The following is a 72,089-nucleotide window of genomic DNA, read 5'->3' on the forward strand; positions in this document are numbered from 1 at the left end:
TAAAAAGGAAACATTCAAAATTGAATTACATCGAACGGAATCGTGTCCACCATCGTAAGGTTGATTAAAATATTTGCATGCAAAAACAGTCTGTCACATTTCCGCACCCCGAAAGCAGACATACACTCTCTCACACATAAAAGCGCGCGCGTGCACTCGGGACCTAGATCACATTCCGATGCCGAGGCGGCTGATTAGTGTGTGCCATTCCGATCATTGGCAACATGCTGGGCTAACAACGGTTCGGTTCTCACCTCACGCCAGCAGCCTCCTCCCGACGAAAAGAAAATAAGATGCAAAGACAAAGCAAAAGCCAAAAAAGCGAAAAAAAAACCTAACAGTTAAACATCACGTTGCGTGTCGTGTTGAACAGCGTCTAAATACTTTTATATGCGCATAATTTATGATTTAATGCTTGCTCCAACCACTAGTTGGCTTGTTTTCGTATGGCTGAACATTTGGTCAGCATGCAAGCATGTTCCAGGTCAGGAGGCACGCTCGAGTCTCTCGCTCGCTGCGATATTTCCGCCAGCAAATGCAGTGAGCCCAGTCTGGCCGTTCAGAACGGGCAATGAGCAACCATTCGCTGACGAGAGCCGTGATCGTGATTTACCTATTACAATATCACTTATTTCCCTCTCATGCAGCTCGTCGCCAAAAACAACTTCTAACGCGCTACCCCGTGAACATTGCTCAAACACATCATTTGACCGCTGTTTTTCCATACCGTTTCTACCGGCTAACGATACAAAACAACCCGCATCCCTTCGGTAGTTTTCCTCCAACCTGCCTAGGTCCCATCCACCCGGGAGGCAGTCTCGAGTATAGTTCGTTTATCGGCGAGCGCCTCCGTTGTACACCACTCGAAAAGCGTCGACGCCTGTCGACGCACAGCGCTAAAGCTCGCCATCATGACAGACAAATGGCGCCATTACGTTCCACCATACCACCCCCGGGCCACTTACCCTGTGAAAGGACGAGCTGCAAAAGACCTCCGAGCGGGTTCAGGCTTTTGCAGCATTATTAAAGTTGAATTAAATTAAGTGCGCGTCTTGTGAGAATTGTGTTCACGGGGCGCTTGGTACTGGAACTCCGGCATTCATTATGCAGAAGGCCAGCGAGCAAAGAAGTCTTGCGGTGAAGATGGCTTCACCTTAAGCGTCCTACGATCCGGGCCATAAAATGCCACACAGTTTGCAAATCAAAAGAGCGCAGATGCAGTAAACAATAAACAAAAACGAATAGAGTTATTACGGAGCGTGATTGAGATTTCGGTGGCCCGGGATTGGTGATGCAACGGTTTTGCCGATCGGGCGGGCCGGATCCCAAAATGTCCTCGGGTGACGCTGGTGAGCGATGTATGCAACCAATCTCTTGGACTCGACGGTCCGGTCGGGTCGTAATTAGTGTCTTTCAATTGCACGCAACCGCGAACGTAGCTTCCGGAGGAGGATGAATGTTTAATTACTGTGGCTTGTACCCTTCGGGGGTAGTTGTATTTTTTGTGTCCAATATTTGAAACGGTTCCAGTTTGATCGCAACGCAACGAGGCAATCGCAAACAAGCAAAGCAGTGCGTTGTTGTTGAGTTTGTTGTAAAGTTGTTGAGTGGGCTGAAACGAATAATGAAGAGATACTGATTCAATTAAATACGGATCACGCTTCGAGGCATCATCTCTCGTGTTTATAGCAGTACTACTAAATCAAAGATCAATTAATGTCGAAGGAGAGTGTACTAAAATATCAGTGCAAATGATTCGATAGAGCAAAGCAAATAAGTTTAATGTTTTATTTTTATCAATCAAGCATCTAGAAATGTGATTCTACCGCCGATCAGATGATTGCAAAGTAAATTTGCACACCGATGCCATAATTAATGCATCCACTGCGTATCTGTTTAAGCTCACGTTCATTCCCTGGTTCGGATCACGACCTCTCTTTGAAAACCAAAAATTGCAACGACAAAAAAAACAGTCGATCGTGGAATATTTCCCACAGAACTTACTGTCAGAACTTACTGAGCGTCTTGCTAAAACCCCTTTGACCTGGCAAGACCTCTTAGCTGGTGGGCACGGTTCGTGCTTGCCCGCAGGATAGTAAATCTAACGGAACATTGCTTTAAAGCTTTGACACTCGTTACCACCGACAGTCTCGCAGGGAAGGAAGTGGTTGGTGTAGCTGTACCATTTGCTTCCAGCAGACCCCTGCCTATTCGTTCTGTTAGGTTTGACAATGAATATACAATCGATCGGTTATCAACGACACGGGTACAAAGGTTCAGTAGCGTCTTTTTCGCTACCATCTTGTAAGTCGTATGAGATGGTAATCGTTATGATGATGATTTTATGTTTGCTTTGTGTGATTTTACGGATCTTGTGTATTAAAGCTCTCATGTAAATTAAAGCTCTTTTTTAAGCCCGGTCACAAGTCATATAACATTTTATGTTTGAATACAGTAAAAATCATACTTTGTTGCTGTTTCTACCAAGCCTGTACAAATTATTTGTTCCGTCTAATTTGCTTTTGGAGCCAATGTGGCTAGATATAGTACACGTGGGTTCTTAGCCCTAATTTTGGTAAGGATGATAAATGGGGATTTCTATGGAGGTTGGCAGATAGATAGTTAGGGTTGCTAAGGAATTTGTATGAGTTTGCTAAGTAACTTTAGACCCCCTTTAGAGCTGTCAAATGAAGATTTGTCAAAGTAAACTGGACGGACCGATCTGTAGTAATCTACCTTGATAAAAACCTTACTCCAAGTCTTCAACAATAGATCATCGAGTGCCATGCTTGGTTATGTTTCTATGTAGTATGCTGGCAATGTCACTGGCTGCAAAATGGCACTGTCAATACCATACAAAAATCTGACTGTATCAAAACCCAGGTCAGTATCCCGTCTTAGTTACGTCAGTTTAGTTAAAAAAAAAACAGTTTAAATAAACATAAAAACTTTTGATTGTAAATTCATGCCAGTATCCATACAAAAAAGCACCCTAGGTCTTTCTTAGCACCGACATGTTAGCAGGAATAAAAACTTACCACCAGCATATACAGTGCCACTTGAAAATCGATCAGGAAAAAGATAAATTTTACCGCCAAAGCACCTTCCCATTTGATAAATCCGCCCCACCACCAGCACACAATTGCGTGGCCCATAATTATGCTCTCGTGACTATTTAAGAGCCTCACGCATCAACGAATGAGCAAACAACTGGACAATTCGCGGTCGCTTGCAATTGTGCGCCGTTTGCAGACAGAAGAGAAAAGGGAAAGGACTCATTTTTATGATAATGCCAAATTTGTGCCAGACAAGCGTCAGAGCCGCAATTCAGCTATGCCGACAATATTTAGCACGACATAATGCGAGTGCCGACAACTGCTCTTCATTGGAGCGTTCCAACATTAAGCTGAAGCACATGCCTATAAGAGCACAATCATACACTCGGTGTTATATTGTATTGGGTGTGGAGCGATTTTCTTATGCTCAAGTATTAAATGGTACTTTTTTAAAAACGATGGTCTTTTCACACCCAAAAACTTTAGAAGTAGATTTGTTCTTTGGTCGATTACAGGGAGCATGAAAAGATGTTGTGCCACAGAGTGTACAAAGGATACTGAAAGGAAATGGACGAAATGAAACTCAAGTCGCCGTTTAACGGATTGAAATGGAACTCATCTCTCACACACACTCATCAGTTCTCCCTCTTTCTCTCTTTCTCTCTCTCTCTCTTTCTCTCTCTCTTAGAGTGGTTTTAAAAATCCATACAATCCATACGAAGAGTTCACTCTTTGAAAGTGAAATTAAAATAATAGTTTATTTTGATACGTATTTGATTCGTATTTTTTCGTAGTCATCTGACTGATTTCTTAAAGAACTTTTTAGGGCAAGTTATGATGTTTTATTGATCGATGCCGCCAAGTTTTGTTTTGCATCCGAACCGCTGCTGCCCTAATTTAGTTCCACTGTCAAACTGGTTGACTAATCACTTGCCTAGATCCGGTTGGCTCCATGTAACTGACTAAAAGGCAGTCTTTGGCGGCTGACTGAAGTGGCTTACAATGTGACCTGCTGTGTTTCGTTCGCTGATTTATTTCCGTTGAATTTCTGTTGATGCCTTTCCATCCTCCGATCCCTTATCTGAACAGAAGCTATCGTCGTGGGCAATAAAGGCAGGATATAGCATGCTGTTCTCGATATTAAAGTTTTAAAAGATTACGACGTTGCGCTACCGTATCTTGCCAAAGAAACGGTAATGAAATTGTTTTAAAAAGAAAAAAGCCCATAAATCTCGCTAAAACGCATCAGCTTCCTTGGCTCTGAGAGATTTACAAGCCACAAGAGACTTATAATTTACCACAGCAGACTCATTTTGAATCGATTGTTTTTTGTTGCGTTCGTTTTATGCGACTTTGATCAACGGAGACGATCGCAAGGTTTCATTCATAATATTAAACAAAAACCGAAGCAGCCATTCATGTGGAGGCTTTTTTCAATCTTACCACCCAAGAGGCACAGCGTGTGATCCCGTCCACCGATCAAATCGATCTCGATCACATGGGCTCGATGCAATGCAACGTGTATGGCGTACGCACTGTCGTAGGATGTCCCCGGTTCGAAGCGCCACCCGGATCGGTCCCTAAAACGGTTGCGACTTAATTGATTTATTTGCTACAGTTTTTGAGCGAAAGGATGGCAAATTATACACTCTCCATGCGAGTAATTGACGATTGCACTAGTGCACTTAAGTTTTATGGCACTTGGCGAGTAAGAAGAACAGAGTAGAGAGAGAGAGAGATAGAAAGAAAGAGAGAAAGGAGAGATTACTACTCCATGCAGACTGCGCTTTTACCGTTCGCAAGAGCGCCAAATTACTGGCTATGAAGACATTAGGGTGTGCAGTTGATCATGCTCATGGGCTTGCACCATTCGCCAATATTCATCCTATTTTACCCTCATGCTTCCAGGATGGTTGGAGTCATTCCTAGTACAGGAACCTTTCCCAACACCCGGAGCAATCTTTCGGGGACCTATTTAATTATTTAGTTTTGCATTTTCTCCACGAATGAAGCCCCCCGGAAAGGGCCACACAGTAAACGTTCGTGTTGGAGTAGATCAGAAATGGATAGGAAACATCATGCCTTATCGCTACAGTTAAATGCTCTTGAAAAGTCCATTAAAGCACTTAAGAAGCATGCGTATGTATAAAATATTTACGACCCCCATAATGCATGCGCCCACTTTGCCCACCTTCAAGGTGCTCCCGTTAGGGTAAGGAAACCGTCCATCGCATCCCACGCACTACTTCTTCCCGGCGCAAAGTTGGACATTTTTATGACAAATCAATTAGTTTATTGCATCGCGCAGCACACCCATGATGACGCCGGGCGTGCTGTACCTTTTTTGTTCGTAGTGGCAAACAAAACAGTCTCAAAAATGAAAGAAAATGAATTATTCAGGCTCAGACTTACTACAAGAAGATGTACAAGTATTTTTATGGGATAATCATAAATATAAATTAATTATAAATACACACTCTCTCCGGGCGAATGGATTGGAAAAGCAATGATTCGTTTGCTTAATAACAAATGAAAGACTTTCCAGCAAAAGGCGACGAACCTTACTAAAGAGTACTCATTAGCCGATTGAACTTTGAATTGAACAATCAACCGTTTCAAAATTAATCTTTTGGATGTAATATGTATTCTCTGCTACGTGAGCTCTCGTACATCCATCAGTCCTGGCTTGTCAAGTGCTTCGGATAATACCTGCCTCCCGGAATACTATGCGATCTTCAAATTTATTGATCACATACGTTTTGCATCAGTTTATGCCATGTGCGTGTGCATACCTATCCCGTTCATTGAGACGCATCCTGCAACATTCAACGGACCCTGAAGAGGATTTCTTTCTCCTTGATACCTCAGTCTGTTGTACTTTTTGTGGTCCGTTCATTTAAACGCGTGTCGAATATCTGGTACGTTTACCATCACTCAACATTGCTAAAGAGCTACGAATCGACGCCAAACGGCCACTTCGCCGGTGGTCCATCCGTTCGCTTGGTGAACTTGCCTTGCCTTTGCAGTGCGGTGTGCCATTTGCTGACCGTACTAAAGCTTGATGTGATGCGTGCGTTGGGTCTGTTGGGCCCGATGTGATCGAACAGTGCAGCTTTCTGGAAGGTGGTGGTGGTTGTTGATTTTCTCGTCGCTTTTTTCTTCTTCTTTGCGCTCTTTCCTCTTGGGAGCTGTCCGGAACGGATCGGTGTAGTTTGCGTTCATTTGCACCCCAACTTTGAACGGGCAAATATTGGCCTGCAAAAGCCTTTTTTCTGCAGCTCTTCATTTATTGTTATTGATATTAGTTCGCACGACTGTACAGCAGCGATCTGGCTTTTGGCCACGGGTCTTCGCAATTTGGGATTTCATGTCGCTCTGTTCGGCCATTCCATCAAAACGATTTGGCGAATCGTTTTCCGATGCAAGCAAGATGATTACCGAACGGTCTTCAGCCCAGACAAATCACATGTCGAACTTGGACATTTTGCCAAGTCCAGCGGGTGCGATGGTGCGCGACCGCCCGAAGGAAAAGTGAAGAAACAATTAAAGAATGCTGCCAAAAAACCGAACAGACGGAGGAATTACGGTTAACCAACTGTTAATGCTCGTCCGGCAATCGGAACGTCCGTTTTATTGGACTATTTTGAACCACGGCATTACGCTAACGATGCTCAATTATTCGGTTTGATTATTTTTATGAGCCACTCGCACAGATCGAGCTGCACATAATGTGAGCGATACTAGCATTCACGCTGGTTGATTGGATTTTTGATCTGATTTGGTAGAAAACCTGTTGGAAGCTAGCGCTAAAAACAAAACTGGATGAATCTTTGTCGCTTCACTAATAGTTAAAAATAAAATATATTTTTAAAATTGAAAAGAACATTTGCTTCTACGAAATGAATAAAGCAAAACTAGTTTCTAAATCTTGAAATCTATGTTTCCATATGTTTTCATAACATATATGTTATATGTTGATATATGTTTTCATATTTTCATAAAATCTATGTTCACTTATATAACTTTCACTCATCCTGTTGCGATACAAAAAGTGAAAAAATCCTCAGAATGAACAGATCAGTAAATTTTTTCCACATGAGCACAAGTCTTGGATGTTCTTATAACAATCTTCATCTAAAAACAGCTATTATTCCAAAACATCCCAAGCACCTTCTCATCTAGCATGCGGACACTACTTTGTCACCGCAATAACTTAATTAACTCGTGATCTCTTTACCATGTTTTTGTCGCTGTTCTTCAAGCACTTTTGATGCAAGGTAGAAACAACAAGTGACAGCTGAAACAACAACACAACCCCTACAATGGCAAAGTGGTAAAGAAATTTTGTCGTGGCAAAGTGGCGGTACAGTTAATCGGTCACCTCGGTGCACCGACATCATCATGTTCTGCGCGAATGTAAAACAACGTTCGCAAATGTATGTAACCGTTGAGACACCATTGGGGTAGCTTTTTGTTCGTTCAATTCATTGTATATGATCAGTTTCTGCTCAATTTTCATCATATATTTCAAGCTATAATGTAGTAAAATAATATAAGTGCGAAATCATGAAGATTGGATTTGTCCTGTTACGTTCGCAAGAAAATGAATATGTTGTTATAAATCACTCTACAACAGTAGTGATTTTCGTCTAATTAAAAGCAGTAATCAACACTCAAATGTACTGCCTCCTCAAGTTCACCGGCTGCTCAAAGACGCACATCGTTTCAGTATGCTGAAGCTGGCGGCTTTTCTGCTTTCATATGCAAATTGTTCAACTCCTGTATCACTTGCAAAAGACTACTGCTTTCGGCGTGCCTTTGAGCACGAGCTTCTACCAATGTTAGTGACACTTTGCCGGGTGTCCTCAAACGGTTTGCAAAGTTTTACTTTGTCGGTGGATGGACCCCGCATGGATGGAAGGTAACAGGGTTGAGGATAATTGAATTAATTATGATTAAAAAGCAAATGTTACTCTCGTACAGGTCAGAGTGACCAAATCGGAGCAAACATAAGGAATAGTCGGTAGTCGCAACAGCTGCAGTAACTACACCAAACGTACCAGCAAGCAAAAGACCGCAAGCAAGGCATCACATCGACACTAGGTTTTCTTGACTAGTGGAAGGTTGTCAATGCGCAAATAACGCGATCAGCATCCTAATTAATGAAGCGAATGCTTGGCACGAGCTTTTCGCAGTTGTTGTCGATCCTTTTTTTGCCATTGGCCGTACACAAAGTTTGAAGGCTTCGATAAAAAATGAGAATAAAAACTATTCACAATCCTACTAAAGAAAAATAAAACACCTACCATTGGATGACTAGCTCGTCCTAACCAGTCGCCTATAACACCGCAGTCTACTAATCAAGTCGCAACACGCCACATCATGGGTTCGATTTATTGCTTGCGCGACAAGCTTCTGACCAAGCTTCTACCATGCTTGCTTGCCGTCCTAGGGCGTCTGAGACATGCCTTCGGGAGATGTGACGATTAATGATCACATTTCACCGGCACAACCCGCACAGCAGTACGCAAACCGAGTCGAATCCCCAAGGAGTCTCAACGCAGACATCGTGGATGGTCAGCGCTGCGACACTTGTTTGACTATTTCGCATTCTGCACCGTTTATTGCATGTCGCTGTCTAATTAAAAAGAAACTTAATTAATTTATATAATTAATTATATTTTCAACACACTGGTTAGGAGTATCCGCACGACTCAAAGAATCAAGGTTTCGGATTGAGATAAAAACTGACGTGACTACGGCAAAATAGAAATACGCGACCATTTTCCTGTCGCCGATTCCAACGCCTAAAGATGTTTTCATTTGGAAATGTTGAAGTTTTTGTTTGTTTCTTCTTTGTTTTTTGTAACAAGTAGCATAATGCTCAAAGAGTTGCTAGCACCGGGTGAAGAGATGATGCATCTACCTCTTGCCTCATGTTGACTAGACTTGGCGGTGAAATTTTTAAGGGAGTGATCTACTTGATCAAGATTGATGAAATCATTTAAAACATTTTTTATGGTATGAAAGGTTAAAAAAAAGTTTAATAAATCTGTGGACATTTTGACGAAAACTCTCGCTTGTCTTTTCATATTTTTTCCTAATTACTCAATCTTCATTTTATTAGTTCATTAAAGTTAATCTCTTCTCTAGCATTGTTTGTGACATTTAAAGCCTATTATATGTAACAAGCATTTTACCGGTGTTACCATTTATCTATGTTGTTACCATTTTGTCTTGTGTTTATATCTTTAGGATAAACATCATACAAGACAATCCTGTAAGAGGAGCTGGATGTTCCGCAAATGTATCCATCTAGGAAACTATGTTCAATGTTTCAAGAAATATAATAAATTTATTTCACAGCCTAGCCACCTTTCAGTAGTTGTGTCCCTTACCCAACGGAGCGTGTTTGTACCATGGTGAACCAACTCCAATCTTCACAACAAGCCACGTGCCCCTATTTGAGCGTCACTTGCAAAGCACCAGCCTGCTGATTAGTTACATTTTGCTTGTAAAAACCAACGAATAAAAAACGGCCCCACGCTACGTGGCGTTGAGCGAAAAAGATTTATAGATTGTCTTCCGATCGCGATACAGCCGTCCGAAGTCTACATCACATCGGCTATGATATCGCCAGCATCCGTCCGGCGCTGGGCCCAGCGTCGTGATTGTTTCATTTAGAGCTGTCCACCTTTCAGGCCAGAGGAAGAGATGAAACGCCGACTAGCGGCGCTCGTGCGTAAGTATGAGCCGGTTAAACAGCATAAACAGGCAGCATAATTTTCTATAAACACCTTACCTTTATCTGCTTAGCAGAATCATACGATCGTGCGTCTGCATATGCTTGTGGCGGAGCCCTTACTCCCTCATTCGGTCTCTCGGTGCCTAACGATGCGGCAACGGTGTATACTGTATGCGTTGCCACTAGATTGCGTTGTTCAATGTACCTTCAACACCACCGACACAAAATGATGATCTTCAGCGATGGTGAACCGGTTGGCGTGAGGCTTTAATCGTAAGCTGCAAATCTTAGCGCCGGTTGGAAGCCTCGGATGATCCGTACCGACAACGCCACTCACCGCACGGGATGGAACGGATAATGTGCATTATTATGTGTACCGCCTTGTAAGTTAGTGACCAGCGCAACCTGTTAGATATACTTATAATCGAGGAGATAAAAAATGCACGCCCGATTCGTGCACAAACTGGTGCCTTCCGCGTGCTCATTGCGCTGATCATAATCACGGTGCTTAGAAACACTCCGTATGGGGTCTTTGCATGCTGTTTGTATCTGGATAAAAGAAACGCTAATTAACCACTAGATGGACAATATTTATGACATAGACTAGAAGAGATTTTACTTTGTCCAAGCGAATGATTAGCTGTTTGAAGGATATTTTGTTACTTATAACATTAAATGAATGTCACCGATTAACATTCAATTAATAACCTCGAGCTTATTGCCATCTTTTTTTTCAAAAACAATAACCATGCCAAATTGTTTCGCAAAAATCACGACCCTTTCCAACGACATCATTTTCCAAAACATTGTAATCATTCAAATTATTTTCTTTTTTTATTGTTCTCGTCATCCAACCGACTCTTTAAATGTCCACTCGCCAATCGTTTCATAACGCCGCGTTGGGTGCGTGAGCCTCATTCGCATGATTTTCTACATCATGAATCTCATCATCCTCATCTTCATCATCATCAGCTTTATTACAGTCATCAACCGTTCTTGCTTCTTCCCCATGTGTTTATTCCAGCACCGCACACGCACACACCCGCGATCACTCTCGATTTCCAAAGCGGCGAACGCATATTTCTGCACGATTGAAAAACGATCCTCAATGTTCAGCAGGACAGCATAGCCTTGCCACGGTGTTGCTAAACATTCCCCCATCAAATGGGTCTTCATTCCTTCATTCACTTCATCACGAAAAAAACGGATCCAATCATACCCACCCTACCTACCGGCATGACAGGCTGAACAAGAAGGTTAGCATATATTCGCCCGTTTTTTATGGACTTCCTTTTAAGGATACAGGTTTACCTACTTTAATTTTTATTCATAATCAGCTTATGACGGTGGCTAAGCGGCGATGGGGGAACTGTGATGGAGCCTCCAACAAATGAATGAAGCACCGTCTCTACCCCTTGGTTGGCGCCCAATCTTACGCTACCGATCGTCTCCTCTGCCTCGATGCTTAAGGAGGCTGCCGGATGGTTTCGTTCTGAATTCAATTTACATATACCGAGAAGGTTCTTATTAGGCTTTAGTTGTTTTTTCTTCTGTTCACCTCTACCGTTATTGCTTTCAGTTGAAATGTCTGTAGATCATTGACAGCCAGATAGCGAGAACCTTGAGCAACGGGATGGTGAGTAAATTGATTCGACGGCGTCCAGCAGCACGAGGTTTTACGTAAAATTACGCAACAGAAAACATGACTTATCTTAATCTCTTAAGCAAAATTACCGACGGTATGAGATCATTAAGCTGAGCTTTTTTTACTTGAAACAAAGATTTTTCTTTATTATTTGTGCCACTTTGAGGACACATAACACACGACTATATTTTTGTCTTCGAAAAATCACGATCTACAGCTTCAAAACTTTATCTTGAGCGAATATCTCCAGTATCGCTGACGGACAGCACAAATTCAATGTTTATGTGACCACACCCGACGCTTTAGAATGATGACTTGCATAGAAAACACACACTGTTACACACATATACATACACATAAACGGGCATTCAATTTGACCCTTGAGAAGGTAGACCGATCACAATGGTAAACAGATTCATAGCAATAAGCCAAATCTTTACTTAATACGGCACGAGTGTGCTATTCCATTACCCAATGGATCGGGTTGGCTGTAAGAAAGCTAAGAGCAAGAAAATGAATAAAAAAGACGTACGTCTCCTAAAAGAGAGACGTGAAAGCATTGTCGCAGAAGACGGAACGCCACAACACTTGAGCGTATACATGCATATCCAACGACCAACGATCGTGTGTTATCATACTTCATCCGGTCACCTTTTGCCATCTCTATCCTCCCTAGACACGTGGGAGGACGCTGATTGCTCTCAAAATTCTTCCACTGGACCACCTATCAGGATACTCTGCAATATGCTTCGCCAGACTTTACAGAGCTGGATGGTCAAGATGTAGGAACCTTTTCATGGTGGGCCTCGTGCTCATATCGTACGATGCAAGATAGTCGAATTCAATCGCTCAATTTAGCCAAAGATGTAAAGATCTACACCGACGGGTCATGTAGGTTGTACGGCTTTTGACTGGAGGCGCATGAAACTAGTGCAGTGGGTTTATGGTGGACGGTTTGCTCGTGACTTGGATACAGAACATTAGTTCGAGTAGTTTGATTGATCGGTTGCAGATCGTTTGATAAATTATCGACCTTGAAGCATTAGACCCCCAGTACAAGAGTATATTTTTTCGCAGAAATTTAATAGTTTAAACAATATTCTCTGAGCATAGTTTTTGGCTTCGCATGATAAGTAGGTTCTATACACTTTGTCCGATGATAAATTTATATTTTTTGTTAAACAACTCAAATAAACAAATCATATACCTGCTTGCTCTCCTTGGCACAACGTTTCGTTTGATAAAATAAACTACAATGATAAATTATTCAAGCGTTACACCAAAATTCATGGCTATCCTTATTCCAAGATCAGTAAGCACCGTTTACCCTGGCTTTGATGATATTTTTTCTTTTAACTTTAACGGATATCAATTTACACAGATAATTTTATAATTAATGTAATTAGCTATCAATAAATCCTCAATTAAGCGCACATCAAAACGTACGTACGGGTAAATGAGATGGCTGTGCAACCAACCAATGGTATAAAATCTGCTAAAACAACACTCCAACTTGCTCCGTAAGATGAGTTAAATCATTCGTAACGATCTTTATTAATTTCAAATTACCGTCCTGCTTCTCTCATTGCCATGCAGTGCTTGTTTTGTACGATCATCAGGTTCCAAACGTAAACCGGCAGCGGTAGCAATCAAATCCATTGCCACTTTAATATGCGTTTTGATGGTGTTTTGAAGTTAATTTCAATATCAAACTCAGCAACGCAACCTTTCCTTTGATCCGAATGTATGGACGATCGCGTCTCAAACCATCATTAGGGGTTGCTAGTTTTGTGCAAAGGTTTGCCATCGGGTGCGATTTAATTATAAACTCATTTAACAGCTCTAACGCACTTTTATCCTCCCCCATGTAGCCAAACGGCAACTTCCACATGACAACGGCACAAAATATGTGTAACGATGCATATTTCGCGCAACGCCACGGTCACTAACGTGCAAGAAATTCGCACCAACCTATCCCGTGCGCGACGGGTCTGACACTAATGTGGCCCCTCCCGAACGACCCTGCGGGCTGCGGACGATCGATTGATTTAGTGTAGTACCTGTTGGAACGACCATCGCGGCCGGCGCAACCTGAATTAGTTCAACTTTTACCGGCATCCCTTCACTGGGCGCGTACCGGTTATCGCGAGCCGTGCCTACCATGCAACCATTTACGATGGACAGCCTCGACAGCAGTCCATTAGACCGGTCGGCAGCTCCACTACGGTACACTTTTGGACAAACTTTTCTCTTGACCTCGCGCGCATGGTCTTTCAGCGAGCCGAAGTTGTTCGTAGTGTGCTTATCGGATTCGTAAAATCGCATTTCACTTTAATTTCCGATATCTCTCGTGTTCCTAACGTCATCTACCGTGCACAATGTTTGAAATTGTTGAAATGGGCTCCTCTGTTGGCAGGATACAAACAAGTGCAAAAATTACGTCGCCAATGACGAAGTCTCCACTCCAAGATGTCTCCATTTGCTGTCTGCGTGTGTCTGGTGCAAACCGAAACGATCGAAGGGGCTATAAAATTTGATTCCGATTATGTTCAGGTATCCATGATTCCCGCTGCCACCCCTGGGAACGCTGGGTAACCGTTTTGCTGTCATAAAGATCCGTATCAGGTTTAGGCGCTCCCCGCCCGGGAGTTGCACCGACCATGGACACTTGCAGGTCACGATCGTGATTATGAGCGCACAATCACAAGCCGAGGGGGTGTGCAGCACTCAGATTCGATCACACGCTCGGGGCAGTATAGTTAAAATGCTTCGACAACGTTTGTATAAAACTATCACAAAGGAGGATACTTAAATGTGAGGGGAAATTCCCCTGCCTATTCCTGTCCAACACCGTTCAGTGTTGGTGGTATAAAATGCTAATATCCAAACAACTTAACGTTTACAGGGCCCAAGAGTACACATACCTCGTTGACCTCTATGTTTTAGCGCAGTGTGCATGGGAATTTTGAGTACACTCCGTATGTACACTGCACCCCGTCCGGCCGTGCAGTGATGCCATCTCGTCGATCGATGAAATAATTTATTTTTAATGTGACCAATAAAATCTTCAGCAAACAGCCATTTAGCTGATCCGTTGCATGATCCATTCCAACAGTCCGGGTGGTCGGTTTTTGGAGTACGATCGAGACTAAGAATAGAGATCTCTGTCCGTCCATTTTCGTTCGATACCTAAACGTTGAGCTTGATGAACTTGATTAGCAGGTGTTTATTGATGCTCTTTCCATGGTACAGATCACTTTATAAACTCAGTTAAGCGACTCATCTCGATCGCTCGATATCAGTTGACCAACTAAGAGGATTACAACATCCCGACTATCGTGCAGTTTCGTCTTCTTGTGCCGTGCTCAGACGATAGAGCTGCACCTATTTCTTCTATGCAAGAAAACACTATTTATGTGTCTACGAAGAATCGCTCTTTCAAGACAAGAAAAAAACGAATATTTGTTTGTGTCCATTTTAACCAACAAATACCAATGTGGGAGGGCCTACACGGCGATGATCAAGAATCGCTAATCACTAACACAAACTCATAATCACATGAATTATGCGAACGCCGATTGAGCTGTCCATGAGAGGTTGAACGTCTATATTGTGGTCAAATTTAAATCTGTTGATTTAATATGCTTAGCAAAGCGCGATGAGGCCTACAGTTTATACAATCAATAAGCAGCGCTAGGACGCCGGTCAACCGATAATGATTGCGAAAGGCAGGAAATGTAGTTTTAGAAAATTAACACAAAAATTGTGTGATAGTTTAATCGATTTAATCGATTTGTTTAGTCAACCAGTTGACGTATTTGAAGAGGAAGGAGCGGCTTAATATTTTATGTAAATCTGACAAGGAAATACATTTATTGGAGCTCGCATTTCACTCAAGAAAAAATCAATATAAATTTGTATAAAAATATCATGCAAAAAAATTCTAACAATCTACGGCAGTTCATTTATTCCTAATTTTGGGCTATTTCGGCGGGCTTCTAATACCGGAGCTCGACTCCTGTCCTGGTCTTTTTTCCAGAATCTATGACTGATGGAGTATTTAGCACTGGTTGTAAAGTTTTTAATATTTCTATAACGCCAGTGAAGGATAGCGTGGATGAGCAAATCAAAGAAGAAGAATATGACTACTCTCCCAAATACAAACACAAAATACCTCCAATGGCTGAAGCGTATAAAACTCAACTGGCTCAACTTCTATTTTAATTTCAAATGTTAAAACCCAAAAGGTCATGATGACTCGGTCACTAAACACGCAACCTCAATCGTAATTGATCCTCGTTCAGACAGGCGCACTCTCTTGCGCCTTCTCAATTTGCTTCACTTTCAATCAGCAAAAGACCACCGACAAATGACCCCCGGCGTAACATGAACCATGTGCCGTTGCAAGCACTGCCCACCGCTCGCAAAATCTATCCCACGATATAAATGTAGACAATTTACAGTAATTCATTTTCTAAATTACCCGATTGTCTATCAATGCTACCGACTGCTTGCGGCGGTGGCAAAAGCGAACCAAAGGAAATCTCCATTACGATTCATAGCCCCCCTTTTGCGTATGTCTGAAGCTGACCCTTCTCTACTGTCCTGACGTTTCACTGTCGATTTAATAGTATGTGTTGTGAATGGCGGAGCGAAAGGAGGAACGGCTCATCGCGCTGGCAAGATACGTCCAATCAAAACTATTCACCATCTGCACAATTGTGGTCGTATTCTTGCACGTAAGTGACCCGCCATCCTTCTATAACCACAAATCGGGTCCGAAATCGCACACTCGGCTGCACGACCATTGTCGCTCCTCACTGCCGAACCGTGCGGCCCAGTTTCATTAACGGTAGCATTAGTGCGATGAAAATATTTAATACCCTAGCCGCGCCTGACCCAGCCCATTGTACGCGAATGCCAGAAGTTGATCAAACCGATCGTCTCCCAAAACTTCACCCGGCACACGATTTGGTGGCAGCATGACCCCGCATTGTTCGCTGCCCGGCATGACGCACGATGACGTCTCAGTATGCCGGCACTCAGTTTGCATGGGCAAACCATTTACGATCGTGCAGAGCCCTCGGGGTTCATCCAGGGAAGCGAACCGGAGTGTTGCGCGCATGAGGAGACAATCGGACAGTTTGGCGTTTGACAGGACCTGCCGGGTCCAAACAGCACACCCCCTCCTGGCTAGACAGTTTGCTTGAACAATTGCTCACCGTCAGCTACACTAAAAGCTCCAAAACTGCCAGTCTTGATGCGGGCCAGGAAGGGAGAACGGGAGCCTGTGGTGGCAGATTAAGATTAAATTTATTGTACATGAATTTCTTCAATGAAACTGATCCAACCTATTCAGCGGCTGCTCATCGCCGGCAGCTAGCTGGAAGCTTGTTTAAATGGCCTCTGGGCCGCTAGTCTTGACCTGCAGGCAGGTGGCTGCTAAAATTTCTTCCACAGCGAATGTCGGAGCATTATGAGCGGAAAGTTGAAAATCATTTCTTCGTTATTGGAGCACTTGCGTGACAGCCCTAACACCTCAACGCACCAGAAAGCGTGCACATGTCATGAGTATGAAAAGAAATTCCTACACGATTATGTCACCTGGAAGTAATGGCAGTGTGTTAAAATATTTTCAGAACTGATTTTATGACCAGATACTGGTAATGCTATCGGCAGCAAAGCATGGGAAAATCAAAAGAATGCTATTTTTATAACGCACAAAGATTGGGAAAGAAACGTATCGCAACTCATGCAACGTAACGAGCTGACGTGTATTATTCTGGGGATTAAACATCAAGTCAAAAAGAAAGATGGAAAAGTGCAATCAGTGAAAATGCTTCGGCCAATGTACCAGTGGTGAATTCTCTTTTTGGGTATTAAATAGTAACAGCAAATCATTGTCGATCTCGTTCGTTATTCAAGCAAACATCATGTGTATGTTAATTATCAGACTATGAAATGCTCTGCACAATTTTGAGAAAACAAATCGTTAAAGATCCTCTTCTCCAGCATGATGCTAAGCAAGCTATACCTAAAAATATTACGCAGCAAAACAATTTTTTACTATTTGGACTACAAAAACTAAAATTAAAACCTACATCTAATATACTACAGCGGAATGTATAATGCAATGAAATATAAACTATTAAAATGTTTAAATATAAACTATTCAATGCTCAAATCGTACAGCTTTGAAAGGTGCCACCAACACCGAGTTCAGATCAGTATGGAAATGGACGGTCCCTTGGCAGCTAAACTTCGCACACGGTGGGCCCAGTATTCCAAGTTTGACCGAAACGTGAAACTTCAATCAAGCATCAAGCCAGCCTTCGGTAGATCATCAGGTTGTCAACGAAGGCCACAAAAGGAGAAAACCAACCCACCAAAAGGATCTCCGTGCGACCGTGCGATATCGCTTTTGTAACGGTTCGTTATCCTCCAGGGACACATTGGCGTCATGCCCATTAATTAGAATAGATAAGAGCTGTCAAAAATGCTCAACAAACAACGCTTTGAATGCGACGCGCGTCACTCATCGGTAAACATTACACTTTCGATTTCACCTTGGGTGACGTATTCCTTCGCATCACACATCTTCGCAACCGTCCAGGACACCGTCTTATTGGTCAAACGCTTTCGAGATATTCATCGCCCCCATTCAGCCGCGTGTCTCGTGTGGTCCTCTCGAGCTCGAACTACTGTGTTTGGGCATGGTGCAAAAATCGTGCCACTCGACCAGCTTAGGTTGTTTTGTTGGCAAAACGCGACTCTCTTCACAACGGTACCTTTTGGGTGACTTTCGGTGTGGAATTGCAGACAGGAGGATACCACCCTAGAGGTAGACGTGTCCGCGTCGCCGATACCCATAAGCACCACGACCATCCGTTTATGGAGCTAAACAAAGCGCCCTCACAAAACGAACACGTCCGCGGGCTTCGTGAGTTGGTGATCTGGCGCGAGGTGTCTTAAGAAATCATTCACAGAAAGCCTTATTTGTCCGCCGGTTTGCACGTGCTAAATGAACCGAAAGGGTAGGATGATGAAAGGCGCGAAAAGCGTGCAACGAAACTAGCGAAATCGAAGCTCAATGGCAAATTTGGTCAAAGTGAGATGTTTTAAACTATCGCCAAATATTTAACCGCTGGATATTGGCCGGATGTTTGGTGAAGTGTAGTGGATGAGCGAACCACGCACCTCGAAGAGGTCACGCAATGGCCTAGCAAAGAATGTTACCTTTGGGCCCGGTTGGATATTTCGGCAGTGCAATGTAGGTCAACAAAGTCGTCGGATTGGTGGCAGAGTATCGGGCGAGCAGTTTCCGTTAGCGAGTTGTTGTTTCTCACGATGCTCCAAATGGTGATGTTGGAGAGACCGGACTTGATTCGTCTCGCGTACACTCTGAAGTGATGATTTGTTGCTCAACCTAAACTGGGCGACCGCAATGAATAGATGATGAATTGCGCTTCATAAGCAGGGTGGTAGTTTGGTTGAATGTGGCATACTTTGTATAGAATTTTGACCAAGATTTTTTATGGTGGAAAAAGTCGATTTTTTTTTGTAGAATCCTGTTTTGAAACGTTTCTTCAAGATTTTAACAAAAATGAATAAAATTATGACTAGCTAAAGTAAAACATTTGATCAATCACTACATGGTCTGGTAGTTTATCACATATAATGAAAAACGTCTTACGATCTATTGCCTTACAAAGAACCAATCGGCATGATCCTCTACACTCCCATTATCCACATTCCAACCACAATGTGCTATCATCGACTTTTATCGCACATCTGATTGGACTAGATATTTCGTGCAGGTACATTATCATCTCTAAACGATTGATAATATCTATTCAACCACCCGATTTGTTCAACTTTGTTACACAAATTGTTTTTCTTCAATCGGTTCGATTTGATCGCCCGATTTGAGTGCAATGCCTGTGCTTTACCTACTTCAAACGTACAGGATTCAACGAACCAGAGCGTAAAATATCACGGTTTTTTCTCCAATACCAACAATCCATAAGCATGTTTGCTAGCGAAGTTATCCTTCGTTCTTAATCACAACCTATAGCGGTGAACCGTGTTGGCCGTGTTGCTTGGCGTGTACAGTGCGCCGGCAGCTTCCAATCAACCATCGAAACACGATACTTACCGCTTATTATTACACCCAGCCTCAATTACTCATCCGCGCCGGGACATGGGCGTTCGTAAAGCATTGGAACTAGTTCTTTTCAGCTATAGTTGGGCACAGTTCCTACATTCTCACATAATCGGTCTCCTGTGCTGCTCTCAAAGCAAGTGCTTCATTGACGCGGAATTCACTGTAACGGGCTTTCCATCCAGTTCCGATATCAAGATCCGCCTACGAACGCCCTCGGGATCCGGTAAATGGACGGCCGCCAGACCCCGCAAATTGGGATCTTTTGTGGGCGTTTTTAACGTCCTCCTGGGGCTTTCTTTAAAGATAGGATCCCGTTTACTCGGCCCTGGATTCATTCACCGTTTCATCAGTGATAGGTGCATGTTTGCATAATGCATCATAAATTATCCATCTTTTATAATTAATAGCAATTAAAAATCAATCCCAAGGACGGTCCTGATGAAGTCGATCATCAGCAGCCATGTTGTAAAGGCGATGTTTATAACAAGACTGTGAGATGGGTTTGTGCAGTCACTCACAATATTGATTAATCCATGAAATTAATCACCAATCAGATGCTCTGAAGTGATTTCTCGTTTCGATGATATTTTAAATATACATTATTACACTTTTTCTCCGACTGTTATTAGAGATGCTTGAAGATAAACCAGATCACATTGTATCACAAACAAACCCGAATGAAAGCGCACACATGCTCATCGATGCAGACATGAGAGCATACACAAATCGAAGCAACCAGTCAAATCGTGAAACATTGCTGCTAACGATGCCAGCAGCGATAAGCGATAAACGATCAATCATTATCACGCTGTTATCGCTCATGCTAAACAGCGCCAATCAATTGGACAAATCGGCTCAATCGTTGCTCAGCATCCAACTCGAAACTAATGCTCGATCAAACGAAATCCGTTACACGCGACATAAGCCTAAACGAACGTCTAGGTTGCAATTGGGTGTGTTTATGGTGACTTGCTCAAAGCAGGTCTCCTTTCCCCGAGTGTGTAACCGGGAAACGATCGCTCCCAAGTGTCTTGGGTGATAAATTCGAAGATAGCATAATTATCAACAATTTAACATGCACAACCCCAACATGGTCACGCGAAAGTGAAACCCGGTCGGACGACTCCCCCCTATCTGGCAACGTTTGGACAAAAAAAATGGGCGGAAAGTGTTTTTTTTAATGCTCACAACTTCTGCAGAGTCTTGGGGACCAGAAGTGTCCTACGACAGGGACGCCCGGCACCCGTAGATTGATCGATCGGAATACCAACAGTGGGCTGCGTAAATTTGTAGTTATCATCTTTGTAAATAGTCGCTCGTTGATGCATAGTTGCGTTGGGGCGGTACGGATGATGCCAGATAAGCTGCCAAAGCTCAGACGACACGCGCACACGCATGTCTACGGAATGACAGGTTAATTTGTTTGACAGCGGTCCAGCCCATTCTCCAACCCACCCGGTTTAGTGCAACGGTGGGCTCGGTTAACCTACTCATCAACAACACTCAGTAGAATGGTCTGGCTTAAACAGACTAGCCCATATAAAAAAATCGATGGATCTTTTTAGTTTTATGTTAAACTGTCGCAAAAATGAACCTAATCTGTGGATCTGTAATATTTACATCAATTTTGTAAATATTCTTTTGTTTTTGTTTGAGCTCGAAAGGTGACCTTCTGATTTAATTCAATTAGTTGAATCAAGTTTGGTTGACAAAATTGCTACTTCGTAAGTTCTGGATTAGATCAAACAATATCTTTAGAATTAAAAATAATAGTTATAGTAGTAATGTAATTTCAATTAAAACTTTTAAGTGTACATCATTCCATTGTCTAAATCAGCGACTTTCAACCGGTGAGGAATTCCCCCCAAGGGGGGATTTGAATTTTTTAAAGGGGGAATTTTGGATGGACTTTTTAATGGTAAAATACCATGGGCTGCCACTACACGGGAGGAAAAGCTACAAAAAGGTTGAAAACTAGTAAATAATTAAAACAAAGTCCTAACACCACACCAAAGGTTATTCAAAACTCTTCCCACGGTTGAAGCATCGCGGGTAGCATCATCTTTCATCACCTGACAACGTATTGTTGCTCCTGATCGTCTGAGGAGATAATGAGAAACGTCTCACAGTAACGCCGACATTCTCGACCGATACAGATACCCCGGGAGTGTACCTTTTGATCCCTCGAGGGTCAGTAGCTCAATCCAACGAAATGGAAAGTCCTTTCGGTACGCGGGGCAAACAAACGATACGGTTTAGATTGTCGACAGTCCGGTGAGTGTCAGACCTCCCGGGATTCACCTTTCGTAACACTGAAAACGCACTGAGTGTTGGGTGCCGCTGATTTACACAGACGCAACTCAGCAGGCAGCCATGGCTAGATACACTGTCGGATGTGTGGATGGACCGTTGCTCTGATTTCCCTTTTGTTTGTGGGACAACCATACTATCAAACAGTTGTGACCCGTTCATTTCAGTGTTCAGTCCTTTTTAGGTACATGTTTTGCATAATGAATTTTCCAGTCTTCCGAAACAGATCAGTTGAAAAGGCTGCCTCTTCGATACAAAATTTAAATTGAAATGCATTTTAAAACGCACCATCAAAATAATTCAACCCGTCCGAAGATATTGGACTCCAATGTGCATTGTTGGGCGAAAAAAGCAAACCAAACGTACGCTGTCCACACAACCACAGCCTTTGCACAGTACGTGATCGTTCTTTTGTTGAATTCGCCACGGGACCGTCAGCTCTGCTGTCTTGGGATCTCTAGAGGGATAGTTTGCCCGTGTTGCTAACATGTTAACCGGCCTAGAAAATTACACCTGGGGCCAACCTTACCGATCACTTGACGCGCTGAAAACCATAACGAATCACGACGGGTTCGCTCTCTGCTAGTGTTACTGTTTTTTCAACACCCCTTTCAATTCTTATTACTATTTTATCATGGATTTGGTCCGCACCTCGTCGTCGGAGAGCCTCTTTGCGTTTTGCGGCGCCGCATTTGGTGTCGATCGTGACCGTGAAAGGAACGCTCCTTTCGCGTGGATGACGGTGGAAGCAAACGCCGTTTTATCACGAGCACTGCACATAGATTCGAATGTAAACAATCAGGTCAGGGTGAAACTTTTGACCAGATAATGGATAGAAAAAGCTGCAGAGATGAAATGCTTCTCTTCTGCTTAGATCAACTGGTAGGGCGTTGTTCACGGAGCGCACGAACTTCCGAGTTGAGTACAGCAGATAGCACTGAAAATCGTTCAAATCCACAAAGCAATGCTAGAAGCATGTGTAAGGGATCGTGTTTATTCTAAATGCATCGAAAAATCGAACATATTTCGTCAGGCCTCTCACTAATTTCCTTCGATTGGAAGTTTTGCGAATTTCATTTGCTACTATAGCACTTTTCCTAATCTGTTTTACAAAAAGCACTGGGTAAGGTATGTGTCAGCCAAAAAGTACCGGTATCACTTCTCGTCACGGCCAACGAGTACTAGTTATGGACTGGTACGCGTAATTTGTTGCATTCCAATAGAGTTTTGTATGAGTTAATTATGTTTGCTTTGTTTGTTTTTTTGGTATCATTAAGTTCTCACCGCTGTATAATCCTCTAAGAAGCACGTACGACGCGATTGTTAAATGTAAATATATGCAAGGTATATGTGTTGAATGGGGTTTAATTGCAAACGTGTCCATCGGGAGCGGTACACTCCCGGAGTGGATGGAATGACAATGAACAGTCCAAGGCGGCGGCCTGCTTGACGAACTGAAACTTCCTTTGGCAACAGCTTCCTTTGACAACCCCCGATAATTTACCGCGATTGCTGCAGTGCGACAGACGGACGGACGGGTAAGATGCAATGACTAGCCTGCATTTCCCTTAGCATTGCTCCAGATGTGGTTGTCCAGCTCCTTTATCGGGACGCCACTAGACCACATCTATGTAGTACAGCTGCTCCTGTTGTTCGCGACGCATCTTCCGACAGGCACCGGCGACCACGAGCGCTTCCAGGGTGAATATTACTACAACACGAGATGTGATTGTTTCGTATGAATGAAAGAGCTCGTAAGATATTGCTTTGAAACCATAGATGTAAGCATTTTTATACTACTTACACGTAAACACGATGATAAGTTTAATTTCTATTATCGTTTTACCATCATTCCTCCCGTCATACTCGGTCGCGCTGAGCACTATCCGTCGCACGATAGCCGATGCTTTGAGGGTTATTGTGCAGGTTTGATAAATCTGTAGTAATTTTTCATTGCGCTAATAAAAGAAATAAAAAAACTACTAATAGAAATTCAATTTTTATGCTACTATTCAACATACGCACCTTTGTAACACCGATGATAAGTAACAGAGAAAGCAAATTGTACAACACCAGCAATACGATGATAGGCTCCACTGTAGGAATAAAACGCAAGCCGATGAGTCATAGAAAAGTGCCTCTTTCCCCTCAATTTCCCACTCCCTTACTTACCACCATCGCAAGCTAGCTTTTGCGAAAAGCTCGTCGACCGTGCACAGTGCAGGAAGGCACGGGCAATGTGGAAGGAGATGAAGATTTCTCCGAACGCGATAAAGTAACTCCACGAATAGTAATTACACACCGAGCAACGCATCGTCAATGTATTAATAATTGAATCACACTCCTTCACTATTGCAAAAGAGAAGCTGAAGATACCGTACACCAACGGAATGTGCCCTCGCTTGTATCCTTCCCGAGTAAGCCGAGCAATACAGCTTTCAACAAAGTCCGTTCAACACAGCGCTGGTTTAGAGGCAGATTAATTGGCACACCGGTCACTGCAGAACACTACGTAACTACAACTACAATAAAGGTTTACAAGTTTTCAGTATCTATTGTTTTGACGGGACTTCTAGAAATATATGTCCTGGCTACGAACGACGCGTAACGCGGTGTGTTGGGGTGAGGACACCCGTTGCTGTGTGACGTTTCGCGCTCATGCGCAATGTATTTTTCTTATGCTGGCATTTCAGATGCATTTGAATTTGTTTAAAAACATACTGTTATGACTGTTGTGATTTTGTATTATAGCTTAATTTAATCGTTTAATTTTGCAATAGTAAACCCAAACATTTCCTCACTATTGATAAACTCCGTTTTCTTGAATACAACAAAAAATCTACCTGTAGTACACTTACCGATACTAACAAGTGATATGTTCATTTCCCAGTTATGAAGTAATAAAATATGTACTATAAACATTCAACAGGACACGTTACTAATTTATAGCTTCGTTTAATTTCCCCACGCCATGAGCAAAGATCATGATCCTTTCGGTTTTTGTTGCGCCATCATCGCCATCATTTGCTATTCTCATTGCTTTGGTAACTTATCGCTCTCTTGCCAGATGAAAAAAAAAAAAACACCATAAGCACCATACAAGCCAACGTTCGACGCGTACTGCTGGTGGCCATTACTGTAGAAGATTGCCACTGATTGGAATTTATAACGGCCAGTATGTTAGCTGGCAACGGTGCCGACAACCATCTACCGGTGACATCTTTATTCGAACCTCATTCCCTGCGAGCTGATCGGTGAGCAATGATTATGCCAACATCCTTGCGTAGCGTGAGTAACGTTCCATAACGGGGCGTTTTATCAGATGCCACCAAACCCAGTAAGAGAATGAAACGATGTGTAAGATTTGAAAGATATCCAAAAAAGGACTAGTATGATATAAATGTGCTATTGATGCGCCACAGAAGGAAACTGCTTTGGAATGAAACGTAAAACAAATAATCAGTAACAAAGGTTTGTGTAAAAAGCATAACTGTTTACGCGAATTTTACAAAGGGTAAAGGTTATGGGAAACTAATTATGAATCAATCAATCCATGATCCTAAAATAAAAAGTAGTACTATATTCGTCATCCTTTACATATGTCTTTACATTAAGTGCACGTCACAACTTATTAACACAATACTTTTTCGCTTTTGACTTATTTTTCCCATTACATAAAGTGTCCTATAAAACAACAACAGTTTTGAGTATTTAGAAATCATTTGATTTTGTAACAATCCTCTTTGCTTCATATTATGAAGACTTCAATCATAATTTTGACACAACAAGCAAAACATTTACGCACCCTCATTACCCATCCAATGACGCAAAGAAATGAGAACTTGCTAAAGAGATCATTTTGCACACAATATACGAGCCACTCGATCATTGCAATGAGCCCAAGACAAATGTATCCAAAGCAAGTGAGAAATTTATGTTCCGTAGCAAATTACGACCGCACAACAGGGCAAAGTATATAGCCAAGTATGATCCTAAACATTAGCACCGCTTTATGACCAATTGAGTTGCTGTTGGTGTTTTTTGCGTATCAATTGCATGCCGTTTCGCCTTAAATTACCTGCCACACCTTGCCATGTTCGAAATATCCAACCATTTATTGTCCCATTGTTTTAAACGGCACATTATACAAGCCATAACATCCACTGCCTCACCATCGTTTAAATAGTGAAGAACATTCACGGCAGAAAATAATAATCCAAATTCAAACACCTCAGCCGGACAGGATCGTGACTGATCGGCTGCAAATGGCCGTGTCAAAAGTATATCATAATTATTTTATGATCCCTAACACGCTTACCTCCCCCTGTATTGTGCCTGCACTGGTCAAGTATTTGAGACATTAATCGCCAAATCCCGTTCTCGCCCGGCGTTGATTGATTACTGCCGCACACGTTTAGATTAGAAACTCACGACTAGCAGTAAAGCAACATCGAAAAAGCAAAACTAGTGTTTATAGATTTTGGCGCACACACTCACACACACAGCTGACCCTGCATGGCCGACACACCAGCTGCAGCCCCAACCATTGGTGAATAATCTGGTAAAAGTGGATAGTAAAGGATCTTATCGTAATTAATCTACACAGCGGTGGAACTTACTTCGACTTGTCATTCTTGACCAAAGCTGGACAACCTGTAGTAAAAAGGGCACGGTTGGTATGGTCCGCGGTCCACAAACGGAGAGAGTGAGAGGCATTCGAATGAAAAAATAGGGAATAGCAAGGATTTGGAGGTCTAGTTTTTGCAAGCAACCAAAAATGATAGATCACCGACCGTTCAAAAGTGGACCGCTAAGTGCGACTGGACACTAAGCTACGGGTGACCGACATAATTGTGGCTGTGTACAATGTATCTATTCATGTAATACACATGAAAACGAATGCTTAAGCAGTTGTGTCTGGTTAGTTTTGAATTTAAAATAATAATAAAAAAGTTAATCGAGTTCAGAATAGGATTTATTTACAATAATATCTAAATGTGTTTGATAACAGATGCCTCACAACGATCAAACCTATTAGAATCGCAGGACAGCAAATGCAAAAACAATTCACTGAATGACGCGCTGGAACAAAAAACGCTTACAATTCAGCAATTGCTACACCTTCACCGCACGCCCAACAATCGTCGCAGGAGGTGTGCTCACGAAAATGGAATTGTATCACGATTTACTCTCAATATTGAAACAACGTTTAAATTACTATAATTTATCGCCTTGAAGCGTCACTGAACGGTATGGAAAGCAGCGGAGAAAAGACGGAGTCCCAACTAGCGAGCAACATAAAAAAAACAAACGACGAATAAATGCCGCCATGCCGGCACTGAACGCGACCATGGCGCTTCGGGACTGATCTCCCTCGATTGCAAGCGGTGTTTTATTTGATTTATTAATCTCAACGCTCGGTGGAAATTCTGCGGGGGATGGGAGGTTAACGGCGGGCTGGATTGCGAATCGTACGGCGCGCTACTGTCAGCACCGAGTCACCGAGAGCGTCTGTCACCGAGCGCTGTGGGGTCAGGGTGCGCAAAGGGGAAAGCTCCAACCGGCAGCATAAACTAGTCCACCAGCCGGGGCGCCAATAATGGCCCCTTTTAAAGGTTATTTCTGCTGTTAATCATCGTTCGCCGAATGAAGTGGTTCGCTGGTGTGTATGGCGCTGGTGATGCGACCTCCGCCGTGACCTCCGGGAAAATATTGGCTGCACATTTCTGCACGACGTTAATGCGCTCAAATTTAATGGTAAATGTCACACTGGCGGTGAAAAACTGGTTAACGCCAGTCAAATTAGCTCGATATTCGACACACTCAGTAGACAGACATAGGATTCATTGTATAGATTATTAATAAAATTTGTAAATCCCAAGCATAAAAATAGGTGTAACAAAAAAAAATCTTAAGGAATTAAATCGTCTCATCTTTCTATCCAATGAAAATATTGTTCGTGGACCACACACTACGAATACCAGTTCTACTTGTCCACTGCTTCCGATGTATTGATTGATCCATGGATCTTTTATATTTTCATACTCCGAGATGAATTAAATTGCAACTGCTTGTCAACTACTAAAGCGACCCCATCGAAGCACATCATATCATTAAAGCGAAAGATTTATAAATTCGATTTCAATTCAACTTGAACGGAGAGTTGTTACTAGCGAGCATTCGCTTGCGTCCATAGCTTCATTCAATGCCCAATATGCCTCTCTTTGCTCCTGCATCCGCGATCAACTGCATTCGTGGGGGAATGGGAACGAAACCGAAGAAGAAATAACCTCCACAACCACCACCACCACCACAGCAATCAAACCAAGACATTTTGAAGCCACACACGGTGCCATACGATTGAACGCATAAATCTGACACTAAATATCGATAAATTCGACTCACGGCGGGCAGCCAGCGCACGCCAGATTGGTGTCGGTTTGCTCGCGCCAGCTCTAGATTTCTTCTCAATCCGAGGCCGTAGCTTTTTGTTTTTTTTTATTATTCCCCCAGCACACTTTTCTTCTTCATTCATTCAACAGACCGGAAGTGGGCATTCCGACCGTCCCTGTGACGATCTTTCGCCTACGGTCTAGTTGTGCGTGAGAATCGAATCACCGTAGCTCGACAGCTCGACCGTATTGGATGGGGTTGGGTTGATTTAATGATTCGCTTGCCGTGATTGATGGCGCAAGATCAAAAATGATCGAACACGGACTGTAACATAAAATTGTACATACATGTAATGAAATGTTTATTCTAAGGTTATGACAAAAATGTGTGTATTGTTGGTGTTACAAGAAAGTGTACGGCGCTTGGTGGTCACATTACGATACGTAGCGCACGATTGCATACCTCGCAGGCGCGTTATTCCAGATAGCGTTACGATGTAGCACACACACACAAATTTACACAATTATTTGCTCGTACACATGCACCGGAAATGTCTTTCCATCGCTGCTGGTTCCTATCCCAAGTCGATCTGTTACCCATTCATCCTCATCCGCATACACAGATGTATTCGTATGAAATCGTATCATACACTGCCACAACGATTTGATTTACTACAGCTCGATACGCGCGCTGGCTTCTCTCTTACGGTCGTGCTGCTGATACTGCGACTTTAAGATCGCTCTCCCGAAATGCACGACGGTGAACCAATCTTCTTCAATTAAGGTTTAAGTCTATTGTGTCTACACTGGCCACAGTGTCGATGGATTCCGTAACGCGCCCTGGCCCGACTGTATGGGGCAGTGGTGTGGCATACGCTATGGATGTGCCTTATTTCTTAATCCCCTGCACATTCCTGCTCCACGATACAGTAGCTTATTCCGAGCACCGAACGACATCAGTACGTATTACGACGTTTTGGATAGCGGTTACCGTTCTCGCGCGTCATGTTTCGGTACTGGTAAGTATTGGAAGAGCTGTGGCAATTCCCAAAGATTCATCTGATTGTACAATTGGTGCTACCAAATCCAACAGGCTACTAGCGATCGTATGGGGTGCGGTATCGATCGCATTTGCCGAGGATAATGATTTTGTGGACGTGTGTTTCGATCACGAGGGAGAAAAACCACCGCACTGTGAGTTTATCGACTTTGACGATGTCTTCCAATCGTCCAGCACCGATATCAAGTTCAACTGGAGCTTCATCACGAAGCTAACCATCAGCAACAAGAAGATAATCGGTGTGCCGACGAAGATGTTTGCCTCGCTGCCGAACCTTGAGAGCTTCATCGTACTGAACAGTCTATTCTACCGCGAGATTGATCCGAACAGCTTTGTCGACTGTAACAAGCTGAATCACATTGAAATTACGGGAACGAACATCACGCTACTAGATTCGCACATGTTTCCCAAAACCCCCAAGCTGCAGTATCTGCTGTTCCACCACAACCGTATCGCCGAGATCAAGCACGATGCGTTCGAGTTTTTGGGCGAGCTGGAAGAGCTTAACCTGTCGTACAACAACCTGACACGCCTGCCGAGTGGAGTGTTTCACAAGCTGCGCAAGCTAAAAACGCTCGATCTCAACCACAACCGACTGCTGCTGCTCAGCTTCGATAGTTGGTTCCCTCCGGATGGTGCCGTTGCGCTGACGTACCTCGATGCGTCCTACAACCAGCTGGTCGACATGTCCTGGACGGAGATTAGCGTGCGCAAGGTGAACCTTAAGTACAACAATCTGACCAGCGTACACGTGAACGGAAACTGCAGTGAGTTTCATGCCTCACACAACGCCATCGATACGGTAACCGTCGGGCGCAATTGCAGTCTCGAGAAGCTCTATCTGGCCCACAACCGTCTTCAGGGATTCGATTGGTTGCAGCGATGTGCCGATACACTTCGCTCGCTGGACATTTCGCACAATCTGCAGCAAAAGGGGACGGACTTCCTGAACCTGAAGCAAATCACCGCCCTCAACATCGAGTGCACGAACATCAGCCTAAACTATAAAACGTTGCACGATTTGCGGAAGCTGCGCTTCCTGGACATATCGTACAATAATCTGAAGAAGATCGATCTGGAAAATTTAACCTCGCAGCGGCTGCTGGAAAGGCTGATGATCAGCGGCAACCCGATCGCTAACATCTCGATCGGTTCGATCAAGAGAAATTTCCCGAACCTGAAATCGCTCGGTATCTACGATCTGCCCTGGAACTCGACCTCGCTGTCAATTGCGATCGACGACTTGAAGAAGCATGACATCCAACCGTACATACGGAGCGACTACCTGTTCGACGAGTCGAAGTGTCCGTTGAAGGTGACGCCAGCGTTCGGTAACGAGACCGACCATGAGCTGGGCGATGATGATCGTGCCGGGGAAAGGCACGAACACGGTCGTGAAGGTGATAAGACGGCAGAGTATGTCGTCATTGCACTGCTATTGTGTATGGTGTGTGGACTGCTGGGTAAATTGTTTGTCGATAGTCGATACTTTCCGGTAGTGCTTAAGGAACGCATCCAGCGACGAACGTCCATCTCGCACGAAAGTTTGGTTTCTTGCGATTTGAACGGCTAGTGAGTCTCATGTGGACAACGTTTCCATTGTGCTAAAATGTTGCTAGTAGAGGCAAAGCTGTACCGAGTTTATTGCTAGTATAACATACAGGAAGTGCAGTTGTTGAGGAGACGCCGGTACGGAATACCAAAATGTTATGAATAATTACGTAGAACATTAAGACAAACAACTTGACGTATTAAAGTATTTGTTTGGAACGCACTGCGCTATCAGTTGAAGGTTTGAGGCATCGGTTCTTGTGTTCCTATAGAACGCTGTGCTACGTAGGTCTTAGTCAATCGATGATTCATGGGAGTTTTTTCAAACACTAGCAAATTGAAAGTGCCAAAGGGCACCGCAAACGCAGTCACGCATAGATGCGTAGATTTCAATTCCAAACCTCGCGTATTGGTCTGTTACATTCGGCTAAATTGTTTTCTCTATTCAAGGCGTGCATGCAAACCAATGATTTGATAAGGGAACAGGAAACGATTTGCTAAAAAAAGTCCTGTAAATGCATGTAATAATTATATTTATCGATGGCAAGTTTGCGAAACGGTTTCTTGATAAGCTTACTGTATACTCAAGCTGTATACACTTGATCAGTTTCAAATGGATGCAACTCGTGTAAAACAATAAAGAATGCCAAATGAACTATACTACACGGAGGAACATTAATTGCTCACAAGCACAACAAATTTTCGATTGAAAGAAGTATCTTGCTATTCTCAGCAAAGTAGTGGGAACGAGTTTTTGATACCGAATCATTTGAGAAATGTTTGTCTGGAATGAATGCTTTGATCATCTTATACACGAGCATGCAACCGTACCCGCCAGGGGACGGAGCGCAACAAGCTGAACAACGAAGACGATTTCTTATCACAAAAACGCAAACCACTGGAACGAAGACAGAATTGACAATCGATGCTTCCATGTGTGTTGTTCGCACGAGAAACCGTTTACGTCCTGGTGGTGATAACGGCACTCGCACTCGCACCGAAATGCCCCTTTAGCTCGAGCGATCCAATCTCGATTCAAGTTTGCGATCATCGTTCAGTCAATCACCGACAGTAATCCAGTGAGGTTCATTAGTTAAGTTGCTCAACACGATGAAGCTCAGCTACGTAGGGTAAGTCCGTCTATCCGTCGTCATTATGGAGAATTCGCAACGCTGCAAACAACGGAACGCCTTCAATATTTCTGTGCTTGAATGTGATCTTGTGCGTCTTTTTTCGTTTCTTTTTCTTGATCTTGCATTAGCTTACTGGTGGGCATCACTCTGAGTGCCGTCGTTTCATTCGATTCGGCGGATGCAGCGCTATGCATGTGTCATCCAGCTAGTTGCGTTGTAATCAACGCAAACAGCACCGTACTAAACCACCCAGAGATGTTCTGCCCCGCTAACATCATGAACATCAATGATCTGTTGATTTTGCGCTACAACGATACGATTCTAACCGTGGACTCCTTCGCACCTTTTACCAATCTGACCTCGATAGAAATTTTTCAAGGATCGCTCAGTCGCATCGAACCGGGAGCATTCGAAAAGACGCCCGCTCTGTTCAAGATCATCATCCGAAGCAACGTTCTGAGCGCGCTCGAGGACTACACCTTCCGCGGGCTGGATGCGCTCCACATCCTCTATCTAATCTCGAACAACTTGACCAGCATCGCACCGAATGCATTCTACGGGCTAAAGAATCTCACCCAGCTGGTGCTTTCGGGAAATCAAATCGCCCAACTGCCACCGACGCTGTTCAGCTCCACCCCGATGTTGCGATCAGTCAGCTTAAGCAACAACATGCTCACCGAATTGCCCGCTGGCATCTTCGACAGCATAGACTATCTGTTCAAGCTGGACCTATCGTACAATCAGCTGAAAACGTTTGATTTTCCTGACCTCAAGGTAACACTGCTGTTCCTGCACAACAACTCGCTGACCAGCCTACATGTGGGTGATCATGTGAAGGTGGTACAAGCGAACCACAACCGCATCGCGAAACTATCGGGCAGCGGTTTTAACATCACCGATCTGCTGCTGAGTGATAACGCCATTACGGACGTGACACCGATTATGCTGATGAAAAACATTTCGAAGCTTAGCCTAAGCAATAATCCTCTACAGCCGGACAGTGTGTTTGGGTCGTTGGAACAGTTGGAAGAGCTGTTTCTGAGCCATACCAGCATTATGATCAACGAGCAAACTTTTGCCAACTTAAGCTGGATGTCTTTGCTCGACCTGTCCTACAACAATATGACGGAACTTGATTTCCGTATGTTTTCCTCCATGAACAAGCTCAAGTCCCTGATCGTTGCCTACAACCGCATTGAGACGATCAACTTTATCGAGCTGCGGGAATACCTGCCCGAACTGCGAGTGCTCGAGATCTGTGGCAATGGTTGGAACGCCACCTACATGGAGCGTATGCTAAGCAAGATGCGCAAACACAAGCTGCGGGCAGACATGCAAGGACTTTCGAACTCACTCATCTTCTCCTCCGTGTTTGTGGAGCTGTGCTCGGCGGGCGTAGAAACAACCACCAAGGCCGCGAACGACTATAGCGACTACTACGCGGAAGATTTTGGCGATGGCATCGAACAGGAAATTGCGGAATATGCTTCATCATCCCCCCGGCCGTGGTCGACAGTGTCCGAGCCGATGAAGGCTGGTCACATTGCGACGACGGTGGCGCCAATGTTTGCGAATGAACCAACGGCTTCCGTTCGCTTGAACACAATGGTCACCGCGGACGTGGTCGTTCCTCCGGCAGAGCAGCAGCCGGTGGTAGGATCATCACCACTCTACGTCACATTCCAGGTTCTAGTGTACACGTTCTCCGTGTTCGGTATCGTTTGTCTCGGGGTGCTCGCTTACCATATGCGCAAGCGTCGATTCGATGTGCGTCGGGCCACGTCGGTCGACAAAGGAGATTCCGTGCGCCTTGTCTAAAACGGTGCAGAGTGCTGTGCATAGTGGACTGACACGTACAGAATTTGAGCGTAAGTGGAGCAGTAAATTTGTTTTGTGGCCTTCGGCTTCTGATTTGTTATGATGTTTGCTTGCACCTCGAAGCGATAAGCTTCCGTACAAATTTGGAACCGGTAGCTGTACAGCCATATCAACTGCAGTAGATGTGTGAATAGCCGTACATTTAAAATTTGTGATGAAAGTATGAAGCGGATGTGACGATGTTAAAAGTGGAATTAATAAGGATTGTCGGGAGGTAGTTTCACAGCAAAGAGTCAATAATTGATAACCTGCGGAAGGCAACATAAATAGTATACTCCAAAAGTGTCAGTAGATGTAGACAACTAACGGTTGTCTGCTTACATTGGTAAAAAAAACCACAATTTTGTATGACAAAATGTTAATAAAAGTATAATGAACGGTAAAAATCTATCGTGCCGTTATTGTTTTCGCCAAGGATGACAATGCATTTGCTTACAGTAGTCGTAAAGAAAGCGAAAAAAAAAAACAATTAAATGTTACTGGAAATTTTTTGATTCGTCTAGATTCTAGCTGGAAATGCGATCAAAAAAAGGCAATTAACTTAATCGTGGCGAACGGTTTTATGTAGAGTGAAGTCTTGCTTATTGTTCTTATTTTGTATTCAAGATCCATTTTATGATCCGACCAAATATTGATCTCTAAAAGGGAGAACTATTTAAGTGAAATCTTATGCAAAATTATTATAAGATGTAACAATTAAATTGCTCCTTTTTCGGTATTTTTATGATTTAAATGTGTTATAGTTGACGATGAAATTTGGATACTAACGGAGAATCTCGAAAATTTACGCTAAATGAAAAATGAATCATAAAATGATTAAATTACCTCTTTGTTTAGTATCTAATGATCTACGCTGATAATCTAACATTTCGTGACACACATATCATAAAAAATTAACAAAAAATCACTTTCTCTTCCATCCGATCACTGAATGGACCATTACTGCGACTATCACTCTATTTTGTTCTATCAATTGAATAAGGTCATTAAAATGAACCATTTTGGATATCGAATAAACCATTCTTCTTCTTCTTATTTGATGCAACAACCAAAGTCCTGTTCAATACTCCCACGATACCCGAGAACCGATAGTCATGAACCGTATGGGCGGCTCGGTCTGAATTACCCGTTACGAGTTATAAATCGGCATGAATCGGCATGTTTGCGTAGTGGATGATCCGGACCTGTCTGAATTATATTATTTATTAACATATTTTGAATAATAATTTTGGTGGTATCGGAACAAGGCCGATAGGGACCTAAAATTAAGATACTGTACAGTTCTTATATAAGTTTCTCTATTGCAACAAGACATGTATTTGAGATGACTACATAAATAAATACCAAAACACCGTACTTTATGTGCTCTAACAGGAATGGCCAAATGTATTTAAATTGTCTTCTCTCTCATTCCAATTCCAAACCGTAAACAAGGACAGTGGCCATCGCTCAACGGAAGTACTACTAGCGAAACTTCGCCTCGAATCGTTCGCAGTTATGAGCGGGGAAGCAGTAGCTGCTTTACTCGGCCGCATTCACCGTAATCGTTTTGCCCTTCGGATCGTCGAAGCGGTCCATTGTGCGGATATCCATCATCCAGGCAATGCCGTACGAGCCGATGATGATGAAGATAAGCACCAAGAACAGTCCGGACAGGATGCCACCGGTGGTAAATCCGACGCAGTACCACGCATCTCCGAACCGATTGTTTGGTGGTGCTACACCATCAGCGCCCGGCCAGAACGGTTGCAGCTGCACTTCCTCGAAGACGATCTTCTTCTGCAAATCGTAAGAATAGTATTCCCACTGATTGCAGCTGTACGAGAAGTGTTGATTAACGTGCACCCGATGGCGCAGATAGTACTCCTGATTGTCGAACCACACTCCCGTAATCTCCCACGAGCCTTGGGTCAGCAGGAAAAACAGATCAACCTGTGCTCCGGCGCCAGTCAGTCGAATCTGTACAACGTCCGTGGTGGCATTTTCGACCTTCGTGGCCTCCCCCAGCTGGGCAACGGTGAGCTCGGCAGCATCGGCCTGGCCGAACATGAACTTTTCGTACACCATCAGGAATCCATCGGTCTTCAGCTCCACCTTAGCTGGTTCCGGCTCTTGCCCGGCCTGACGGGTCTTGCGCACCAAGCTGGAATAGCTGAAGGAGGGCGTTTTGCCGGTGTAGATGGCCACAATGTTGGGATGCTCCTTTTGGAGGCGTGCATAAAGAGCATCGATGAGAGCATCATGTGACGCAAAGTCATCACCTGACAGATTCACCACCACGATTCCGCCCGCCTGTGGGACGATCCGTTCGCTGAGCGTTCCATCGGGCCTGAGCTGGACGCTTTGGGCGTTCGAACCTTCCAGCACGCTCAATGGTTCCTCTACACTCGGGAGGTACGACTTACGCTCCAGCTTCTGCAAATTCTTGAAGCAAGTTTGCGTCTTCAGCTTGCACTGGCTGAGATCTTCCGCCGACAGTCGGTCTTCTGCAAACACGATGGTGAAAGTCTTTTCGTCAATCTGTGCCTCAACCAAGGCGCCAAACTCGGAGCTCGAATAAAGACTCAGTGCCGGAACGTACGTAACACTGGGAAGAGATGGGAATGTAAAATAAAGCTATAATATCGACTCCTGCTAAGCCCTTGAATACTTACGATGGTTTGCCCCAGACGAAAACTGGAACATTAGCAGCACGGGCACTGCCAAAAACGGCCAATGCCAGAAACAGGGTCACAGTTACCCCTAACTTGGCCATCTTTGGGGAGTGTACCGACGGCTGGAAGTTTTGGAAGACGAATATTTCGAGCGGAATGATGATGAAATGGAATTATCTGCGAGCACTTTTTTTGTCACCTGACTGTTTACGAACCAGTTGATCTCGTGATCAAAATCAGAGTGACCAGATTATATTGGCGATTTTCGGTAGGCGCAACAATATTTTATCGGTAGTTCTCGGTAGGTTAAAACTCGAAACTTAACTCGAGTTAAAAGAAGTGAAAGCGAAAGAAGTGTTTAGCGGGATGCGGGTGGGGGGGGGGGGGGGTACTAATGCGCAAAATGAAAGTTCCATTTCAAAATAATATGCATCCTTTACCTAGGATATGGATTAGATTTGGTTCAGTGGTTACACAAATGAAGGTTTTTCTGAAGTGTCGATCTGAAAATTGCACTATGAATTCTAAGCCAAAGAAGGACTAAGATGCACATTTTTTTTCTCAATGGTGGCAATTTCTTTTTCTCGGGGCTCCACGCAACCGCTTAGGGCCGCAACAGTGCTCCATCGGATACGATTTAATCGTACGTGCTGTCATTTGATTTTCGCTGGATTATTTAGATTTATTTGATTGTTTGGCTGAGTTTTAAAGTTCAATGAATAAAGAAATTGAGATTTTTTCCTTCAAACCCTACATACATCGGTATACATCGGTATTTCTAGTCACTTTGCCCACAGGTCAAGGCGAGCTTTTTGGCGGCCACCGTCGCAAAACCGTCGCAAAACGTCAAAACCGACGTCGCCAGCGAGCAAAACTCGCAACGATTTCGAGGCTCTGGCGACGGTCGTTTTTGACGTTTTGCGACGGTTATTGACCTTTGGAGCGAGCTTTTGCCCTGCGGGCCAGTGTGGCCAGATTATATCGGCAGATTTCGGCAGGAGCACTGTTGAGAACGCAACCATTTAACCTTTAAGTTGGCAACCGGATACCCGGGTTTTTTTTAACTTTAAAGTGAAATAACTTTTTATTCATTGCTTTTATGTGCCTGAAATTTTCCGTAGCCTCCCAACTTTTAATTTATGATTTTTTGGTGCATAAATTGTAATTTTAAACAGTCTGTAAGTATTTTATTTTGAATTTTTTTAACTTTACCACGTAAGTTGGCAACCAGCATACCCGGGTATTCCATACATTTTGTATGGAGAATGACGTTTCTCTTCTTCCTCTTTTCGTATTGTGCTTATTTTCGAGTCAAATTCAAGCGATTCCAAATTTCAATTTGACCGTTATTTTTATAATAAAATGAAAAAAAAAATTAATGAATAAATGAAATAGAAGAGAATATATGGTCGGCATTACTTGCTTACAGCATTAAAATATAGAAAGCAGTGTTTACCTATGAAAATCGTTAATTTTTTTTGCATCAAAACGTGTGGAATACCCGGGTATGCCGGTTGCCAACTTATGTGTGTAAATCTGGTTGCCAACTCTACGGTTAACCGTCTTGTGTACGACCAAAAAACTTCACGTAATCGTACAACCGTCTACCCGGGTAGACCATACATTTTCTATGGAACAATGATGTTTTTCGTGGTTAAAAGAGTATATCTTTTGAATTTCTTGTAAGATTTGAATGAAATCTGTCTTAAAGGTTCATAATCATGTTTTATAACATATCGTAGTAAAATTAGAACTTTAAAAATCTTATCAAGATATTTATCAGTCAAAAATATGTACTAAATCCACCACCATCACTGGCCAGGCCACATGTTTTAAGTGGATGATTAGTCTTTTTCTAAGTTTTACTTACGTTTCTTTCCAAAGTTAAATACATTTTTCAATTGTTTTGCTTGTTGTTTAAAAATATATGTTGACGATCTATAAAATATGCTCATCATGTTTTATTAAAAAACTGGATCCGACCGGCTCCAGACAATTTCGGAACCTCCTCCACTCCAACCCAACGGAGCCGGCTCCGCACCCACGGCTCGGCACCTACGGCTCCAAGCTGACTCCGCTCCAGTGGCTCCGGAGTCGGCTACACACCATTGACTCCGCACCCACGGGTCCGGAGTCGGTTTTAACAGATTGCTAAAAAAATCCTTTTAAATAAAGTTTCAATCGGAAAGATCCGTAAGTAGCTTAGTAAATAATGTTGTAAAATAATTTATTAAAAAAATCGATAAGTTTTGAATATCGTTCAACAATCACACAATCACATCGGGTGTTAGCTTCTACACTTGCGAGAAGATAGATTCGTTTTTTTACGCTACCATAAAATGCCGTCTCTTTTGAAAAGTTAGTCCAGAGCCGTTGGTTCGGAGCCGTTGATTCACCGCTCGCTCCGGAGCCATTGATTTGCCGCCGGCTCCGGGGCTCTTGGTGCGGAGCCAGCTCCGGAGCTATTCGTGTGGATCCGGCTCTGGAGCCGTGGGTGCAGAGCCAGCTTCAGAGCCATTGGTGCGCTCCAAAACACCCATCCTATTCGGCAGTAACACTATAACTGTTGTGGGCAGCCGTGCCGACCCCTGGACTTGCCGTGGTAGTTGTGCTGCCACTGGTCAATGTCCAGGGGACGACAGTGTGTCACGCACACTGTCGTACGCACACTAAGCGCGGGCCGCTTAGTGTGTGTTGTGCGCTCGGACAAGCAAGTGTTGCGAGCAGCCGGCGAGCAGGGCTCCCGGCAGGGCACGGTACGGCTGGCGCGCGGCTGAGTATTTTATTGTGTATTGTGCTTGTCATTGTTATTTATTATGTGTACTGTAATATTAGTGTTTTTAATAAAGTACCTGAGAGCAAGCCAAAGACACAACAGTGGCGACGAGGATGGGATCCTCTTGCGTAAGGAAGATCCCTAGAAGAACCCGCGGTCACCATCGCGATCGAGCGCGTCGGTTGGAGCCGGCGCCATCGCGATGGCACGGGTCCCCGCGACAGTGGGACGCCGTTCGACAAGGACCGCTGCCGCCGCCGCCGTTAAGATCGTGGCCCCGGCTGTCGTCCCGCGATGGGGACAGAAGGGACAGCCGCACACACACACTCGGCGATGTTTGATTCGCCGGGCTGCAGGCCCAGGGAGCGCCGGCAATGGTAAGGTCGAAGCCTGATTGCCGGGCCATCTGCGGCGACGCTAGGTGTCGTCGGGCTGCAGCCCAAGGAGCGCCGGCAGTGTAAGAGGCGAATTGTCTTTCTGCCTAGCTGCCGGGCCATCATTGGTGACGCGAGAGGTCACTGAGTTGCTGCCGCTGTGTTCGACGGAGAGGGGGCGAGATGCCATGCCCCGCTGCAGCCGTCGTGTTGGACGGAGAGGAGGGCGAGGTTCCATGCCGCCCCGCTGCAGCCGTCGTAGACCAGTGAGAGGGGGCGAGGTTTCATGCCGCCCCGCTGCAGCAGTAGTGTCAACGGAGAGGGGGCGAGGTCCCATGCCGCCCCGCTGCTGCCGTTGTGTTTGACAGAGAGGAGGGCGAGGTTCCATGCCGCCCCGCTGCAGCCGTCGTAGAACAGTGAGAGGGGGCGATGTCGCATGCCGCCCCGCTACTGCTGTTGCGTTCAACGGAGAGGGGGCGAGGTCCCATGCCGCCCCGCTGCAGCCGTTGTGTCAACGGAGAGGGGGCGAAGTCCCATGCCGCCCCGCTGCAGTAACAGTGTCAACGGAGAGGGGCGAGGTTTCATGTCGCCCCGCTGCAGCCGTCGTGTTTGACGGAGAGGAGGGCGAGGTCCAATGCCGCCCCGATGCAGCAATAGTGTCAACGGAGAGGGGGCGAGGTCCCATGCCGCCCCGCTGCTGCCGTTTTTATTCGTCGGAGAGAGGGGGAGGTCGCATTCCGTCCCCAGTTGCAGCACCGACGTGTTGTTCCCGACGTGAAGGGCGAAATGTGTGCCGTCCTTGCTGCAGCAATTGTACCACCGCTACAGGATGCCATAACGGGCTGCTGGGATATGCTCTTCAGCCGGATGAGGCTTGCGGGACAAACCGGTCGCTGCCGGAGAGATCGCCAGCAGCAGCGTAGCAGCGTGCGGAACGAGTTGCTGGGTAATGCTCTCCTGCCGGATGAGGCTAGCGGGACATTACGGTCGCCGCCGGGGAGATTTCCTGCAACGTCGTAGCAGCGTTGCGGTAGCCGGGTAGCGGGGTCGCAGCTTAGGAGCAGCATTTGCGCAAAAATGCCCCAGGACAAGGGTCTATGGCCGGAGGGTATCACCACACCGATATTCCCGCAATGGAATATGCGCGTGTCGGTTCGACCCCCTCCGGATAAGTAAAAGGGGGAGATGTTGTGGGCAGCCGTGCCGACCCCTGGACTTGCCGTGGTAGTTGTGCTGCCACTGGTCAATGTCCAGGGGACGACAGTGTGTCACGCACACTGTCGTACGCACACTAAGCGCGGGCCGCTTAGTGTGTGTTGTGCGCTCGGACAAGCAAGTGTTGCGAGCAGCCGGCGAGCAGGGCTCCCGGCAGGGCACGGTACGGCTGGCGCGCGGCTGAGTATTTTATTGTGTATTGTGCTTGTCATTGTTATTTATTATGTGTACTGTAATATTAGTGTTTTTAATAAAGTACCTGAGAGCAAGCCAAAGACACAACAATAACAAAAGTATGAATGTGTGTGTTAACTTTCAGCCAATTCTATTTCGTTTGCTTGAAGTGGTTGGTATAATTTTCAAAGAGGTGATTTCAGAGTTAATTTCAACATATTGTTACACAACAAGCATTAAAACACACAGCTGTACATAATTGTTTACAACACAACTTTACAACAATACAACAAAAAAAAAGCATCCTCTCAAAACATGCGGCAAGGCCGGTTGGGGTGTTGGAGTTACAGCACATTTTTTTATTGAAAAATATTGATAATATTTTTAAAATTTTAATTTATAAACGTAGCTAAATCTCACTTCACACTTTTCACACAGAAAAAAACGTTTGGCTTTTTCGGTTTTCAAGTGGCAATTGAACCGGTTTATTTCTACGATTTGACATAACAACTGTCATCGGGTTGCATCACTTCGCTTCACTCTCAACTGTCAGAGGTTGACGTTTGGGCACCTAATTTATAAATTTCTACAAATTTTACAACAATATGTTATAAAACATTATAATATTGTAATATCGCACAGCAATTAGGCAGCGTGTACCCGCTGATACGCTACAAGCGTTCGACAGGAAGGAAAGCAATGAAAACTTAAAGAAAAAAAAATAAGACAATTTTCATTCAAATCTAACAAGTAATTCAAAATATATACTCTTTTAATCACGAAAAACATAATTCTTCCATACAAAATATATGGCCTACCCAGGTAAGCGGTTGTGCATGTGAAGGGTATATAAACTTAAATAATAAAAAAAAAATTAAACTTTTCTGATATTTTTAATTTTTGGCACATGGGTAGAAAACATCTTTTTTGAGACATTTTTTAAATTTAAAGTCGATACGATTTTTTAGTCCAAAGTTATTTTGAAATAAAGATGCGAAACTTACCCGGGTAGGCGGTTGTACACATGACGGTTAAAAGACTTTGCTCTTAATAATGAAACCTGCTGAACTATTGACTGACAGCAAATCTGCCAAACATGTTGAACACGGCACATTTTGTTTGATAGTTTCGAAAATATGCAAAGAAATGATGTGAAACTTCGTATATGAATAACAAATGAGCATATCTCTATTTAAAAAATGTATGCTGAGAAAATTTTCTACGCGTTTTTGCGTAATTATACCTTTTTAGTTACACTGCCGAATACTGGTACAGTTACCCTACTTCCAATATATATGATTAATTTACCATCCAGAAATGCAAACTCCCATACAAAATGTATGACCTACCCGGGTAGGTGGTCATAAAGATGAGGGTGTATTTTTGGTCATAGAAACGAAGGTTAAATGGTTGCGTTCTCAACAGTTCTCCTGCCGAAATCTGCCGATATAATCTGGCCACACTGGCTCGCAGGGCAAAAGCTCGCTCGAAAGGTCAATAACCGTCGCAAAACGTCAAAAACGACCGTCGCCAGCGCCTCGAAATCGTTGCGAGTTTCGCTTGCTGGCGACGTCGGTTTGCAGTACATGCGACGTCGGTTTTGAGGTTTTGCGACGGTTTTGCGACGGTGGCCGCCAAAAAGCTCGCCTGACCTGCGGACCAGTGTGGCCAGATTATATTGGCAGAATTCGGCAGGAGCACTGTTGAGAACGCAACAATTTAAATTTAATGTTGTTAGTATGGTTTAGAGAGGCTTTGGCTCCTGCGGAGTTCTTTCGCCTCAATTTAAATTTAATCTTTTATTTTAATGATTACCCTGCTAGCAAAGAGAATGAAAAAGTGTGCGACTTTCAGGCGAGAGGCATGTAGAAGCAGGGGTTGGAAATACACGGAATTACGCAGAGGCGCGAGCGTGTTTTGGTTTCCACACAGTTTTTGCACTCACACAATTACATATGTGTGAATGTGTGCGTTCACTTTCAGCCTGCGCGCTCAGTTCGGTTTTCTCGCAGTGGCATGCTGGTATCGGTGTCTTACTCGCACTAGAGCAGCGTGTTCGGGGACAAACGGGAAGGAAGGGGTATGAGGAAAATACAGTAAAACAGCGTGAGCGAGCCTTCTTTTCAGTGAGAGCGCCTCGTGTATTTTAAATGCATGCAAGAGAGCGCCGGTCTGGTGGTACAGTCGTCAACTCGAACGACTTAATAACATGCCCATCGTAGGTTCAAGCCTGGAATAGACCGATGGTAGCAATAAGTCACTGAAAGCCAAGCCCACCCCAAGTGCCACAAATCCACTAAACGACCACTAAACGGCTTCTAAACGACTCAAACACTCTACCTAAACGGAATATAGAAAGACTTCGTTTAGCAGACGGCAAACGACTCATGCATTCTAAAAATAGCAAAAAAGCTGGTGGCGCCATCTGCTTGTGGGATACACCAACCAGTTGAGCTTCCCCTCGCTTGGAGGAGAGCTTTCTCATTTCCTCTGTACTGTTGTATGGTTTCGCATTGAAGTTATGCATCGCTAGAACTAGAACGGCGATACGATTGTTTAAATACTAAACTCCAACAGAAACCATCAGCACTGAAGCAAGTGAGATTTGAGTAATGGTCGTTGGTGTTGATACCCACGTATCTGACCACACGACCATTCATATAGATTTTTGCTCAGAAAGTTATAAGGCTATATAGGTCATGATAAGATGAAACTTGTCGAAACACATTGCAAGAAAAGGATAGCAATATAATGATTGGTTTTAATACGCCATCTATTGATCAAACCAATGAAGCTGTGGAGCTTTCATTTTTTTTTTCTATGGATATTCAATTTTCCAGTCGTTTAAGCTTAATCTGTGGCGCTTGGGATACACCACTTTTTCATTGTTTTACTGTTCTGATTCTCTTAATCACAAAACCTGCCGAACGATTGGCTGACATCAAAGTTGCCGAAAAAAAGCACAATTTATTTGATATTTTGGAAAATACGTAATGAAATGGTGTGAAACTTAGTATGTGAATATCAAATAAGTACACTTTCACTGCAAAATTGTATTTTGTGAATTTTTTTACCGCATTTGTGCAGAATTTCACGTTTTTAGCTACCCTGCCGAAAATAGGTACACTGCCGAAAACTGGTACAGTTACCCTATTTATATACAGGCGGTCCCCGAGATACACGGTACCTCTTATACGCGGATTCGGAGATACACAGTTTTTTTAATTTGACAGTTCTTTGAGAAAATTGTACTGTTTTGACACATCAATTGTAAATTGCCAAATAATTTCCGTTTCGATCCAATGTTAAAAACTTTTTAAAATGATTTAAAACTGTTATATTCAGTCAGGATCATATCAAATAATTCATAAAATGACTAAAACCGCTCCCTACTTGCAAAATTACACGAAAATTTGTGATATTTTAGCTGGAAATCACGAGATTCGACTTACGCGGAAATTCGAGATACGCGGTATTTTGCGGCCGTTTTCGGTCCCCATTAACCGTGTATCTCGGGGACCGCCTGTATTGAATTAAGATGCTGATCTGTGTGAGTTTGCCAATTTCGAACAACATAGAATGCATGGGTCATAGCAAAGTCGTGTATAGGTATCTTAATCATTACTGCCAAATGTCTTTCATGAAAAGGAACATTAATTTTGAATTGAAATAATTCATCGAAAGATTTCGCAACGTGACGGTTGCAAATGTTCAAAACAAGAAATATTTTAAAGAAATCGAAAGAAACAAGAACTAGTATCCTTGAAGACTACAAATTGGTTAATGATATTGAAAACAAGCGCAAAAAAAACAAGCGCAATGATTATTAAATAACAGACATTTTTTTGTTATATTTTTGTTTTATTAATCCTACAAAAATGTTGGATATGTACAGGCTTTAATATATTAAGACAATTGTAATGGTTGTCAAAACGCATTTAACCGTTTATAGCTTGGTTTGTAAAATCTAATGGTCAGGGCAAATGTAAATTCTGCTAAGAAGCAGAATTCCATTGCAAAGAGTAACACGGTGGGGTTTTAAATAAAACCCCCATGCTCAAATCGGTCCCGCGGTACAGTTTATTCTAGTATTCTACAACTTCCATGGCAGATAAATTCCGAAATTATTCCTGCAAAATTCAAATTAAATTTAATCATTTAAAGAATAAGCATCTAAAAGCATAATTATATGTAATACGAAGGTATTTGTCATTTGTCGAGTAGTACCTTTTCTTCAGCTTCTCCATCTCATTAATTCAGTTACATTACGTTTCTGAGAATTCCATGCCCCTAGTAACTTGCTTCCAAAGTTTCAATAGCCATTAAATAGCCTATTGAATCTTCATCGTATGATTTAGGTTTACATTAGCATATCATAATCAATTTTATTAAAATATCCATGTTCACCAGCTGTTCTCCGAATCAATATGTAAAGGAAAAACCTCAATTCTTCCCAGTTTTTTTATTTTCAAATGAAATACATACTCATCATCACGGTTACTTGCCACATTACCTGGGAATGAAAGTGGTCAGAAGATCTGACAGAATTATTTTACTCGAAGAGATAACGATCCAATAAAATCAATCACCTGTTGCCAGGATATCAATGTTTTTTTAAGAGATTTTAGAAATGCCAAGGTGAATTATTTCTGCGGAGTCACTGTATTAGTTTAAAAAAACAAATGTGTGTTAGTTGCTTTAAATATCAATATTGTGTTTAGTTTATTTTTCATGTAAATTAGTGAATAGTACAACTGACGGCTTGAGAGATGCATCCTCCGGATCATCTTTGGCGATGTGTACGAGCATGGAGCGTGGAGGAGAAGGATGAACCACGAGCTTGCTGAGCTGTACGGCGAACCGAGCATCCTGACGGTGGCAAAGGCGGACAGGATACGTAGGCTGGGGCATGTCATGAGGATGCCGGACTCATGCCCGACCAAGATGGTTTTCTACAGCGATCCCCAGTACGGCATCATGTTCGGCAGTTCATGATGTTATCAATGGATTAGGTTCTTGTTTTTTTTTAAACAAAATTATAATAATGATGATTAAAGATAGCATTTCATTTTAAACAAAAGTAAACATTGAGTAAATATTGTGAATTATAAAAATTGTAACTTCATAGTATTGATACTAGCACGTGTCATATGTGGTTCTGAGTGCCTTGTACAAAGAAGACAGAGGAGATAAAGCATTCCCGGCTGTAGGTGTAGGCTCGGGATGTCTCTTGGCATGGCCTACTTGGACGAGGTGCTGTGTTGGTCATGTTGGAAAGGGCTGCAGATCACCTATACAGGTGCTACCTCTTACTTGTGACCTGGGCATGGTTGCATAGCCACATTCCTTTTATACTTAGAAATTGTTTGTAACATTTAATTAACCCATTAGCGCAAGATAATTCGTCTACCTCAACCCTGTGAAGGGGTATGAGGTGGGACATATCATCATCATCATCAACGACGACGTTGCACACTCCAGATAGTCATTTATTTATTCATTGGAATAATTGTCATAGAGCAATGAAGGAATGCTGCAGAAGACTATTCTATAATCGAAATTGTCATAATAAAATAATTTAATTTACATTAAATTTCTGAAGAATTTATGGTACGACATTCATCTCATTAACAACTCATTTACAGATAGCCCAGCGACAACGTTTTATACTTGCGATCTAAACATTGAGATAGTTCTTTGTACCTAAAAAACAGCTCAAAGAGATTTGTATAGCATTTGCAGGAACATAGCAGTTTTTAAAAATATTGCTATGCTCATCATTTATCAATGCTGTTGAAAAATTATCCATACTTTATTTCACTAAACCTGAAGCAAGTTAAACAAATTGTCCAGAAAGAAAAAGCCATAAAGTGAATTAAAAGCAGAAGACAAAGAGACTACACATTATAAAAGCTGCAGACTCAAGCATGAAGGTGAAAAGATCCGACCATCAAACGGTTGCAAAGTGATGGTACTGGCACGGGCAATTCTAATGAGGCTCTATTTATTTTGCTTGGTAACGAATGTTAGATGATTCGTCACAAATAAAGTTCACAGATGGAGCATGGACACAAAAATGACTAAAATGTCCTTGTTCCTGAGAAATATAATTTTTTTATTAATGTTTTTTTTTATTTAAAACATTAATTCACACAATATAAAGAAGAGTTTACCAATGCGAATTTTTCTGTATCGTTTTTATTAAGATCGTTAAAGATTTGATTTTCAAAAATATAGTAAGCATGAATAGAAGAACCATCTGGGAGTGGTGATTGTGAGAGCAAAACTCTTAGTTCCGTGCCAGGAACTGTACCCCAATCCTTAAAGCAGCTTATTGCATACCATTCACGTGAAAATGGAAGTTTAAATAAGCCAATCGGATGCTGCTTCACCGATGCATGACACTTTTCGGTGTCCTTTCATTTGTTTCCAGAGTCAAGTTCCTGGGGACTTTGGAGTTCGACTTGGTGTCCTGGTTTTCTGTTTCCTCCCTCTGTTTGATTGGTTGTTATTTATGGTGCACGCTTTTCAATGCCACAAGCTGCCGATAACTTGGTTTGGGAGTTTCTTTCCATGACTTTTAAATTGAATTTTACATTTCATCCTTTGCCTGCACTGTATTGTCACAATAGTTGTTTTGTTACCGCTAGCAGTTATGGCAGTAGAAGCAACTAAACGAAATGCTCCAAAGTTGAGGGAAGGGAATTAAAATAATAATAATATTTAGCACGAGTAGATTGAATCTAATGGTTAATAAGTTAGTTTTCATTACATGTGGAGTATAATCGCGTACAATTTTGCTTTTCCTATTAGTTTAGGAAGATTTTAAGCAAAGAGAGATACTACCAAAAACGGAAAAGCAAGGAATTCTTTGCAAGGATAAATCAGTAGAATGGGTTATCGATAGAAAGTTGTTTTTTATAGAGTTGTATGTGATCATGCTCGATGCAATCTGTGTCATGCTCAAACGCGTCAACCGGTAACTGTATCAGCCCCGATGTGCGGTTGATGAGCTCAATAATAAATCTAATCTGGTGCTTGTTAGCTCTGACGGTTCAATTTAGTTATCTTATCAGCGTTCAATTATTGGCGATGATATGTCAGTGAGCATCGAACAACCAGTGCAATTGCAGCCTTCTTCGTTCCTTTGGAACACTAACAGCAAGCACCCATACTTTAATGGTTGAATAGAAGCCTAAGGTGCGCTGAGGTACGATGTGGAGCGAAAAGGAAGCTTGGAGACATTCAGATATCTATCAGCTTTCGGTTGAATAGCTCATTTAATCGAATTACCGTGTCCTACTTCTGGCTAGTTGGATTTTCTCTTATCACGCTAATTCAATCACTAAGGCTGCGATAACGTATCGCATGTAGTTTTGAAAATAATAAACGAACATTTTGAAAGTAAATTTATAGACAAAATTATTTTATGCAAATTATAAAATAAGGCATAAACCTGAACTTTTAGGAATTCCGACAAACTAAATAGGTTTAATAAATGGGTTCAAATTGTTTGCAGTCAGCAGTCAACCATACATTTGCGGTTAGCAATGTATAATAGCTTAAATCAATTTCCAGTAATATGCATTTTGCATGCTGTCTGTGCAAATAACAACTGATTCATGCTGTTGAGTATATTTGAGATATCTCACTCTTCGAACACTTTGCACTATCTTCCATAGCACGGTTGTCCTCGCTAAGAAGCTTATCGAGTGGTTTATTGAATTTATCTTACATTCGGTTTGCTATCGAGGATGATCTTTGCTTGGATTGTAGGGATGTACAATTGCTGAATAGTGTTGAAAACTTGAAACCGCAAACCATCTTCTCAACTTGTCCTCTTACGTAGCCCTGTATTTTGCTATTAAATAATTCATAAACCTGTTTGTGGTCTGCGAACTGGCTAGCTGTGCTACCGAACTGGTGAACAATAGCTTAAGTTGTTGGTTAAATTCACATCCGGTTCGTCTCCCTATAGCATAGAATTAAATAATACAAATGCGTCTAGTAAACTTTTATGATCACAATATTGTATAGATCATTACGCATAAAACAGGAAAAAACAGGTTATAGAAGGTGTAAGGATTTTTGTTTCAAAATTGGTTAAAATTGGGAATAACATCAACGATGGTTTTTATTACTGTTCATTCTATTGCGATAGATCGATAAAATCCAGACTAAATAAGGATTGTGAGTAGCAGCATACAGTATATTTTAGTCGTGGTTTGTTTTTAAATAAATGGTAATTACTGTATTTTAGCGTGTGTTACGAACCCGTTAGGTCAAAAATGACTAAAATCAGATTAGCGGGTTCGTTACGCACGGGTAGTAGTTTTTCGATTACACTTGAGACATAAAATTAGATTATGTACAAACATAGTCTAGTGCATGGTTATCCACAAAAAAAATACGGGAAAATAAGTAGTGTTGCCAATGAAATGCACAAGGTAAAAGAAAAAGGATTAGAATATAAGGAAACAGTTGAGCTCACTGGTTATTTAAATTGTTTGTTAAAATTCATAGTTCATTCGCATGCGGTCAAAAACTAAGCTCCAAAAGAATACAAAGGTAAACTGTGGATCTTCCATTCATTTGTACTGGAAGCACGAAAAAAATGTAAATCAAATTGGTCTGATTAAAGCTGTTGTTATTGTTTTCAAATTTTGTAAAAAAAAATATATTGTTTTTTTTTCAAAAAATAATGAATAATTTATCATTAAACACGGGCGATCGTTGTACACGCTGAAATACACTACCGTAATCATTAGTAATTAGGATGAAGTAGAATACATTGTATGATCAAAAATCCCTAATTTTCCCCAAAGAAATTTCTATGGTATTGTGTTGCATGAATGTGAATTTGTTTAATGCATTAAAAATACTTTGCCTTGAACCTTATGTATAAAATTTTGGGTGTGAATTAACTAACGAATGCGCCAATAACGATAGCTTAATTACCAGCAGCAGCTGTGTATTAATGTTTCGCTGATGTTATGTTTACAATAAAGTAGTGCTATGATAACGATAGAAGGTTGAAATATGGTTGCTATTCTTTTTGGTACACATTGGCGAACATCGTTGCTTCCTGTAGTATTTGCATTAAGGTTGGTTGCTGTATAAAGATACAATTAACATTTGAAAGATCCTTTAGATTAAGATTTTTTATTCTGTGTAATAAATAAAATTTCTAAAATCATGACTAAATATTAATATTTATCATTTGCATTATCTTTGAAGATATTTTCTTTAGACTAGTACATTTTTAAAAGGCTACATGAAATTATTTTGATGTAGTTGTATGACGATTTTTTATTGCATTGAATTGATATTGAAAAACCGAAATTTATCTAAATTTTTGAATTCATTCAAAATCATGTGTTTGTTGATTCATTCAAATGCAAAAGAAGTCGGTTTTATTAAGGTAAACGCTTTCTGGTCATTAAGCAAACAAAGCCATAACCGAATATAACCGTCCATAATACGTGAAAGCTGGTTGAAATGGTCTTTTGAGCATATTTGCATAACGAATGAAGCACATGGGACTCAAGCCAAACAAGCCGCCACTGAGAAAGTATAATAACCATCTTTTTGTGCATTTCGAAAATTTGCTCTTAGTACACGGCGGCGATGTGCAGTATGTTCTATGCTTCACAGTCGGCAAAATATTATAAAAAATATAAATTTTCCATTGCGATGGTATCTGTTTTCCACGCTATACTTTATACTAGCAATAGATTTTTAAGTAATTAAGAAAAAATAAACTATTTATCTCATTAAAAATTATTCTGTATTATCAAACATATATGTGTATTTTGACCTTTTTCAAATGGTACCACAGTTTTTCTGTGCACTGTGTCTTAGAATACGTCATTCATATCCGTAGTGATGTGTCGGACATAGGATTCTAAGCACAGGTCTATTCCTGTCTTCCTAATAAAAAGAAAACAGGTTATAAAAAGGATCGCCATGAAATGGTCGAAAAGCATTTGCACCGACTGTGAACGTGTTTTAGCAGTGCTTCCGGTGATTATTCAGCAAGAACGACTGCTAATCCGAAGAACGGGCATGTTTCCAGCTAGCGGCGGAAAAAAGCACAAACGATAGTAGTTTTCGGTCCTCATTGGCGTCCTTTGCTGCCTCACACTGACTGATGCATACGGATTGAGTTTTTGGCGCAAGAACAACTCTATTTACTTTTGGACACGATTATTTAATTTATACCGAGAGCCATCGCTGGCGAGAATAGCGTGGGAGCAGGTGGAAGAACTTTCTGTTTGACTTCTTTCGATTTAGTTGTGTTTATGGTTTCTCCAGATTCCATTTATGCATAATGCAATCGGCTTAGCGTTTTTTTCTTGACAAAGCAATTTGGCAGCTTTTGTAGTCGAAAAGCACTTTTATTTGATATCTGTGTGCTTTTGTCGGTCTCCCGTTTTACTCGTCGTGTGGTGCTTGACTAGTGAGTTTTAATTAGTGACCTCATGTGCATTAAAACTTGGACTAATTCGGAGTGATACTTAGGATTTTTTCCACTTTTGATTTTCCCTGATACGGTAATTTTCATATGAAATTTTACAAGGAAATTCTACGAACAAGAAAACCAATTCAATCCAATTTCCAAAGCAAATAAAAAGTAGAAATTTTTGTGATTGTGTTCAATCGGTCAACTAAGAGATTGGCCATGAACGGTGCTAAGGATTACTGGTGTTTCATCTGGTATATCAATATAATATGCCGCCCAAGTAGAAGAGTAAGTGTTTTTTTTATTTTACTTTGCTTTGCATTTAAAGAATATTTATTTTTCTCAATAAACTTTTAATTTTGTTATCCAGAAGGAACGGATTCGGTCGTATTGCTAATAAACTTATAATAATCACATACAAAATCAAAGTTCATTAAGTCTAAGAAATAGAAGGTTGATCGAATGAAAAAGTTGTGAATATTTTGTTGCATTAGTATTTATTGTCAGTCTTTTGGAATAGGGTTCAGGTGAGAATTGAACCAATTCTTACCATTATAGGATTTGTCACAGATGGCATCGAACAACTAGATCATCGATAACTACGTGTAGTACTTAATTTTCTAGTTTTGCGTAAATTTCATCGAAAATTAATCTGCTTCTAGCTAGCATAAACATTTCAATTCATCACAATGCTGCCCGATTCTTGCAATTCCTTCACAGAAGCGCACGATGCTAATTAATGTGATACAGCATAGCACATCTGAATAACGTACGTGTCTTGGAATTGACACATTACCAAGCCTACATTCCAAACAGCCTCACTACGGTCGCCATTAGCTCGAGCATATTAATTTCACTCGTGAGTCAACCCGTCGGAAAGCGATTACTTTGCTAAGCTTCACACAACAAGAGCCCGCCCGTTCACGCCCCTTTTCGATCAGCCACTGCGCGCTGCACAAATATGTAGAAAGGTACGAAAAGCCCGTCATATATTTCATATTTGATTAAAATGTTTGCATTCCAATCGGCTCTTGCCATCTATAATTCAACACGCTTGGTCACATGGTTCCTCCGCGATCCCCTAGCCCTTTGTTTCCACTGCAAACACCCTTTGTCTCTCACGGTAAGCAATTCAGCAATTGCAGCACATTCGCGGCAGTACGGCCGGCCACTGGACACACACGATAGAGGTGAACGCAAAATGGTTGGAAAAATCATAAAGGGTTAGCAAGGGCCTGGGCAGCTCATTACTCCATTTTCCTTATCGGAGGTAATGTAGCATGAGCCTTCCGGCGTTGGTGAATTATGGGTGAACTGATTTCTGCATCGCATTGTGTAATTAGCTCACCGTTACCGAATTCGTGTATCCGGTGGCAGGGGAGAAAATGGGTTTTGTGAGGATTTTGAACGCCGGATGTAAATTCTGCCCCGGATGGTGTAATTTTGATCACCCTGCCCCTCTCAGCTCGCTGGAGGATAACGCATTGGAAGCGTAAAGTCAGCACGGTGCATTGCATTTGCAATATTTTTTTTTACATTGTATACCTCACCGATTTTTCCTGAAAATTACGTAAACTCAGCTTTATTACGGCAATGGTTTGCATGAAAGTTAATTAAAAGACATTAAAAGTCATCCTTCAGGCAAAGAACATTAACGACTTTCTAAGAATTAAATTTCTTTGTACTACTTTTTTCTATGAGGCTTAAGACAGATTCATTATCGTAATTGAATCTTGACATTAAACCGTGAAATATATTTTTTCCTCAACCAGAAATATACATTTGTAGGCAATGCACAAGAAATAAATGTTACCAAATACATAATACAAACAATTGGCTGTGTTGCATCCTTTTATTTCAACTCTACACAGACCCGAATCGAATAACAGTACAATTTGTTTTTGCCTTTCCGAAGTACTACGATGTATCAACTGCTATGAAATTTGGTTACATTGACGAGGCAATAGTTTGCGAACCATGTCAAGTATACCTACTTGAAAACCCGAATTCGGTTGACAAATTGAAATGCATTCTTTTCTGAAGAGCTCTCAGCATTGTTCCGAAAAGAGAATACGAAGGAGTAGATAAGATGCATCTCGTTTCATGTTGTTTCGGAGGGGAATAATCGCTCTCATTTCTAACGATAAGCCTTTTTTTTACGATATCTGACGTCTTTCTAAAACACAGTTCGACTTATGAACATATCAGTACCGGACTACAACTTACGCTGTTAGGTGAAGCATTAGCAGGAACTCAAAATACGTTATTTCTTAGCTGAAGTAGTTCTTAGACCAAAAGTTATTTTGAGAAATAACGACTTTGAGAACTCTCTATGTATTAAACAACGTAAAGGTGCATGCAACGTTCAGTCGCATAAGTGTTTGTCTACTTTTGCCAGTTTGTACTCATCTTGCTATATGTATATTGGTTAGAAGTTTTAATAAAAACTTTGAAAGGTTTAACTATTTCCTGCATATAGTTTCACGCCGCTTGTCCGTAATTTTAGCACCCTGCAACAATATATTTTCCTGTTATTTTCTTGTTTCGCACTTGAGTTTAAAGTGTTTTACTAATGTATTAGCAGCAAAACAAAAACTATAATAGTTTAACACCTGGTTTCCTGGTGCTTTTTCGGGCTATTAGTGTTGCAATCGGTCTTACATGAAATATGCAAACAAGCGCCGTATTATTTTGACCCTGGTAATTTAAAGATTGTCATATCAACTCATTTTGTTTTGATCTTACTGTCGCTCTACTTTTGGCTAAGGTTCTCCCCTAGCTAAGGTGTAGTGTTTTGTACGTTTTTAGCATCATCTGTTAGTTAGTGCAAGAGCAATTAAGGTTGATTCAGGCAAAAAATGCATAAAATTTAACCAGTTCTCAACGAAAAGGAACACAACCATTACACAGAATGCAGCATTGTCAATGTTGGACCGTTCATTATTGTTGAATGCTCCAATTGCTCAGCTTAACACATTCACTGACTGTGGAAATCGTATGCCGCCGGCTGTCGTTTGCTTACTGGAAACATCATACTCACCTTTCCTTGCGTACTAATTATATTGCGACTTCTCAAGAGCTCTCAGGATGCTAAAATGATGTGCCAAACCATTTCACCCAGTCGCTACTAGGTGATTATGCTGAGTATGGAACACGTGCCCAAAGGATTGTTCGCCTTGGGATGAGAGGAGGCCCCATTGCACCGTGAGCTTAATTAAGTCTTATTTAATATTTTGTATTGTGTTTTGAACTCTTAAAAAAAATGACTCACCTTCATCTACCGGTTTTGTTCAGCAACATGGCATGAAAGCAAATATCGCGGCAAGTATGTTTATGAGACGCTACTGAGTATTGCTATGTTATGAGTATATCGTGAGAAGAATTGCATGGTGGAGATAGGTTGATTTTTTTCTTTTGCTTCTTTAACGTTAACTTATTTCGCTAGACACAAGCGACCAGCGGTTAATGTGTGAATGGAGGCAGTTTGCCAGAAGTGAAATTAAAAAAAATCCGTTCGTATTGAATTAGCTTTTTCGTTTGATATATTGGATAATTTTGTTGTTGAATGTCTGGACTTTTACGTAAACTTTGTTAGTGTATCATAAGCTTATATTATCTACGCATCATGCTGTGAGTGTTGATGCGCTCTGGCAATATAGTAACTGGCCGTATTCTCATTAAAATATATCCTCTTATCTAGGACCGCAAACGTATCGTATCTACTTGCCTCATAATAGCTGCTTTTTAATCTCCTGGAGGCATTTCGTTCATTTCAGCTACGAGTTTTTGTTTGTTGTATCCTAACAGTCACCGCAGCCGCACCTTAAGTAGATTACATTCCACGTGCCGTTTTACACAAATAATTTGAATAAACCGCACACAACTATTACTCTCGACTACTCATAGCCACCGCCTAGTACCAAGCTCTACGTCTATTCACTACAGAATACCCGTATAAATGTGAATGAGCCATAATCGCAATGCTAACTGGCATAAATTGTAACAATTCAGAGGCGCGCTAGCTCGCGATGAAAAGCACACAACTCCTAGACGGCGTGGTTCTACTTTATGGCAGCTACGTGTTTTAATTAATGGTTTTAGACGGCGAGTTTCTCGATTCGATGGATAGCTGAAGGATGTTTCCTGGCAGCACCACAACATTCTCTGGAATGGTTCCCCCTTGCTCGGAAGGAGAATAGAGCAGGGTGGCTGTAATTTGGTTTTGTAATGCTCAACAATCAGAGGTATACACCTGCAGCCGCTTCCTTTGATTTCAATGTGCAGAGTGATTTTATTCTCTATGTGTTCCACTAAAGGTAGTATGGTAAAGCGCCATAGATGGTCAGTGGTTTGTGGATGGTGTAAAAATTTAATTTATCGTCTAGCGTTGGTGTACGTTTCACCTCTTTTTCTCATGTATTGAAATTGTGTGGTTGAATGCTTGTGGTTACTGGAAGGCGTATATTTTCAATTGTAAATGAAATTATTCTCTTTTGAAAATGAAGTTATTTTCAACTAAGAACTATACAATTATTAAAAAAAAAGCAACCGCCTAGACGACATAATGTAAATTGCCATTACCTCATATGACAGTTCATAACAGTACAATTGTTTGAAAATGTTCATCAAAATTATTAGATCGTAATAAATTTTTTTCAGATATTACCTTCTGACGATGTAAACAAATCATTGTTTTGTGGGTCTCATTGCGCTTCCGATCAAATGAAACAACAGTTTCATTGAACATGCATATTTTTAATAATTAGTAAAGAAGGATCAATTTGGTTGAAAAAATAAAGTCTCTTTATGTATGGAAAAGGAGACAGGCAGTTGGCAGTGACCTCAGCCTGGTATACCAACATTCAATGGTTTTTGAAACAAATCGAAAAAAACAGCTTAATTTCATGTTTAAATACGTTAATTTTATAAGTACAGAAGACCCTCTACATAAAATTTATTGGCAATACGATGATTCACATATACGATGAATTTGACAGTTTGTAGGTGTCATTTTGCTTAAATTGAAGAATTTTTGTCAATCCTCCAGCTACCTAATATTTATATAAACAAAACGATGTTTTATTCGGGACGAACGGCTTTGCCGTATTACGTATTAAAGATTGTTGTGATAAAAATGTTACATTCTACTAATACTATTGTTGTTATTAAAATACACGACATATTAGTTTTTATTATTTAACTTCGGTTATAAACAGTCTTCAGACATACGAGTTTTTCGAACACTTTGATTTAGAAAAAAATATTTCGGTCCTAATCACAGTCATATGTCAGCGGTCACCTGAAAGTATACCTGCGTTCTTTCTTCGACGCATACATACTTTTTTCTGAAAACTACGCTGTTTATTTTGATATATCTATGAGTTTTTGTTGTTTCATTTTAATGTATACACAATATTTCTTTGTTAAGCAGTTATATGTGTGCTTTAAGGTTTCGCTGTTTAACAAACCTAAAATTCAATTTTAAGGAACCTGGCCCATGGTAATTGTAATTTTTTTTTCGAAAACAAAGAAAATAATATTATATTTGAAATTTGTTGTGAGCTGTTAACCCAGCTGTACAAAACAATATTTCAGACATAAAGTTTGTTAGAACGAGTTCTGTTGTTAAGGTCTTTTTTTCTTTACAGTTTTTTTGACATCACGGATTTTGTGTCTTTGGCTCAACAACCGTTGTCGGTCAAGGCCTGCCTGTACCACTTGTGAGGTTGGCTTCAGTGACTTATGGGTTATTCCCCCATGCTAGGATAGTCAGTCCTACGTATGGCGGCACGGTCCATTCGGGGCTTGAACCCATGATGTTATGTCGAAGGGCATGATCATGTCATACCAGATAAGGACTGTACTATGAGACACAAGGAAATATAGCTCTGAAAAATTCAGTGAATATGTAATAATAAATAACTTGCTGAAACCAGATATTTTTCATCACATTTTGCAAGAACTATATTTTGCTTTTCATCATTAATTTTAACTCATGCAACTCTCAGGAAATTACCGCATCAAAACCGTGGTGTATCTTAACATCCGGTTTATGCAGTAGAAGGAGTCATTCGGTATCCCACTCCGGAACTTAAACTATTTCGAGTGATATAAACTATTTCGAGTTTGACAGAAGCGAGACTGTTGTTGGAGGCTTTCAAGCAAAACTAAATCGTAGGATAGGGTCGTATGACATATATGAAAGGTGCTTAATAATGCACATGGTTGGTCAATTTTACTGTACCAAAAAGACAAATGCAGATTGGACAAATGTGATGTTTTTTATTTTTTTTTTTTTTTTTTTTTTTTTTTTTTTTGTAGACAATATAACAGACACGTTGATGCTCACTAAAAGTATAGCAAAAAGTGGGAAAAACAAAGGCCCAAGAAAAAATATAATAAATATCAAGTGTTGCTTAATGGGATTATGATTAGCAACCGAAGCTTGAACGGTCGGATAAAGTGTTTTGTTTTACGGTTTCCGGATGACAAATTTAGAGTTTTTAGTTTGGGATTCTAGCGAAATCCGGCGTGATCCTGCTTCATGGAAAGAATGACGCGGTAGCTTGTGAAATACAACCTGTTGGCTAATTCAAATGGTTTTTTAAGTAGGAATATTTGTTTAAAGTCAAGAATAGGTTGCACTCTATTATGACTAGCTATGACTATACAACAAAACGAAATAAAATTCGTATGTAATAATTGTTTGTAAAAGATAAAAATTTAAATGTTTATGATTAGTGACAGGTCGGTCCCATTGTACAGTCGTCAAGTCACACGACATGCCCAAAATGGATTCAACCTCTGTATGGATCGAGCCTCAAGGGTTTCAGTTCGCATATTTTGTTGATTTGGCTTGTTTAAAATTCGATAAGCTGCAGTTCCTTAGTGACATCGTTACTAATCGTCGGGATGTCTTTATTTTCCACCAATAACTGAACATGTTTCGAAGACAAGGGAACGTATCAAGCATGTCTTTACTACCCAGTATTATTTTAAACTTTATCTTCTTTGCTGCAATTAGCGTTGTCGGTCAAGGTCTGCCTGTCAGTGACTTATTGATTGCCCATAACAGGACTATCAGTCCTACGTTTGGGGACTCGGTCCATGCGGAACTTGTACCCATGATGGGCATGCTGTTGAGGCGTGCGAGTTGACGACTGTAACATGATACCGACTAACTATTTTAATGAAACTTATTATTTTAAACTCAGAATTATATTAACACACATAGTTCGTAGATAAAGTCTGGCACTAAAACGATTTTTTTTTTATACATACTTCATTTTCATATTATATTATATTTTATTATAAATCTCCTTCAATCCGTTTTACAGTGTGAGTACAACTTGTAATGTTATAACTACAATTTATTAAATTAAAATTAGCTAAATTTATCAAACAAAGTCCAAAACACACGAACAATAGCACCTTGCTAACAATAGTGATGTGGTAAAAAAGTGAACGATTATGTAAAAAGGATCGGAACGAAACGGCAAAAAAATGAACGAAACTTTTGTACTAGGTTCAAAACGCAACGGCCAACATTACCTCATACGTAGGTGGGATATGCACCGTTCCTCTGGAAAATAGAAAGTTATGTACATTTCACCTAAAGTTTATTTTAACATTGACTAACTAAACTAAAAGTTCAACAGCAAACTTTTTTTCCTTGGTCACTTCCATTAGATAAGCAAAAGTGCAAGACAGCATTGAATTCTTTTGTCTTTCAGCTCTGTTCTGGAACTCAAAATTGAACGATCACATCCTCGCCTTTTCCCCTCGAGTGGTATGCTGCCTTCAATATTAATTCGCTTCATTCATTTGCGTTTGACTAATTGTTATCGAGCAGCAGAAATCTTATTGTGACAAATTGCGAGACATTGCATCTGATGAAGGACAAAAAGTTAGGATGTAAGGGATGGCATGTACGGAAGGGATCTCGAATGCTGAAGGCCTCAATTGCTGTGCAGTTTGCTGTACCAAATATAAAAGAAGGCGTGTGAATCGACTCTGAATCATTGCAATTTTGAGAACTGTAGCATTCTCTTTGGCACCTTCTTCATCCCCAATTGAGATGCAACGAGATGGGAAAATTTGAAAACAAATTGACAAAGACCAAATGCGGAATCTCTTACCCGTCAGTTTTCTCGACCGACACCTCTTTCTATTCTGATTGTGAAAATTCGAGTCGGAAACGGCTCTACTTCACTTTATTTGGATGTGCCTGCATGTGCTTTCGGCGTTTTTTTGCTCCCTTAATGGAGGCGGTAGACCAAATACCAATAGACCGACAATTTCATCAACTCTATGTACGACGCAAAAACGTTCCATTCTCACTTCATACGGGGCACAAAAGTGGTGGTCATAATCCACATACTCTGCATATTCCATCAGATTTGTATTTTCGGCATCCTGGTGTGATTTCGACGCACATTTTTTTTCGTCAATTTATAAGCTTGTACTAGCCGGGAGTCTGGTTTCTTCTCTGCTAGTGCTGGAATGTGCCTCATTTAGCACGAGTTTCAAAAACCGCAAATAGTCCCGAGAGTGCTTATAGTGCAATATAAGTACTTTCTGGTTGCTTCGGTGTGGGCGCAAACACATACGTAAAGTATAAGAGAAGTGTAAAAGTATTTTTGTTTTGTTTTACTTGCTTAAAAATGCTTAAAAATGAAATACAATTTAAAATTTTCGTCTTTTTATAAAATATTTAAAAAAAATATAGTCATGAGTTATATAAATATGGCACTGTTAAAAATCGCACTGCATAGAAAATAGTTAAATAGTGTTTGTTTGAAATATATTATGTAATATTTTCTCATAAATGTACACAATTATATATTTTTTGTAACATTTCAAGAGAAATATAAATTTAAACTGATTTTACAACCGATTAAAGGTTGAGTCCTAACCGATGGTAATTGAATATTTTATAGTGTTAGATGTTTGGATGAATTTGTAAAAGGACGCGATGAGATTGCTGGCAATACGAAAAAAAAAGAAAAAGAAAGATGAATTTAACAGAGCCTAAACTGTAAACATTGGCGAGAAGACCAAATGTCAATACTTTTACCAAAAGCCGTAGGTTAGCAAGTGGAATAAATGGTCTATAGTATTAAAAAATGATCGAGATGGTCGAAAGTAGCGAGGAGTACGATTAAAAAAGGGTGTAATTCACAAAAATGGGTTAAAATCAAGATATTTTTAAGAATGTTTATAGGGAGGATTTTGTTGGAATCCGATTAAATTAAACGAACAACTTTTTCAGATATATTTATTTTCTGGTATTTTTTCCCTCACCTGTCAAATGTTCCGTCAACAAACATCGCAATCATTTTATTTTTCATTGAAAACATCATCGCTTTACCCGTAGCTGTTACCAAGACTGAAAGCTTTCCACGCGGCTAGGAGTATGATGCTTTTTGTGTTTCAGATTGCTTTTAAAAATAAAAAGGCGACAAAGCTACATCCAGGCAAGCAAAAACCAAGCTCGTTTATTGTCCCTTTTGCAAAGCATTTGTGGAGCTGGGGGCTTTGATGCGGTAACAGTGAGCAATTTGTGCTATAGAACCACGGCCCATCAGCCACAAACGATTCTGGACAGGACGCGAGCTTGTTTTGAGCGAGCACAATTAATCAAGCGACAAAAACTTCCACGCTCGGATGTATCACTACCACGCTTCCATTCGATTGGATTCAATTATGAATTCAATATGTTTTTCGGTATGGAAGTGTACTGTAGCCACACCTATGGGCTGAGTGGGCATGCATGCGTAGGATTGTCCGAAAGATTGCAGCATCGTTTTGTGGGAAAGCACGAATGGAAAAAGCAATTATAGTTCTTGTAGTTCGTTGCTGAAACGCTGATAAATTGGTCCATTTGTTCCAGCTGCAAAGAGTAACAAAAAATAAAATGTAGGAACATTGATCACAAGTACAAGATACTTGTGCAAGTTGAGTTTGCTTAAACTTATTGCAAAGTGGTGGTAGAGCCTGGCTGATGAGGATAATGTTCAGCTGGACGTTTGGTATCAGCCGGGTAATAACCATAATTGAATTACCATTACCAGACGCGAGATCGTGACGACATTACCTCATCAGCAAAAAGTGGAATAAGAGGAAGTGTAACACCTTGGGAAAGTCTGTGAGTATGCAATGCTAGTCATTGATTTTCGATTACCGTTTTGACAAAAACGGATATATGTCCTTGTGCATTATATGAAAGATTTGAATTATGCAAACTGAATCGTTTGATGCTCATGTGAACGACCAGTGTTTGTTGTTTCAAATTTAACTTTGTATGAACTAATATGATAACAAAATTATGAGATCACAACTTTTCAAATTCCTATCTAAATTTTATGTCGGAACTACGTTTTATCTGATTATTAAAAATTGACTATTGTTGCTTATTATCATTATTAAATCCCAGGCAGCTTGGTTCACGAGATCTATTTTAAATATCATAATAATATTTATCTGTTATTGGAGCTTGTTTATGAACTCTGCGTGGGCGTTTATTTTCCTCGTAATATTATTTATGGCAAAATTCGCATCGTAATGTGCATTTTGTCTGCATTCGTACAGCATAATAGGTTGCAGATTATTAGGTAAGGGACAGAAAAGCGAATTTTATTTCCCAGCGATGGTACACCAATTGTTATAGCCCTGCAAGCCTGATAGCAAGAGACATGAGTTGTACGTCCAATAGATGAATTCAGTTAAGTTCTTATAGCAAGTGGAATGATTTTTTTGAATGCCTCTATTTTACCACTTCACATTTTTGCCCCAGCAGCTCTCGGACCACTTGACCATTGGGGTGGGTTTACGATAGATGTTTTATATGGAGTTTGAAACTTGGCGGCTGAAATCATATCAACACTCCATACAAAACCACACACAAAACTAGCCCCAGATTTTCAGTGTAGATTATTGCAGATTGTTGGATTCATACAAAAACCGGCCCAATAATGGAAAGTGTATCTGCATGTGAATTTGTATATCGGAAATACTTCCTTACATTTCTTAGATTTAAAAGTAAAAATCATATCACTGACTAAATTATCCATTTTTTGTTTATTTTTATAGAGACTTTCAGCTGATTGGCCTCTTTCGCCTCTTTACTAAATTATCAATACTAAACTAATTAAACTATTTCAACGGTTGAATTGGTTTATCTAGGCTTTAACTTTTAAAAAACATAACAACTTAAGATATGCAAAAACTATTTAAATATTTCAAATGCACTATAAAATGTTTTTTTACGATAAATATGTAACGATATATCTACCAAACTGGCAGTTTTATAATTATCCATTGCATGTTGGTAGGTCGCTCAGCACAACTTGGAACCAATATTTGCTCTAATTTGGTTTCTTCAAGGAATCAGCATATTTGAGAACCTATTGAAGGCACTCCTCAAACCATCCAAAACAATCAACTCTATCTGCAATGCAATAAATCTTGCTGCTGCCGTGGTACCTGATTGCACGGAATGGAATAACATCAATAGTAGTATCAACAGTACAGCGGCATTAACAATCGTGCGCTTGGTACGCCATGTTATGTTTGAGGTTGAACTAGAAAGAAATGGAAGAAGATATCTATGGATGAATTGCTAAAATACTCCAGAAGCACTACTGTTGACGGGATAGTGCTAAGAGAAGGAAGAGGAAGTCAAATAAATTTCGAGTCAACGTCATCAAGTTGGTCGCGTGCGGATCATTGAGCCCATCCAGGTGAGCCCATTCCGTTGAATTTTGTCAAGGGAAAACCAATCAGATACGTTGGACAAAACGATCCAACATTTTCTGAAAACCGGAAGTTGTGTGGGATGGCGCACAACTAACGAAGGCGATGGGCTTGATGAAAGCCTCGGTTTGCAGTACAGTAAGGAGCTGCAGTTTTCCCAGACGCTCGTTGTTTGAAGCGGTTGTGAAGATCTGTTTATATCGATTGAACAAAAAATATTGGGAAACGAATAACAAAAATAAATGCAAATATCATATACTACTCTCAAATAGCAACTTCAGCAACGAGAAAATGCAAATGAATGTCAGGCTGTCTGAGCACCAATACCCAGATACACTTGCAGCAGGCCTATTTGAAGAAGGGTGAGTATTTTCTGAAGAAGCTTCTTCTTCCTGGTCGTTGGTGTACAGGGCAAGAGGTTTACCGGATCGTTAGCACAGTGTCGTCCAACGGGATTTAATTTCATTTTTCGTGTCCTTATTTGCTGCATTCCAATGATCCTGTACCACTTCCACGTGTTTCTTGAAAGGGGAGACATGTTTAGCAAACAGTTGGGCAGAAAATAAATTGCATTTGCTATTTAAAATTATATGCAGGATGAGTTCCAAACAGCAACAGCAGCACGATCTACCATCACTTCCACAAGCATCCGCAATGAAGACATTGAGGACAAACGCAGTCCAATCTCAGACGTCTCGGGCCTGTATCGTGTTGCATGAAGGAAGAAATCAAATTGCAAGTCATCCTCTGTGTGCCGAATTGTCATTCGTGTTGTCGGAACGTCTTCAAACGTGACCAGTTGGGTGCCTCAAGCTACCACAAAACCTTTTCGTTTGCATCTAGAAAATCAACCCACTCTTCGAGAAGGCCAGAGATTGGATTTGAATTCCTGAGGGTTTCCAAATCGTGACACCGGCATTCTTCACTGAGCAAATGAGGTTGAGTTTGAGTTAAAATTCTTCAAAGCATTCCCCAAGACGTTCCTAGAAGCTGGGACCATTTATCCCACCCTATAAACACAAGCTGCGTTGACCATGCTGCACAATGGGATATGAAAGGTGAATACGAGCAAATTTTGCTTCTTCGTTCCTTGGAATGTCGACATCAATTGGTGGAAAACAGAGCAAGAAAGTGCAACATTTTTTCCTTGTAAAGCAACCGCATTCTTATTGTCATTTACGCCTTTTGTTTCAAAACCTGGTAGATGTATTGACGAATACTAGGAACACGACATTCCTAAACCCACTACCGACTTCTACCACATTCTCTATTTCGTACCCCATGCTGGTCTCCAGGACTTACAGGTCTCCAAGATCAAGCATCCGTTGCAGTGATGCGTTACAGTCAGTTGAGCGCAGCAGTGATAAAGATGATGCATTTAATGCTTCTCTTTCTACGGGGAGAGAAAAAATACCAGCAAGAATGTTCCGTCTAATCAAATACATTCCTAAGTTGGATTGGTGTGCGCCTCTTTTCACTCGTTGATTGCAAGACTAGTGGTTTTGGATTTTGGATTCAGCAATAAAACAACACTATTGTCTTTATGAGGACAGGTTGATGGCGTGTTTGGGGTGACTTGGTTTAGAGCGGCTTTGGATAGAGCTTGAAATCTGTGATTAAACAAATGTTGCATATTTTGTTCTGTTCCTACATATCAACGTTGGATGATTCTTTCAGTATGTTTGTGTGGCACCATGACGATTGACGGTCGTTGATTGCAAGGTTTAGGTGAATACAGTCTGCTGGTTGAAAGAGCTGTGGTAGATCACGGGAAACATTGTCCCCTAGGAAGGACAAAGTTCTGGCCGTTGCTAGCAAACAGCCTTTGCATAAATTTAATTGAGTTATCATCCCACATGACTACCCGAATGTCCACTTTTATGTTGCTCGCATTTCTAATTTACTTTCGATACGGAACCATATTCATGCTTTGAGTGAAATATATTAAAGCTGGATGATTTTGATTATGTGTATAGGCGCACATACATAAGCGTGCGTTTCGGTGGTAAACTCATCCCCCTATACGACTAAAAACCACCTAAAAGACCTTCGTAAGTTCAAACCTCATATGGACCGTTGCCCGTAGCAAGAGCTCGACTATCCAGTTGTGTGCTTCTTAATATGTCTTGAAAGCCCTATTAGTTTGTTTGGCTCATAAACAAATTGTTACTATTTGTAAATCCATGAGTGGGTATGACAACTTTCAGTGACTGATTTGTTATGAAATTAATTATTTTACTCATACCTAAATATCTCTAAAAAAATCCTAAAAAGACTTTTATTGTTTTACTGGGCAATCTCCAACTAGGAGATCCAACTTGTTTCATAGCATGTGTATCACAAGAACTGTACAATATTGGAAATTTGTTAAAATAAATTAAAAAAAAAACAACTGTTCAATGTTTGAATTTTTTATTCCTCTCAAATGAGGACTATCCGTTAGACAAAACCACATATACCATCTATTTCCCCATCAGCGAAGCATTTTTTAAAGCCGTTGGAACAGGTCGCATCTTCAGTTCCATTAGCGATTTTTTCTTGATCACCTCAATTCACGGTGGCTCTGAGTAGTAATTTGGTAAGTGGGGACCAAAACAAATAACTGAGGATTAAGTCCGGTGAATAATAATAATAATCTATTTGTAGCACTTTTAATGATTCTGTTGAAAACACAAAACATTAAGCAAATACTTTGTTCGGTATATTTCTCGAATGCCATGCTAATTAACAAATAACATTATAAACTTGTGTATTTTGTGTAATTACAAACACCTTAAACCCTAGCATTATGGGTTATATGAGATTATCTTATCTACCAATTTGCAACGATGAGCCTCTTCCTTTAGCGCGAGAAACATGACCTACTGCCTACCTGAAAACAGTTTCAGCAAACCACGTACACGTAGAACAAGGCGATACGCTTGAGTGCTGCTGTATCTCGAATTGGCCATTTGAAGTTTAATTGAATTTGATTTTAATTAAAACCATGAAATTTACGCTGGTACTCTGGTATAAGGAGTGCGACAACCGAAAAGTGAACCAAACCCGTTACCCATCTTCCTCGTAACAAAGAAGAGTATGGATCACATTGGCTATGTCAAAGGTGCAGATACTTTCCGGTTGGAAGCATTTTTCTTTGAAGGAGTCAGAAAAGAATCAGCACAAGCAAAACGACGGAAACTTGAGACGCACACGTAGTAGGTCAGCTTGCGTTTTCTTCGACTATTGTTTGGGATGCAATCAGATAAAATCAGTGTTAAAAGGCGGAAATTACAGTGCTTCTTCACAGACATGAACTGTACCTTTTTTCTTGCTGGAGTTTTGCCTTTCCTTAAATTGGATTGCATGTATTTGGATTGAGTTTGATTAAAATAAGCGTTTCTTTTCTGGGCAAAGTAAACTTTATTTTCGTTTCCCGGTTTGCAGATTAAAAACGTTTTTTTAACTATAGGTACTACGGAAATCAGGACAAATTTTATGAGACTTTTTTCTGTCCCTTCAAAGACAGACTGTACTCGTTAACCAGAGGATAGGTATGCCTGTTTTTAGTATATTGATGCTTTGTTTTCTTTTAAGCCATCCCTATTCAACATTGTCCAATGTATGTTGCACATTTACTGAGCAACCAATGACAGATCATTCGAGTTTGCATTGTTAATATTGAAAAGTATTTTACGGGATTGAATTGTACGCCTATGATGTTGAACTGGCTAGAGACATTCTGTAAGGGTACTTCGCACGGTAGCAACGCAAACGGCAATGCAACCGTTTAGAACAGTAGCCTATCTAAAGGACCTTTTATAAATTCAAATCATCACATTTAAATATATTAGCTACTGTTTTGCATACTAACACGAGAAATAGATGAGCGACGGAATTCTTGAAATAATGTTTACAATGAGCAGTAAACATTCCGATGCATGTAAAAGTAATACGCATATTATCATTAAAATGAAGCAGACTTCTAAGAATTTAAGGGCCTTTTAGACGGTAGCAACGCAATCTATTACGTGAATAGTGATTATAAGGTGTGAAATTAATATCTGTGTTTTATGCGTTCTTACAAATGAATTGTGTTTGTTTTATGAAAACGCTTTTAATCAGTGGCGCGTTAAACGGTGGGCGGACTAGGCGGCCGCCAGGGGCCCCGTCGATCTAGGGGGCCCCGTCATTGTGGATGTTCGACTTCGTATCGCCGTCATTGTGGATGTTCGACTTCGTACCGATTCTCCCCCCCCCCCCCCCCCCCTCTGGATGGGACTTTTACCATCTATTTCAAAAAGACACATTTTTAATTAATTCATTTTTCCCATCGCTTTACTCACTGTATTTTATCGAGGGCCCCGAACTGCAGAAAACTGGGGCCCCATACTACTCAAAGCAGCACATTAAATGTTCTAAGAAATCTGCCAATACTTGCATCAAAGCTGCGCTGCGCCACGCGCGTACAGCTCAAATCAATACCTCATCATCGTTGGCGCAAAGTATTGGACAGAGCGAGAAACCGTCAATTTTTGCTGTTGTGGGTGGCCTGTGCACGAGACACCCAAACCCACAACCACGCAGAGCAACTTGCTGCTAAAATGAAATGCACAGAACGCTGCGCTTAACTACCACCGAAAACCCGTTACACAACACAAGCATACAACACACCCAAACAAATGTTTAAAGACCCCGAAACACAATATCAATACACCGGCTCGTAGCCGGTAAAATTAGCAGGAAAAATTGACTAACATCAAGCAAGCAACGGTGCTCCAGTGGGTAGAGGGTTCATTCGAGAAACGATTCCATCGATATCGATGTGTGCACTTTTCAATTTGGCTGGGATGAAACGTGCCTGCGCTTGTCTGGGGGCCCCTATACTTGTTTTGCAGATGTGTGCCGAAAACAGACAGCTGTTTTCACGCGAAAAATGGTATTCATATCTCAAGCCTGAGATCGTGGAGCGTGCCTGCTTTTAACGCAAAACCTTAAATTTTCACGCGGGGCCCTACTCAACTTTTGTGGTCAACTGACAAATAGGGGAAATCGGGAAGGGGCGGTATTTATATGTCCAAAAAGAAACTGTGCCATGTTAATATTAAAATGATGTTTTATCACTATTTACATACAACTTTTTGCGTGAAGACAAGATAAAAAACCGTTACAGCTATGCTGAAACTAAAACTCAAAGGTGGTTTACGGGGCCCCAACTATTATGTGGACTCTTCGATGAAGGGGCCCCGTCGGTAAGGGCCCCCGTCGGTAAGGGCCCCCGTCAATAAGGGGCCCCGTGCATTTGGTGTCTTGGTGTGGATGGTCGGTGCACGAGCTCACCAAAAAAAACGCGGAGACACTTGCTGCTAAAATCCAATGCACGGAACACAGAACAGAACGCTGCGTTTAACTACAAAGAAAACCTGTTTCAACAGCCACAAGCACACATCATACACAGACAAACATTTAAAGGACTCTAAACAAAATTTCAATACACCGGCTCGTAGCCGGAGAAATTAACAGGAAAAATTGACACCAAGCTCGCGTCGCTTAAAAAAGCCTAGGAAGGTCGTTTGGTCAACGGTGCATCAGTGGGTTGAGGTTTCATTCGAGAAATGGTTAAATCGATGTCATTGTGTGCGCTCTTGGCTGGGATGAATCTACGGGGTCCTGTTCTTGTATACGGGGTCCCTGCTACCGCTTTGCGATTGTGTGCCGAAAGCAGACAGCTGTTTTCACACGAAAAATGGTATTCACATTCCTGGCCTGGGATAGTGGATTGTGTGTGTCTTTTAATGCAAAAACTAAAATTTTCATTCTTGATCCTAATCGAACACATCAAGTTTGTGGACCGAAGAGAAGGGGAAATGGGAAAGGTTTCAGTTAGAAGGAAGGGGGAAAGGGTATAAAAATACTCAAGGAACCTATGGACCATGTTCTCTTATATATGGTTTTTATCGACTATTTCAATTTTTGCGAATACAACAAGACCAAAAACCGTTACAGCTGCATCTACATACAGCCATATACAGCCATAATACGAAGAACAATCTCCATTGCCTCGGCCATTTGGGGGCCCCGTTGATGATCCCGTCGATTGAGGGGCCCCTTCCATTTGGTGTTGTCAACCCAATATACCCCCATTTTCCCTCCGGGGGTTATGTTTACAATCAGATTTACTATTACTTCCAGACCTAGCAGAAGCATATTTATTTTATTTATTAGAAGCATTTTACTATCAGAAGCAGAAAACATTTGTCTTTTTAACATGTGCAATATTTTTGTTTAACACGTGCACCTTATTTGGAAGCGTAGAACGCTGCGATACATGCCCACAGCTCAAAACAATATCATTTCATCATCGTTGGCCCAATGCATTGAACGTTACGCGCGAGTTGGGTAAAGCGAAAATCCGTTACAAGAGATGCCTCACGCAAACTACTTGCACATACGACATTAAAAGGCTCCGAAACCGATCTCAACACAACGGTTCGTAGCCGGAGAAATTAGCAAGAAAAATTGGCTGACACCAAGCACGTTCTTTTTATCTGTAAAGGTTTCATTCGAGAATCGATTCCGATGTCGATGTGTGCGCTTTTTAATTTTGCCTGTGTCTATGTTATCACGCAAAAACTAAGAACTCGTGCCCCTGCTATCTTTTGGGGACTGGACGAAGTGATGGTGGAAAAGCAAGCTGTTGAAGGGTTTGGGTCAAATTAGGAAGGGTCGACGGAAAGGAAATATCGATATGAATGATCGCGTAAAATTTGACGGCAGCGGTCGGCAAAGTCCGGCCCGCCACAATATGCAGTCAGGCCCGAGAAAATATTTGCGCGATTTTGAAAGATAGGAAGATCCTATTCATTACAAATTAACTGAACATATTTTAATATGACAATTCATATCGTTGAACTATTCCAAATTTGATCACCATAACATGGATTGTCGGACCAATCAATATGGTCAAATTTGAGGAGAAATTAGAAAATAGAAACGAATAATTCCATAAAAACCTGACTGTTGATTTTACGAGACCAATGGTTACACACTATTGCTTTTTAAGGATGCAACGATTTTCTTGGAGCTTTTTTTAAAAGAAATGCACTATCAATTGGTCTGACCTGGCCTTACTTGTCCGTGGCCTCATAATAGTACTGAACGATTGTACGTTTGTCTCGATAATTTTTCAGCTGTTAAGGTTTTTGTACCATCTTCAGATATATCCTGAAAACATTTTGCAACATGGAAAGAAGGGTACATTCAGAAGCGATATTGCGATTTTGCTTAATTGTTTTGAACTTTTTATGACTTTTGCACAGTATGCTGCAGACTCTTAATTGAAGAATCTTTACAATCAATTTTAGTTATTTAATCAAATGAATTTGAAACTTGCTTGGATGATGTAATAATTTAAGAAAACCAATAACCAATCGCATTGTTTAAAATCATAAACCAGTTATTTGGGCATTAACTGTAATAATATAATAATATATGTGTAAAAAAATGCATTCTTCTGGCCCTCACCGCTCGATCATTTAGAACAGGGGCCTCCAAACTTTTCAGCTCGCGGGCCGCATTGCTTCAAAAATAACTATGTTGAGAGCCATTTGACGCTTTATCTTTATCTGATGAGTGAACGTTTAAATCTCGTTTTTACAACAAAATACTAACGATACTTCTACAGTTTCGTGTTACTAAAGCTTGATTTTTGTCTAAGAAAAGTAAAAAATACATTTTTACTTGAAAAAGTCATAATAACGTAATATTTATATTAACTCTGGCAAAGTCATCGTGGGCCGCATTATAAGCTCTTGAGGGCCGCATGCGGCCCGCGGGCCGTAGTTTGGAGACCCCTGATTTAGAAAGCAGCTGATCTAAAGCAGTGGTCTCCAACCTGTGGTCGGTGGATTACTTGAGACAAACATACTGCAATACAAGGTATATCCAGTTACTTCCGAATGAAAATATTTTCTTTGCCTGCGTTCAAGAAGTTATCGCTCTGACCGATTAAAAATGAAGTGGCCGTAATTTGAAGCAAGACATTCAGTATTCATTGTAAAGGTAAACACCAACGTAAAAGCAAAATATTGTTTTCATGTTATGCTCACGATGACGATTTTAAATCTTAAAAGATTTTAAATTTTTAATCGTCCGTATTATGAAATACGAGCTGGAAACTGTAAAGTAGGAAAGAAAATATCGTTTAGAACCATCGTTCTTGTCAATAAAAGACAAATGTAACTAGCTTAGCGAAAACGATAACTTTCCGACCTTTAACTTCTTTTGAGTATAGATAAAACCAACTCCGATCATGGCAGGTCAGATTTGTTCGGATTGTCAGGATAGGACTAAGCCCGTCCATCATTTATCGACTTCTCATTTCAGGAATTTACTTATGTCCTCCTACCCAAGGTAATCTCTCTAAACTCCAACGTCCTAAAGGTTTTTATGATCGCCTAGACGATCAAGTGTCGAAAGTCCGCTTCGAAACAGTATCCACAGTACCCAAAATTTGAACATACCACAAAGCCTTTCTGATATTACTGATTGTTTAGTCATTGATATCGATTAAAAATTGGCGAAAAAAAGTATTGAAATTGGGGTTTTTATTGATGCGCGGGTGGTAGTCCATGCTGCTCTTGTTCATCTCTGTTTCATAAAAATTTATACAGATGTGAACTGTATTTTGTCGAAACAAGTTTGTTGATTTGGTACGCACTCACGGTTATCATGAAATTTCAGCAAGAACAGCAAAGTGGTGTGAAGA

General features: G+C 41.3%; 3 protein-coding genes and 1 long non-coding RNA gene across 4 annotated transcripts; 2 read left to right on the forward strand and 2 right to left on the reverse strand.

Annotated features, from left to right (window-relative positions):
- Positions 1–22,896: 22,896 nt before the first annotated feature.
- LOC4577280 (uncharacterized) lies at positions 22,897–24,555 on the reverse strand. Its single transcript, XM_061646789.1, has 4 exons — positions 24,093–24,555; positions 23,946–24,016; positions 23,725–23,878; positions 22,897–23,631 (listed from the first exon to the last, which is right to left on the reverse strand). The coding sequence occupies exons 1-4, from the start codon at positions 24,232–24,234 to the stop codon at positions 23,537–23,539; spliced, it is 462 nt and encodes a 153-aa protein (XP_061502773.1). The 5' UTR covers positions 24,235–24,555; the 3' UTR covers positions 22,897–23,536.
- Positions 24,556–29,189: 4,634 nt separating this feature from the next.
- LOC11175769 (uncharacterized) lies at positions 29,190–34,320 on the forward strand. Its single transcript, XM_061649909.1, has 3 exons — positions 29,190–29,331; positions 29,406–30,944; positions 32,185–34,320. The coding sequence occupies exons 1-3, from the start codon at positions 29,318–29,320 to the stop codon at positions 33,872–33,874; spliced, it is 3,243 nt and encodes a 1,080-aa protein (XP_061505893.1). The 5' UTR covers positions 29,190–29,317; the 3' UTR covers positions 33,875–34,320.
- Positions 34,321–35,291: 971 nt separating this feature from the next.
- Positions 35,292–36,843, reverse strand: LOC1271611 (V-type proton ATPase subunit S1). Its single transcript, XM_310443.6, has 2 exons — positions 36,589–36,843; positions 35,292–36,521 (listed from the first exon to the last, which is right to left on the reverse strand). Exons 1-2 carry the CDS (start codon positions 36,687–36,689, stop codon positions 35,456–35,458), a joined length of 1,167 nt encoding a protein of 388 aa, XP_310443.6. The 5' UTR covers positions 36,690–36,843; the 3' UTR covers positions 35,292–35,455.
- A 2,304-nt stretch (positions 36,844–39,147) lies between these two features.
- On the forward strand, positions 39,148–40,162 carry LOC133391898 (uncharacterized). Its single transcript, XR_009765338.1, has 2 exons — positions 39,148–40,019; positions 40,120–40,162. It is a non-coding gene; the product is annotated as an uncharacterized LOC133391898 (long non-coding RNA).
- The last annotated feature ends 31,927 nt before the right edge of the window (positions 40,163–72,089 follow it).

The sequence above is a fragment of the Anopheles gambiae genome, chromosome 2 (genome assembly GCF_943734735.2).
Source record: "Anopheles gambiae chromosome 2, idAnoGambNW_F1_1, whole genome shotgun sequence".
Taxonomy (NCBI): Eukaryota; Metazoa; Arthropoda; class Insecta; order Diptera; family Culicidae; genus Anopheles; species Anopheles gambiae.

Coding starts and splice junctions, on each gene's coding strand:
- LOC1271611 (XM_310443.6), bottom strand. CDS start 36,689: ATGGCCAAGTTAGGGGTAACTGTGACCCTGTTTCTGGCATTGGCCGTT. Junction 36,522..36,588: donor TTCGTCTGGGGCAAACCATC/GTAAGTATTCAA, acceptor ATCTCTTCCCAG/TGTTACGTACGTTCCGGCAC.
- LOC4577280 (XM_061646789.1), bottom strand. CDS start 24,234: ATGCGTTGCTCGGTGTGTAATTACTATTCGTGGAGTTACTTTATCGCG. Junction 24,017..24,092: donor AAAGCTAGCTTGCGATGGTG/GTAAGTAAGGGA, acceptor TTATTCCTACAG/TGGAGCCTATCATCGTATTG. Junction 23,879..23,945: donor TTATCATCGGTGTTACAAAG/GTGCGTATGTTG, acceptor TTCTTTTATTAG/CGCAATGAAAAATTACTACA.
- LOC11175769 (XM_061649909.1), top strand. Junction 30,945..32,184: donor TCTTGCGATTTGAACGGCTA/GTGAGTCTCATG, acceptor ATCTTGCATTAG/CTTACTGGTGGGCATCACTC.